Genomic DNA, 72,089 nt, shown 5'->3' with positions numbered 1-72,089 from the left:
GAACGAAATTTATTGGTTATTTTTAATTTTTGTGGAAATTCAAAAACTGAAAAGTGGGGCGTGCAATATTATTCGGCCCCTTTACTTTCAGTGCAGCAAACTCACTCCAGAAGTTCATTGTGGATCTCTGAATGATCCAATGTTGTCCTAAATGACTAATGATGATAAATATAATCCACCTGTGTGTAATCAAGTCTCCATATAAATGCACCTGCTCTGTGATGGTCTCAGGGTTCTGTTTGAAGCACATAGAGCATCATGAAGACCAAGGAACACAACAGGCAGGTCCGTGATACTGTTGTGGAGAAGTTTAAAACCAGATTTGGATACAAAATGATTTCCAAAACCTTAAACATCCCAAGGAGCACTGTGCAAGCGATCATATTGAAATGAAAGGAGTATCATACCACTGCAAATCTACCAAGACCCGGCCGTCCCTCAACTTTCATCTGAAACAAGGAGAAGACTGATCAGAGAAGCAGCCAAGAGGCCCATGATCTCTCTGGATGAACTGCAGAGATCTACAGCTGAGGTGGGACAGTCTTTCCAGAGGACAACAATCAGTCGTACAATGCACAAATCTGGCCTTTATGGAAGAGTGGCAAGAAGAAAACCATTTCTCAAAGATATCCATAAAAAGTGTCGTTTAAAGTTTGCAACAAGTCACCTGGGAGACACACCAAACGTGGAAGAAGGTGCGCTGGTGAGATGAAACCAAAATCGAACTTTTTGGCAACAATGCCAAACGATATGTTTGGCATAAAGGCAACACATCTCGTCACCCTGAACACACCGTCCCCACTGTCAAACATGGTGGTGGCAGCATCATGGTTTGGGCCTGCTTTTCTTCAGCAGGGACAGGGAAAATGGTTAAAATTGATGAGAAGATGGGTGGAGCCAAATACAGGACCATTCTTGAAGAAAACCTTTTGGAGTCTGCAACAGACCTGAGACTGGGATGGACATTTGTCTTCCAACAAGACAATGATCCCAAACATAAAGCAAAATCGACAATGGAATGGTTCACAAGTAAACGTATCCAGGTTTTAGAATGGCCAAGTCAAAGCCCAGACCTGAATTCAATCGAGAATCTGTGGAAAGAGCTGAAAACTGCTGTTCACAAACGATCTCCATCAAACCTCACTAAGCTCGAGCTGTTCGCCAAGAAAGAATAGGCAAGAATTTCAGTCTCTCTATGTACAAAACTGATAGAGACATACCCCAAGTGACTTGCAGCTGTAATCGCAGCAAAAGGTGGGTCAACAAAGTATTAAGTTAAAAGGGCCGAATAATATTGCACTCCCCACTTTTCAGTTTTTGAATTCCCACAAAAATTTAAAATAACCAATACATTTCGTTCAACTTCACAATTGTGTTCCACTTGTTGCTGATTCTTCACCAAAAATGTACATTTGGTATCTTTATGTTTGAAGCATGATATATTGGAAAAGTTTGAAAAGTTCCAGGGGCCCGAATACTTTTGTAAGACACTGTATGTTATGTGGTTTTCATGGATCCATTACAATTCTAAAAAAAAAAAAAGAAATGGACATAGTGCTGGCTTACAAATGTAAAAAAACAGCCATACAGATGATAATATGGATGAAACGCAAACTATTTTGTCTGAACCCAGCCTAAATTATACTTGAACAATAAGGCTGTGTGGCCATGATGAGCTTTTGGCAAATTTTCGACGCTGCGCATTTTCACTGTGTGAAAAACACAACAACTTAGGCTACTTTCACACTAGCGTCGTGTGACGGACGTCGCACTGCGTCGTGCCGACGTACCGTCACACGTTGTGAAAGTTTTGCACAACGGGGGCAGCGGATGCAGTTTTTCAACGCATCCGCTGCCCCATTGTAATGTCCAGGGAGGAGGGGGCGGAGTTTCGGCCGCGCATGTGCTGTCGAAAATGGCTGACACGACGCACAAAAAAAGTTACATGTAACGTTTTTGTGTGCGTCGCGGCCGCCAAAACACGACGCATCCGTCGCACGATGGATGCGACGTGTGGCCATACGTCGCAATGCGTCGCTAATACAAGTCTATGGAGAAAAAACACATCCTGCGGGCAACTTTGCAGTATGCGTTTTTTCTCCAAAACGACGCATTGCGACGTACGTCAGCCGACGCTAGTGTGAAAGTAGCCTTAGGGTTCCAGCAAAGTGGATAAGATTTATAGAAATCTCCTGCCCCTGTGCTTTTTGTTTTTTACTCTGCATAAACAGTACGTGCTTCTAATCCTCGACTTATCAATTTCTCTTGCAGGTACACAGTTTTAGGTGTAGATTTTTCCCATACACTTGCATTTTTCACCTGCGGATTTTCTGCATCGGAAATGCAACAAAAACGCATATCAACTGCACATGGCTGTCAATAAAGTTTTGTCAAAGCCATATACCAGGAAGGATAAAAAAAAAACAGCTTTATTTAATATATGACATACCAAAAGGAGACGAAAAACTCAGCATCAAAATTGCAATGAAAAAATGCGAATAACTAAATTAATAGATGTAGAAAATCTGCAACATCAAAAACTCACCAAGAGCTCCTCTTGGAATATAGTTTTATTCTACATTGCTACAATGACCTTTTGATGAGATTTTGATGTTGCAGATTTTCTTTTTTTTGAAAAGTTTTTAAAGATAACTAATAGAAAGTAATCTTACAAAATATACACATACAAATGATATGACAATTTACTTCTTTACAGTGTTATAAAATGTTTGACGTTATACATTTAAGTCCTTCATTTATCACTTTTTTTTAAATAAGTGAATTTAGCAAGGTTCAATATACATTAGACGAAGTAAAAGCAACCCATAAGGTCTAATAATTAGACTATTGCTACAACATCCAGACCGAAGACAAATACAGACTAGAAACATAGGACAGAAACACAAAGGGAAATCTGAAAGAAGAGTGATGAGTACTATGAGTAAATTAACTATAATATTGAGCCCAAAAATAGTCCCAAGGAGCCTATATAGCCTCAAAAAATTCTAGCATTTAATGAGACTGTCATATATTCCATTTTTTGGATGTCAGATACTCTTTGAAGTAAGTCCTGATAAGAAGGGGGAGCAGTGCGTTTCCAATATAGAGCAATAAGACACCTGGCCGCTGTTAGTAGGTGTGATCGCAGCTTAGCCGAGTTCTTCCTCATCCTCCTAGGGGTAATATTTAAAATGTATATTAAGGGGTCTAATGGAATTTCAGTATACAATACCTTTTGGATCATATTTTTAACCGAATACCAAAATCTTGCCAGACTGGAGCAAGACCAAAAAATGTGCGGCAGATTACCCTGAGAGGCTCAACGTCACTAATACATATCCGATAGCTGTGGATTGAGTTTATGCAATAAAACTGGTGTATGATTCCAATACATCAAAATCTTGTACTGTTCTCTTTGTAGAAAGTGCACATTGAAGTTTTACCAGCCTTGTTCCACACTTCCTGGCAGGTCTGAGGCGACAAGTCCTTACCCAAGAAAGACTCCCATCTGGTCATATACAAATGCCGTGGAAACTGACCTCCCAATGGCGTATTGATCATCATGTAAATGTCTGAAATCAATCCCTTAGTACCCTTAGGCCCTCTCCTACAAAGTTTTTCAAACTCCGTTGGCTGCGAAACTCCAGTGGAATCAAACAGCGACGAAGCCAAATGTTTAATTTACAGGAATTAATCAAATTTACGATTAGATATTGAAAATGTATCTTTAATATAGTCAAGCGTGTGAAAATCCATGGTTTTTCCATGATGCAGATTTTCTACACCATTTTGTCACCTATTAGGCCACGTGCACACGTTGAGTATTTGAGTTTTTTACATCAAAACCAGGAGTGGGTGATAAATACAGAAGTGGTGATGTGTTTCTATTAAACTTTTCCTCTACTGATTTTGACTTACAAATACTGATGTAAAATACTGACCAAATAATGACCGTGTGAATTAGATTACTTCCATTACGTTTATGAGTGCATTTTAAGACATGCGTTTTTATCGCTGTGTTCTTTATACTGGTACAGGGCTGCCACTAGGAATTTTGGGGCCCCATACTGGCAAGATTTTCGGGGCCCCCTTGAGACTCTGCCCAGGCTCCGCACCTTAAACTGTCCACAGCCCCACTATTCTTTCTTGGAAAAACGCCACTTCTCACCAATCACACATTAACAGTTCTCATCACCAGATTACACATATAGCCAGCAGCTTTTGTTTTGGCCAAAAGCTTTTTTAAGCCGCCACCATGACAAGGTAGACTCTTTTGACCGAGCACTACTCTATCCTATTTATTAAAATATCTTATACAATTTTGCTATATTTTTATTTTTCAATTTTTAAAATGACCAATAATATCACATACAAGGGACAAATACCACCGCACCATGACCAGACACCATATTACCACCACATAGTAACCTATAATACCACATACAAGGGACAGATCCACCACACCATGTCCAGACCACATATTACCACCACAGTGACTGAATAATATCACATACAAGGAACAAATACCACCACACCATGTCCAGACCACATATTACTACCACATATTGACCAAATAACAGCACATACAAGGAACAAATACTGCCACACCATGGTCGGACGACTTATTACCACCACATAGTGACTGAATACTACAATACTGATCATTAATAAAAAAAAACAATACTAATATCACAATAAGTGCCATTATACATAGGAGATCTGTACTTAGTATGCAGTGTCTGTGTACATCTTATACAGTGATCACCAGTGACATTATGCACAGGAGCTCTGTATACAGTATCAGTGTACAGGTAATACAGTGATCAACAGTGACATTATACATACGAGCGCTGTATATATTGTACAGGTTATACAGTGATCAATGACATACACAGGAGCTCTGTATATAGTGTCAGTGTAAAAGTAATACAGTGATCACTGGTGGCATTGTACACAGGACCGCTGTATATAGTATACAGTGTTATAGTGTCAGTAAACAGGTAACACACTGACTCACCAGTGATGTCTTTAGGTGAAGTCCTTCATCTTTGCTTTTCATCTTCATCCAGCACAGACTGCCATCACTTCTTCCAGCCAGGGCTCGTCTTTGCAGGAAACAAGTTATCTAGAGCATCACTTGCAGAGCATATTACTTAAAAGGCAACATAGTGTCGCTCTGCACAGTAACAGGACTACCCCCCCATTTAAAACAGTATCCTCAAAAAATAAAATAAATACATGACTGCAGAATAATATCCCTTAATTAATTAATTTAGTAATAATATCCCCCATCCTTGCCCCTGTGTGTCTCATTCCTTTTAACTTTCCCCCTGTCTCCATTCTTGCCCCCTTTGTCTCCATTCTTCCCCCTGTGTCTACATTTTTTGCCGCTTGTGTCTCCATTCTTGCCCCCTGTATCTCTATTCTCCCCCTGTGTCTCCATTCTCTCCCCTGTCTTCCATCCTGCCCCCGTGCCACTTTCTATAAAAATAAACTTTTTCCTTACCTTGCCGCACTTGTGCGGCGATGTTCCCTCCATGCAGTTCATGTGCACACTTGCTGGCAAATGACAGTGATGATCCATTCTTGCCCCCTGTGTCTCCATTCTTCCCGCTGTGTCTCCATTTTTCCCCGTGTCTCCATTCTTGCCCCGTGTCTCCATTTTCCCCCTGTGTCTCCTTCCCCCCGTGTCTCCATTCTTGCCCCCTGTGTCTCCATTCTTGCCCCTGTGTCTCCAATCTTGCCCCTGTGTCTCCAATCTTGCCCCTGTGTCTCCAATCTTGCCCCTGTGTCTCTATTCTTGCCCCCTTTGTCTCCATTCTTGCCCCCTGTGTCTCCATTCTTGCCTCCTGTGTCTCCATTCTTACCTCCTGTCTCCCATCCTGCCCCCATGCCGCTTTCTGTAAAAATAAAAATGAAAAACTTTCTCCTTACCTTGCCACACTTGTGCGGCGATATTCCCTCCATGCAGTTCAAGCGCGCAGTTGCTGGCGAATGATAACGACGTCATACGCCGGCGACGTGTGCGCTGATATCAGCTGCCAGCCTCTGATTAGCTGGCGGCTTTTAACTTGCCTAGATAAAAACACCAGAAGCAGGCAAAGATGCTTACCTGCCAAGGCCACAGAACAAATGCACTAAAACAAGATGCAGCGGACCCATTAACATGGCACAGGTGCAAAAATACCTGTGTTTTTATCTAGCCTAGTCTTTTTTGGTGTTTTTCTTGTTAGAGTAGGGACTCGCAAAAAGTGGGGACCTTTGACGGAGGTTGCGTGCTTGCGTATTGTGGCCATAATATAAACTAATACCTCACATATATCATTATGTGTTTATTGCACTGTATATATTTTTTCAGGGTGCAGCTGGGCCCAGATGGCTCTGTAAACTGTGGCCTCTGTTCACACGGTTTGCATTTTTTAGCCCTGGCTGCCCCGCCTGATCTAATAGTATAGGCATTACTAAAGTAATAGGTTCAGCCGGTTGCTTTGCATTTTCTCTGTGAACACTGCCACATACAGATTCTATTTTTTGTGCATTATCATACCAAGCGGCCATGTCCTGATTGGAGGCTGGCTGCCTAATCCAGTATTTTTGCACCTGTGCCATTTTAATGGGTCCTCTGCACCTTGTTTTAGTGCATTTGTTCTGTGGCATTGGCAGGTAAGCAACTTTGCCTGCTTCTAGTGTTTTTATCTAACCTAGTCTTTTTTGGTGTTTGGCTTTTAACTTGCCCCCTGTGTCTCCATTCTGCCGCTTGTGTCTCCATTCTTCCCCTTGTCTCCATTCTTGCTGCCTGTGTCTCCATTCTTCCCCTTGTCTCCATTCTTCCCCCTGTGTCTCCCATCCTGCCCCCCGCGCCGCTTTCTATAAAAATAAAAACTTTCTCCTTACCTTGCCATGCTTGTGCGGCAATGTTCCCTCCATGCAGTTCAAGCGCACATGCGCCTTCGAATGACAATGATGTCATACGCCGGCGACGTGTGCGCTGACGTCAGCTGCCAGCCTCCGATTGGCTGGCGGCTTTTAACTATTTCAGACGTTCAGTTAAACAATAGAGTTTAACTGAACCTGCGTCTTGGACGCAGGTTCAGTTTCTGCATCGGCAGAATCCTGCCGCTGGGGCCCGATGACCAGAAGAGACAGGGCCAGATGCAGGCCCCTGCTGCTGATCGGGCCCCATATGCCAGTCAAGACAGTAATGCCCTGATGGCGGCCCTGTACTGGTACAGTAATATTACCAAACAAGACAGTGTCATAAACATCTTCAGATTATAAATGCACAACTTACAGTATGTGATAACAAATGCATCAACATCAGTAAAGTTTTAGTGATACAATGATATGATTACTTTCCAGACCGCAGCATGTCAATTTCTCTTGTGGAGGCGCTATTCTCTGCAAGATAAATGACATCAATAGAAATGTATTGGATGTGGTACATGCGCCAAGTTCAGTGAACACATGCAGATTCACCTGCATTTTGGACGCAGCAAACGCGGGGCATCCAAAGTGCTGCTAGTTCCGGATCGTGGTCACCCGGCCATAAAGTCTGATATTTCTTAGGCCGCTCACTTCACTTCTCTTTTAGACTGCACCAAACACTCTCTATATGAATAGTTTCTAAAAAAAAAAATCACTGCATATCAGCTGCAGAGCTGGCCGAGCTCAGGAGTCCGCTCAGTGCTATGCTCTCCTCATACTTAGTAGTTGCACGCTCACCTGGCTTTCTAGCTGCTGATTGACAACTGTCTTTCTATTACTGTGCATGCAGCCCATGAATATCAAGGACCCACAGCAGGTGCACAGCACTGAGCAGACTCCAAATCTTAGCGGACAATTATTGTAATCATTGATTTTATAAAACCTAGAATAACCCAGTGCAGGAATCAGGGTCTCAGTCACTAAATTATGTCTAGAAATACAGTCATATGTAAAAGTTTGGGCACCCCTATTAATGTTAACCTTTTTTCTTTATAACAATTTTGGTTTTTGCAACAGATATTTCAGTTTCATATATCTAATAACTGATGGACTCAGTTATATTTCTGGATTCAAATGAGGTTTATTGTACTAACATAAAATGTGCAATCTGCATTTAAACAAAATTTGACCGGTGCAAAAGTATGGGCACCTCAACATAAAAGTGACATTAATATTTCGTAGATCCTCCTTTTGCAACAATAACAGCCTCTAGTCGCTTCCTGTAGCTATTAATGAGTTCATGGATCCTGGATGAAGGTATTTGTGACCATTCCTGTTTACAAAACAATTCCAGTTCAGTTAAGTTTGATGGTCGCCGAGCATGGACAGCCCGCTTCAAATCATCCCACAGATGTTCAATGATATTCAGGTCTGGGGACTGGGATGGCCATTCCAGAACATTGTAATTGTTCCTCTGCATGAATGCCTGAGTAGATTTGGAGCGGTGTTTTGGATCATTATCTTGCTGAAATATCCATCCCCTGCGTAACTTCAACTTCGTCACTGATTCTTGCACATTATTGTCAAGAATCTGCTGATACTGAGTTGAACCCATGCGACCCTCAACTTTAACAAGATTCCCGGTGCCGGCATTGGCCACACAGCCCCAAAGCATGATGGAACCTCCACCAAATTTTACTGTGGGTAGCAAGTGTTTTTCTTGGAATGCTGTGTTTTTTAGCTTCCATGCATAACGCCTTTTTGTATGAACAAACAACTTAATCTTTGTTTCATCAGTCCACAGGACCTTCTTCCAAAATGTAAATGGCTTGTCCAAATGTGCTTTTGCATACCTCAGGTGACTCTGTTTGTGGCGTGCTTGCAGAAATGGCTTCTTTCGCATCACTCTCCCATACAGCTTCTCCTTGTGCAAAGTGCGCTGTATTGTTGACTGATGCACAGTGACACCATCTGCAGCAAGATGATTCTGCAGGTCTTTGGAGGTGGTCTGTGGATTGTCCTTGACTGTTCTCACCATTCTTCTTTGCCTTTCTGATATTTTTCTTGGCCTGCCACTTCTGGGCTTAACAAGAACTGTACCTGTGTTCTTCCATTTCCTTACTATGTTCCTCACAGTGGAAACTGACAGGTTAAATCTCTGAGACAACTTTTTGTATCCTTCCCCTGAAAAGCTATGTTGAATAATCTTTGTTTATTCGGACTCCCATGACAGCACCACGAGAGAGGGGATCCGCCCTTTAGGAATAGGAAACCTACAGGTACAAAAGGGCGGCACCTCTCCCACACATCAGTTGGTTTCCTGTTCCTGAGGGGATGGGATCCTACAGAAGACCGGATCCCAGGGCCGGCCAGCCGATACAGGTAGCGAGGGGGTCTCCTACCTCGGCCTGGTGCGGAACTCCTGGAAGACGCCACGGCGGCCCAGGATGGGTGGCACGGCGGTGGCGGATGCAGCAGGGAGCGGCGTCCGGAGGAGGTCCGTCTCCAGGGTAAGGCCGCCGCCGGTGAGTATGCCCCCCCCGGGGGCTCCCGGCTCCGGCAGCGCAAGTGCGGTGGTAACGAGGGCCGGCGCGGCTGCGGGGTGCTGAGACCAGGGAGCGCTGCATTCCGGAGCGCCCGGGCGTCCCACGTGACTTCCCGTCACGTCGGGGTCGCGGTGACGTCAGGGGGCGGGCGGAGGATGCGCTTCCGGGTCGACGGCGCCACTGCGCAGGCGCGAGAATCCAAGATGGCGGCGCCCATCGTAAACGCCGATAAGCGTCGGCTCTCCAGCCAGGTGCGGCGCCAGCTGTGGAAGGGAGCCCTATTAAGGGGGGAGGGGCGCGGCAGGAATACTGCTGTCCGGAGGAGGGGTATATAGGCAGGACCCTGGCAGGGTGCCTTGCCTTGGCCACATTATTGCAAGCAATAATGGAGAGCGATCAGCAGCAGCAGCAGCAGCAACGGCGGCAGCAGCGACAAGCATCACTACCGCCCCTGGATGACCTTCGGCAGGGCAAGCAGAAAAAGAAAGAGTCCCGTAACAGTAAGGAACGTGCGGGACGAAGTGACCAATCCATTCATAAAAGCTCCTCTAGGCAGACAGGAGCATTGACTGAGAAGAATCCCCCTCATTCTCCGGTACTTGATTGTGGCACTGGTAAGTGATCTTCGTGAAAGTTCACTCAGTGACAGGACCCCACTTCTGTGTTTTATTCTAGGGGAAGAAGGCTACAAGTAAAACTAAACACAGAGAATGCGCACTCTGCGCATGCCCATTACCAGACTCATGCCCCAAAAAATTGTACCCCCCCCTGTATTCAGCAGACAGTGGCGGAAGAGTCGCCCGCGGTAGCGGCGAGTTTAAGGGACATAGGGCAGAAATGAAAGAAACCCTAAAGTCTTTGTCCCAGCCGGAAAGTCTAAGCGGCGGGGTCCCGGTGAAGTCCGATTCCTCGGCAGAATGGAGGAGAAGTAGAGACTCCCAGGCTTCATCTCCCTCGTCCTCCTCAGGAGAAGAGGACTCTGGGCGGTTTTGTTTGCCACTTGACCGGGTAGACAAGCTGATCAAAGCAGTCAGAGGGACAATGCAAGTGGAGGAGCCTAAGCCCCAGTTATCCATGCAGGATGTCATGGTCGGGGGGCTGGAGCAGAGGAAGCGTAGAGTCTTCCCATTAAATCAGAAAATCCAGGATCTGATCTACAGAGAGTGGAAAAAAACGGATAAAAGAGGGTCGCTACCACCAGCCCTCAAACGCAGATATCCCTTCGACGATCCGGCAGTGAATACTTGGGACAAGGCCCCCAAATTAGATGCAGCCATTGCGAAGGCATCGAAAAGATCCTCGCTACCCTTTGAGGACATGGGATCCCTTAAAGATCCCCTAGACAGGAAGGCAGATACCTTCCTTAAGAATACCTGGGAAATGGCTGCCGGGTCCTTAAGACCAGCAGTGGCATCAACATGCACGGCCAGGTCCATGATGGTCTGGTTGGACCAGTTGGAGTCACAATTAAAACAGGGTACGTCGAGGCAAACAATTCTTGGGGCCCTACCAACAATCCAAGAGGGAGCAGCATTCCTAGCAGATGCCTCAGCGGATGCAGTAAGAATGGCCGCCAGGGCAGCAGGTTTCTCTAATGCGGCTCGTAGAGCCCTGTGGCTAAAGTGCTGGCAGGGAGACATTCAGTCCAGGGCGAAGCTCTGTGCTATTCCGTGTGAAGGTGAATATTTGTTCGGCGCAGTCCTGGACGAACTGCTTGAGAAGGCTGGGGACGACAAGAAAAAATTCCCAAATCTCTGGTCTGCGTCCTACCGACGTCCGTTTGGTAGAAGGAGATTCGGTCAGGGGAGAAGGCGCAATTCTTCGCCTGTTAGAGACCGTCCCAGATGGGAAGATAGAAGGACAAGAGGTACAGGCTACATGTTCAGACGCTCGTCGAGAGATCAAAAGAGACAGAATCAATGACTAGTAATTCCCGTGGGGGGTAGACTGTCATCCTTCCTCCCGGCATGGTTACAGATTACAAATAGTGACTGGGTGCGCAAGGTAATATCCACCAGGCTTAGATTGGAGTTTACCCAGCTCCCGCGGGATACCTTTAAACCAACTCCCTTAAGATCTTCACCCCTCGAACAAGCAGCTTTAGAAGCGGAGGTCTTGAGCCTTTGCCAGAAAAACGTCCTGATAGAGGTTCCAGAATCTGAGAGAGGAAGAGGGTTCTACTCTCCCTTATTCCTGATCCAAAAACCTGATAAAACAGGACGATTATTAATTTACGTTTCCTTAATGAGTTTTTGGTTAATCGTACTTTTAAGATGGAGTCCATCAATACAACAATAAAAATATTGTTTAAAGGGTGTTTTATGGCAGTCATAGATTTGAAAGATGCGTACTATCATGTACCTATCCATGCAGATTTCCAGCAGTACCTGAGAGTGGCGGTTTCAGTAGACGGCACAGTCCGTCATTATCAGTATAGAGCCCTTCCCTTTGGTCTCTCAGCAGCGCCCCGGGTATTTACAAAAATAGTGGCTGAGGTTATGGCTCATTTACGGGAAGTGGACATCTTAATTGTCCCATATTTAGATGATTTTTTGATTGTGGGAAAATCGGTGGGCCATTGTATATCCCAAATAGAAATAGCTAAATCCAGGTTAGAAAACCTCGGATGGATATTAAACTACGAGAAATCCTGACTCCAGCCCTTAAAGATACAGAAGTTTCTAGGCTTACTATTAAATTCAGAAACTCAGCAGTGTCTATTGCCATTGGATAAATTCCAAAAGATACAGCAGCAGGTTCTTCGGGCGATTGAATCCTTCTATGACCCTCAGACAGGCCATGTCCCTGTTAGGCTCTCTAACCTCATGCATCCCAGCAGTCAGGTGGGCACAATTCCATACTAGAGCCCTTCAGAAGGACGTCCTGGTTAATAGCAGGGCCTTGGAAGGCTCCTTACAGGGTCGAGTTTGCTAAGCCCCTCAGCTGTTACATCACTTAGATGGTGGCTCGATGACGAGAACCTAGCCTCAGGGTTGCCCTGGATAACGCAGATAACCCGTATTATAACCACAGACGCTAGTCCCTTCGGTTGGGGGGCCCATATGGGGGACATAGTGGTACAGGGACATTGGGATTCTGATGCTGAAATCTCATCCAACCAGAGAGCTTTTGGCGATAGAGCAGGCAGTCAAAAAACTCATTATGTACCTACAGGGCCATCACGTGAGGATACTCTCGGACAACCAGGTAGCGGTAGCATATGTCAACCACCAAGGTGGAACCCGCTCCGACGCCCTGATGCGGATAACAGAACGTCTCCTTCAGATAGCAGAGGAAAGTTTTCTATCTTTAACGGCCCTCCACATCAGAGGAAAGGACAACATGAAGGCAGACTTTCTAAGCTGCAAGGCTCTAAAGCAAGGAGAATGGGCTTTGAACAGGGATATTTACCACCAGATTGTCCGCAGATGGGGTCAGCCAGAGGTAGACCTTTTTGCCACCAGAGAAAACAGGAAAGAAAAATCGTTCTGCTCTCTGAATCCCAGGGAAAATCCACTGGCAGTGGATGCCCTCCTGATAAGATGGAACTTTTCTCTGGCATACGCCTTCCCACCATTAAATCTTCTACCTCTGGTAGTAAGGAAGATCAGGGAAGATCGGGCAAGAGTCATATTAATTGCCCCCTTTTGGCCCAGGAGGACCTGGTTCGCAGTGGCGTATCTAGGGGGGGGCAGCCGGGGCAGTTGCCCCAGGCGCAGCCAGCAGGGGGGCGCAGTTGGGCCGCCTAATGCAGCGGTCCGCAGTGTCCTCCCTGGTGGCTGCGTTCTTCCGCCCCCCCGGCCTGGGAGTCGGCGGTTCTCTGTGCCAGCTGTCAAGCTGACAGCCGGCGCACAGGAGCGCGTGCCGGCTCCCACGGAGCAAGTGAAATTGCAGCTCTGACCGCCGGGTCAGAGCGACGTTAGCAGCGTGATCAGGTCATGTGATCACGCTGCTGACGTCACTCCCCGGCGCCCAGAGAGAACCCTGGTGGTAAGTGTGCTCCACTGTGGAGAACCACCGAAGATGGGAGATGGGGGGGATTTGTAGAGGGGATGGGGATTAATGTGTGGGGGGATTTGTAGAGGGCATGGGGGTTAATGAATGGGGATGGGGGTTAATATGTGGGGGGGTTAATGAATGGGGATGGGGGTTAATGAGTGGGGATAAGGGTTAATGTGTGGGGGCATTAATGAGTGGGGGGTTAATGAGTGGGGATGGGGGTTAATGAATTGGGATGGGGTTAATGTGTGGAGGCGTTAATGAGTGGGGATGGGGGTTAATGTGTGGGGGCATTAATGAGTGGGGATAAGAGGTAATGTGTGTGGGGGATTAATGAATGGGGATGGGGGTTAATGTGTGGGGGTTAATGAGTGGGAATGGGGGTTAATGTGTCTGGGGGTTAATGAGTGGGGATGGGGTTAATGTGTGGGGGTATTTGGAGTGGGGATGGGGGTTATTTAATGTGTGGGGGGATTTTGAGTGGTGATGGGGGTTGATGAGTGGGGATTGGGTTAATGTGTGGGTTGATTTGGAGGGGGGAGGCGCCGAACCGAATTCTTGCCCCGGGTGCTAGAAAGCCTAGATACGCCTCTGCTGGTTCGCATGGTTGAGGACCATGTCGGTATGCGATCCCTGGGTACTGCCAAACCTTTCGGATCTCCTCTACCAGGGGCCAGTCAGCCACCCGCAAGTAGCGGGACTCCATTTGACGGCGTGGTGTTTGAGAGGACACTATTAAAGGATAGAGGGTTCTCCAAGAATTTAATTGATACCCTCCTAAAAAGCAGAAAACTAACTACCACTAACATCTATGCTAGGACCTGGAAGCGATTCCTGTCCACCTTTCAGTTTGATGTCAGAGACGGAATTCCCACGAAACATATTCTGGAGTTTCTCCAGAAGGGTCTCGAATTGGGTCTCTCCACAAGTACATTAAAAGTACAGGTTTCAGCCTTAGGAGCCTTGTTTGCATGTGATATTGCCAATAACTATTGGGTAGCAAGGTTCATCAAAGCGGCGGCTAGATCGAGACCCATACACAAAGACAGATGTGTGCCTTGGGACTTAAACTTAGTCCTTACAGCCATGACAGAAAGTCCGTTTGAACCTTTGGATTCTGCCTCATTAAAGATTATATCTCTTAAGGCAGCATTTCTGGTAGCGATAACATCCGCACGTAGAGTGAGCGACATACAGGCACTTTCCAGATTGCCCCCTTACACAGAGTTCTTACAGGATAGAGTAATCCTAAGGCCAGATCCAGCATACCTTCCCAAGGTAGCATCACAATTTCACAGGACACAAGAGATAGTTCTGCCTTCCTTCCTCCCTAATCCGACCAACCTTAAGGAGCAAAAACTTCAGGCATTAGATATTAGGAGATGCTTACTTAAATATTTAGCAGCCACGGATCCTTGGAAGAAGGAGAATGCATTACTCCTATCCTTCCAAGGTCCCAGGAAAGGTTGTAGAGTATCGAAACGCACATTAGCAAGGTGGATTAGGGAGGCTATCTCTCTTGCCTACACAGCAGGTGGAGGTCCGGCTCCGCAGAACCTGAAGGCGCATTCCACTCGTGCCATGGCATCATCTTGGGCAGAAAGATCTGGAGTGTCAATTGATCAGATATGTAAGGCGGCCACCTGGTCATCTCCGTCCACCTTTTTTAACCACTATCGGTTAGACATGGGTGCCTCCTCAGATCTCACCTTTGGGCTAAGGGTGCTGCAGGCTGTAGTCCCTCCCTAAATTAATTTTACATCTCTGTAATTCTCTCGTGGTGCTGTCATGGGAGTCCGAATAAAGTATTAAGTTACGTACCGGTAACGGTATTTTTCGGAAGCCCATGACAGCACCCTTAGTTCCCTCCCTTGTTCACATATAGGGGTGCACTCCTTTAGAAGATTGTCCACAATTCACGGTATGAGGGAGATGGTATAAAAATATTTCTGGTAAATAGGGTAGATAGGTTGTATATATTATATGTTGTGTACTAACCATGGTAGCCTCTCAAGCTCTGTAATCCAACTGATGCGTGGGAGAGGTGCCGCCCTTTTGTATCTGTAGGTTTCCTGTTCCTAAAGGGCGGATCCCCTCTCTCGTGGTGCTGTCATGGGCTTCCGAAAAATACCGTTACGTAACTTAATACTTTTCAGATCATTTGAGAGTTGTTTTGAGGAGCCCATGATGCCACTCTTCATAGGAGAATCAAATAGGAGAACTACTTGCAAGTGGCCACCTTAAATACCTTTTCTCATGATTTGATACACCAGGCTATGAACTTCAAAGCTCAATGAGGTTACAAAACCAATTTAGTGCTTCAGGAAGTCAGTAAAAAGTAGTTAGGAGTGTTCAAATCAAGAAAATGATAAGGGTGCCCATACTTTTGCACCGGTCAAATTTTGTTTAAATGCAGATTGCACATTTTCTGTTAGTACAATAAACCTCATTTGAATCCAGAAATATAACTGAGTCCATCAGTTATTAGATATATGAAACTGAAATAGCTGTTACAAAAACCAAAATTGTTTTAAAGAAAAAAGGTTAACATTAATAGGGGTGCCCAAACTTTAGCATATGACTGTATATCTGAAAAAATACAGCAAAAATGGCAGAGTTGCTTACCTGCCCAGGCCTCCAAACAAATGCACTAACTGGATGCAGTGGACCCATATAGAGTTAAGATGGTGGCAACACAGGTGCAAGAATACCGATGAGACAACCGCTCACATCCTACCAATCCATGGAGGGGGCGGTTGCTTGGTATATTAATGCACAATGAAGACTTATATGCGGCGCTGTTCACACTATGGCAATGCACAGCATCCAGGTTAACATCCTATTAGTTACTCCCTTCTATTAGATCAGGCCCAGCGCTATCAAAATGCATCCCATGTGGACAGACACCACAGAAACCACCAAATGGGCCCAACTGCACCCCATAAAATAAAGTGCAAAAAACACATAATAAATGTGAGGTATTAGTTGATATTTTGGCCAAAATACGTAAACTCGTTATCCTCGTCACAGATCCCTACGCTTACGAATCCTAACACTAAACACTAACAGCAATAGCACAAAAAGAGTGCAAAAATTCAAAAATACAGCAAAAAAGGATGGTGTGCATTGGCATAGTGTGAACAGCGCCGTATGCAAGTCTTCATTGTGCATTAAAATACCAAGCCCCCTCCATGGATTGGTAGGATGTGAGCGGTTGTCTCATCGGTATTCTTGCACCTGCTTTGCCGCCATCTTAACTATATGGGTCCACTGCATCCTGATAGTGCATTTGTTTGGAGGCCTGGGCAGGTAAGCATCTCTGCCTTTTTTGCTGTACTTTTGAATTTTTGGAGGATTTTCAAGTCCTCTTTTTGTGCTATTGCTAGAAATATATCTGCTAACAGGTTTCTTAACCTCTTCCCGATCGCCCACAGTAGATAAACGTTGGCGCTTGCTGGGCTTTGTGCAGCGCCGACGTTTATCTACTGTCGGCGGTTTTGTGCCCCCCGGGACCCCCACATACATTACAACGCGGGGATCCCGGTGCACAATGCATGCTGGGACCCCTGACGTCATCGAGACCTGATTGGTTCAGGTCCTGATGACGTCAGCGTCACAGCAGCCAATGGGAGCGATCGCTGGGAAAGCTGCTTGTTTCCCGGCGATCTCACTCATTGTAACGCGGCTTCTCCTCTGATCTAACACTGACAGATGATCAGAGGTGAAGCAGCGTTACTGTGTGACTAGATCGCTGCCTGGCACAGCTGATCGCTGCCTGGCACAGCTGTGCCAGGCAGCGATCTTGTCACACAGTAACGCTGCTTCTCCTCTGATCATCTGTCATTGTGAGATCAGAGGAGAAGTCGCGTTATTATGTGCCAGGCAGCGATCTTGTCACATAGTAATGCTGCTTCACCTCTGATCATCTGTCAGTGTGAGATCAGAGGAGAAGTGGCGTTACTATGAGTCAGATCGCAGGGCAGCAATTTTGTCACAAAAATAAAAAAAAGTAAAGAAAAAAAAAAAGCAGGTACACAGGTTAGGGCTAGGGCTAGGGCAAGGGCTAGGGTTAGGGCTAGGGCTAGGGTTAGGGCTAGGGTTAGCGCTGGGATTAAGGTTATGGGTGTGTTGGTGTTAGGTTTTTGGTTAGGGTTATGGTTAGGGCTGAGATTAGGGTTAGGGGTGTGTTGGGGTTAGGGTTGGAATTAGAATTGGGGGTTTCCACTGTTTAGGTACATCAGGGGCTCTGTAAATGCAATATGACGCCCGCAGACCATTCCATCAAAGTCTGCATTCCAGAACGTCACTACTTCCCTTCCGAGCCCCACCGTGTGCCCAAACAGTAGTTTTCTCCCACATATGGGGTACTATTGTACTCAGGACAAATTGGACAACAACTCTTAGGGTTCAATTTCTCCTGTTACCCTTGTGAAAATAAAAATTGGGGGCTAAAAGATCATTTTTGTGGAAAAAAAATGATTTTTTTTATTTTCACGCCTCTACATTATAAACTTTACTGAAACACTTGGGGGTTCAAAGTGCTCACCACACATCTAGATAAGTTCCTTGGGGGGTCTAGTTTCCAAGATGGGGTCACTTGTGGGGGATTTCCACTGTTTAGGTACATCAGGGGCTCTGCAAACGCGACATGACACCCGCAGACCATTCCATCAAAGTCTGCATTTCAGAACGTCACTACTTCCCTTCCGAGCCCCACCGTGTGCCCAAACAGTAGTTTTCTCCCACATATAGGGTACCAACGTACTCAGGACAAATTGGACAACAACTTTTGGGGTCCAATTTCTCCTGTTACCCTTAGGAAAATAAAAATTGGAGGCTAAAAGATCATTTTTGTGGAAAAAAAATGATTTTTTTTATTTTCACGGCTCTACATTATAAACTTTAGTGAAACACTTGGGGGTTCAAAGTGCTCACCACACATCTAGATAAGTCCCTTGGGGGGGTCTAATTTCCAAAATGGGGTCACTTGTGGGGGGTTTCCACTGTTTAGGTACATCAGGGGCTTTCCAAATGCGACATGGCATCCGATCTCAATTCCAGCCAATTCTGCATTGAAAAAGTCAAACGGCGCTCCTTCCGTTCTGAGCTCTGCCATGTGCTCAAACAGTGGTTTAGCCCCACATTGGCATATTCGGGAGAAATTGCACAAAAAATTTTGTGGTTCATTTTCTCTTTTTACACTTGTGAAAATAAAAAAAAATTGGTTTTGAAGTAAAATGTTTGTGAAAAAAAGTTAAATGTTTATTTTTTCCTTCCATATTCCATTCATTCATGTGAAGCACCTGAAGGGTTAATAAACTTCTTGAATGTGATTTTGAGTACATGGAGAGGTGCAGTTTTTAGAATGGTGTCACTTTTGGGTATTTTCTGTCATATTGACCCCCCAAACTCACTTCAAATGTGAGGTGGTATATAAAAAAAATGGTGTTGCAAATTTTGTTGTAAAAATGAGAAATCGCTGGTCAACTTTTAACCCTTATAACTTCCTAAAAAAAAAAATTATGTTTCCAAAATTGTGCAGATGTAAAGTAGACATGTGGGAAATGTTATTTATTAACTATTTTGTGCGATATCACTCTCTGATTTAAGGGCATAAAAATTAAAAGTTTGAAAATTGCAAAATTTTCTAAATTTTCGCCAAATTTTGATTTTTTTAACAAATAAGCGCAGATCATATCTAAAAAAAATTTACCACCATCATGAAGTACAATATGTCATGAGAAAACAATGTCAGAATCAGTAGGATCCGTTGAAGCGTTCTAGAGTTATGACCTCATAAAGCGACACTGGTCAGAATTGAAAAAATTGGCCCGGTCACAAAGGCAAAAACAGGCTCGGGTGCGAAGGGGTTAAAGGGGTCTCTGAAGGTGGTCCTAGTTCGGGTGTTTTGGGTGAATTTGTATGTATTTATAGTGTCAGAAGGATTCCTTATTTAACTAGGAGTCTGATTTTTCTTAGGGTGTCTGTATTTATTTAGGGGGCTTTATTTTGTGCTGTGATGAACGGGGTCATATGTACTACTTAGGATTTAGGTTGATTAGGTTGGGACTGAGAGCATATCTTAAAAAATGAGGAGGCATAACTAAAGTTTGTGCACAGGATGCATGACTCTGCTTTGTATGTGTATTCCACATTTTAAAATCTCACTAAGGCTAGGTTCACATTTGCGGATGGCCGAGCTGCGGAGGTCTGCGGACTTCCTCCGTGAAGCTCCGCCCACTGCCGCACCTCCTCTGATCAGCTCCGCCTACGTCCACATACTTCTGCATGTGGCCTGCGTACCCTATCTTTAACATTGGGTACGCGGGTCGTGCGCATGTCTCAGCATGCGTCGTTTTGACGATGCGGCGACCGCATCAAATTCCACCATGTTGCGTTCGAAGCGGGTCGCCGCATCGTCAAAATGACGCATTCAGAGGCATCCGCATACATCCGCACGACCTGCGTACCCAGTGTTAAAGATAGGGTAGCAAGACGCATGCAGAAGTATGCGGACGAAAGGCAGAGCTGACTGGAGGAGGTGCGGCAGTGGGTGGAGCTTCACGGAGAAAGTCCACAGCCCTCCGCAGCACTTAGGAACGCAAATGTGAAGCCGGCCTAATGTCTCGTTTGAAAAGTTGATGAGCATCGCAAAATCAAGTAATCGCTATAAACATGTAATATAATGCTTTCTACCCAGTGACTTCTCTGCATTTACAGTACTGTACTTGTATTTTCTCCCAAAAATCAGACTTTAGAATTTGGACACAGGTGAGAAATACGTAGAAATAAATACAAAGGTAAATTAGAACTCTTAGGCCGGAGTCAGACATGCAAGAAACTCGCACGAGTCTCGCATGTCAATACCTGGCACTGCCACCGGCACTCGGGAGCGGAGCGTGCAGCTGCATAGAAATACATGCAGCCGCACGCTCCTGAGTGCTGGCGGCAGTGCCAGATAGTGACATGCGAGACTCGTGTGAGTTTCTCGCATGTCTGACCCCGGCCTTACCCCTAGAAACTAATTGCATTCTTATTGAATTCTATTTGCTTGCTACTGACAGTTTTTTCGGTGTAATATTCTATACAACCTCCTCGTTTTGCCAAAAGAGCTCAGACCAATCATAGCACGGACTGTACCGGATCTCTGATGATATCCTATGGTACCTGGCACCAAGGTGTTAGCAGCAGATCCTTGGAATCCTGTAAGTTGTGGTTGCCGCTTCCATTATCACTGGTGTTCCACATAAATTGGTCTTCTGAATATGGTTTATGCAGTAAGCAATGCGCCATCTAAACCATGCCTGTTTATTAAAAAATTACATGAATTTTTTGACAGCATAAAAACTACATTGCATGGCCTTACTCTCAGATCATTTTGCAGCCAGCAATGTGCAAGGAAACAAAAAATCTGTAGACGTCAAAACGGTATAGAATTTTTAAAGAAACCAATTGAAAAAAATATTTTTTTTTCTCCCAAATATATTAATTTAAGGGAAAAACAACCATAACATTGTCCATATAATTTAAATAAAAAGTATGCAAGAAAAAAAAACAAAACAAAAAACTTCATCATGAAACTCCTTAGATGAACACTAGGTGGAGATCTTGCATTACTTTTCACAATCCTCTTACAGCCATGTTTGCCAGCACCGAGTATAAATGTCATAAGTATTTGTGTTGAACGTCACCTTAATAAATATTTCAAATCAACCAGATCAGTTAAAAATGATGTAGAAAAAAAACATGGTTAAATTGAAGAAAGAGTGCAAACTGATTTGTTATTCATGTGCATATTTTTATTTTGTATGTGTCCCATTTTATACACATATTTTTGGAGCCTGTAAAAATAATTCCATAGTATAATATACACTGCTCAAAAAAATGTAGTGAACATTTAAGTAACACAATGTAACTCCAAGTCAATCACACTTCTGTGAAATCAACCTGTTCTGTTGTGAAGCAACACTGATTGTGAATCAATTTCTCCTGCTGTTGTACAAATGAAATGGACAGCAGGTAGAAATTATCAGCAATTAGCAAGACACCCCTTATAAAGGAGAGGTTCTGCAGGGGGTGACCACAGACCATTTCTCTGGTTTCATCCTTTTTGGCTGTTGTTTTTGTCACTTTTGCATTTTGTCATTGCTTTAACCTCTAGAGGTACAGTAGCATGAGGCGGTGTCTACAACCCACAGAAGTTGCTGGGGTAGTGCAGTTCATCAACAATGGCACATCAATGTGAGCTTTGGAAAGAACGGTAGCTGTGTCTGTCAGCACAGTGTCCAGAGCATGGAGCAGATACCAGGAAACAGGCCAGTATGCCAGGAGATGTGGAGGGGGCCTTAGGAAGGCAACAACCCAGCAGGAGGACCGCTACCTCCTTCTTTGTGCAAGGGGGAACAGGAGGAGCAGTGCCAGAGCCATGCATAATGACCTCCAGTGGGCCACTAACATCCATGTGTCTGGTTCAAACTGTCAGAAACAGACTCCATTGAGGGTAGTATGAACCGTGAACGCCTAAATTTCGCTCTAAAGCACAATTATTTTTAGTTTGACTGGAAGTTCTACCACCAAAAATAAGGAAATGGTTGCACTCAATTACATTAAGGCATATCAATGTGAAATACATGAATTGTGAATAACGCAATGGCTTTTGAAATTTAGGAAAAACACGAGATGCTTAGCACAAAATTTGGCCAAAAAATGTGAGCCCTTTCACCAACGTCAAGGTGATCTCATCGAATCGGTCCCTGAACTAACTGCCTAGTGTGAACACTTACCTCTGGCTAATGACTAGGTAAGGCTAGTTTCACACTAGCGTTCTCGGGCGCAGCGCAGGGCCGCCGCTAAGCCCCGCCCCTGGCTGCGCCCCTGGCTGCGCCCCCTCCGGTCAGTTATTCCTCTGATTGCATGACGCTGCATGCGATCAGTGTACCCTATATTGAGCGTTGGGTACACTGACCGTGTGCTGGTCGTGCGCTGGTATGATTTTGCTGGCGCTGCGTCATTTTGGCGCTGCGCCCAGCGCACAAAAATGCAACACAGCGAACCATGGTTTTTGGAGATGAAAGATCGTCTTGGTGGTATTCGCATATTATTTTTTTGGGTCGTTATATTGACGACATTCTGATATTTTGGAGATGGAAAAAAGACGCGCACTCTTGCTATAAAAAGGTGCGGACTGAACGTGGAATTTGTTCCACAAAAACGTAATCCAAAAGATAAACAGTCGCACTCAAAATCTCATATAGTTGCAGAAAAAAGGAAGATTTATTTCAATCACAAAATTTAATAAGTCACCACAGTTGAAAATCAAGATATTCCAGAAGTAACGTTTTGACCCCATCCTGGGTCTTTATCAAACCTTGCTGGAAAGAATAGATATACAAATTATAAGGTAAATATGCATCCATATAAATGTCACAATGCAAAAACACAATACAAAAAAATACAATCCAAAAAAAATCCCTTAGGTGCCGTACAAGTATATACACGTAAAAAGCAAACAACATAAGAAAGGATCCCTACTTTATCTGCGGAATCAAACCTATAGGGTCGTGAGGGCTTCAGAATAAATTTTGACTGTTTAATAGAGTTGAGCGACTTTGGTCGGATCGGGTTTCGTGAAACCCAACTGAAAAAATTTGTTTCAGATGAAACTGGTCCGACTAGGGCAAAAAAAGTCGGAGTTTTGTCCGAAACCTGACCCCAATGCAAGTCAATGGGGAATAAAAGTTGGCATTGAGTGGATGAATGTCTTCCGCTCAATGCCAACTTTTATTTCCTATTGACTTGCATTGGGGTCGGGTTTTGGACGAAACTCCGACTTTTTTTGCCCTAGTCGGACCAGTTTCATCTGAAACAAATTTTGTTTCAGTCGAGTTTCACGAAACCCGATCCGACCAAAGACTCTCAACTCTACTGTTTAATAAAATAAAATATCAAAGAGGCGGAGAGTAGCCAGACAATAGTTATGTCAAATGCTCAATGAATATTAGTAAGGCAAAAATGCCCATTGAGGGCTAAACAATGAAATCATTGAATAACATAGGTAGAGGGTGGTGGAAGCATGTTGCAGACATAGGTAAAAGTGGCTGGTACTAACCTCATTTTGGAAGATCAAGAGGTAAATAGTGCATGGAAGGTACAGGAGTCCCGTTAGGGGCTGTAAAGAAATGAAGCCAAAAAAGATTTATGAAGCTGCTGGTAAAAGTGATAATGTAAAAGGAAATGTCAGAGTCAGACGAGTCTACTGACCTTACAGTGTGCTGCATCAGAGAGGTGCAGTGAGATGGAGGGGAGCACCAAGTAGCACCATTATGTATGTGTAACAGCAGGAAGTGGAGTTGTTCAAAATGAGGATTGGAGTGGGGAGCGCCATATGCACATGTGCGGTAGTGTTCAAAAGTATGAAAGAGAGGCTTAGAATGCATGGTGAGGGCGTGCTGTGCTGAGTGCGGCCCGTGCATGCGCAGTGTGAGATTGCTGGGTTGAAGCAAGGAAAGGGACCGTGGTGCATGAGCTGTGTGAAATGTAAGAAGAAGGCAGAGTGCGTCTGTGCAATTGGGAACTAATCTATGTAACAGGAGGAGCAGGTTGCATTATGTATGTTAAATGGAGGAGATTAGCTTGGGGGAATATAAAGGAAAAATGAACAGTTATGGAAAATAAGAATAAAAATAAAAGAAAAATTAAGTAATGAAAATCAAGAAAATTATGAGATAATAAACAAAAATAAGAATAAAATGGGATAAAAAAAGGGGGGGGGAAATTAACTCATGAAAAATGGAATGTTGGAAAATAAAAATTGGAAAAAGTTAAAATATGAACGGAATGGGAAAAAATAAATAGAAAAAATAGAAAATAAAATAGAAAATGAGAATAAAATAAAAGTAATAAATAATGAAAAATTAAAAAACAAATTAAAAAAAAAAAAAAAAAATGAAAATTATGCAAATGGAAGCCGAATCAATTATGAGGGGTGCTCACCCACAGAAGGGAATAGACGGAGGGCAAGTGTGTCTGAAAAATAAGATACCGGTTAGTGAAAGGAAAAAAGAAGCCACATGTCCACCACCCTAAAAATATGCAACTTGACAAAGAATTGTTAAACAAAGCAACAGGCCTAACGTGATAATCTATAACAGGTAATAGGAGCCATTATGACAAGATCTGAAAAGTGCAAGATGTTAGGCTAGTTTCACACTAGCGTTTTTTTGCGCTGTGCCTCATGCGCATACCAAACGCATGCAAAAAAACGCATCATGCGTTTTGCATGCGTTTGCTGTTTTTTGCGCATGCGATTTAACCAGTTTGTCACCATGTTAACTCAAAAAACGCATGCGATTTTAAACGCATGCGTGCAAATGTCCTAGCGCACGCGTGCGTTCCCATAGACTGTAATGCTGTTTTGTTGCGCATTCCGTGCGCTAACGTATGCATGCGTTTTTTGAGACAGATCGGATGGACCAAAAATGCAACAGGTTGCGTCCGGCACGCCTAGGCGCACACTACAAAAAACGCATGCGCATGAAAATGCATATGAACGTGTGCATGCGCTAGACCATGTGCACCCATGCTAAAGATAGGGGAGCAATGCGCATGCGCAAGAGGTGCAGCGCTAAAAAATGCAAGTGTGAAACCATCCTAAGACATTATTTTATAATAAGATCCAATTCCCTGTTAAGACCCCTTGGAGCCAGAGTCTGTAGTGTATAGATCCAGTATGACTCACTCTCTTTTATTAACCTTATATGGTTTCTGCCCCTCCATGGTCTATCCACTTGTTCTATGATTTGGAACCTGAGTTGTAAAACCGTATGATTAGCGCTGATGAAATGGTGAGGTATTGGAAGCCATGACTTTTTACATCGAATTGTGGATTTATGACTGGCAATCCTGTTGTGTATGTGCTGGGTAGTCTCGCCTACATAAAGTAGGCCGCAAGGGCATTTTATTAAGTACACCACGTAGTTAGTCTCGCATGTATAAAGTAAAAGCATTTAATGCTGTAATGTTTACCAGTTTGTGGAGTGACCTCAATTGGATGAATGTCTGGTGAGCCGAAACACCTTTTTCTTGTTTTTTTGCACTCTTTTATAGGGGTTGTCTTGCTGATTGCCTATTATTCTATCTATTGTCTGTTCCATTTGCACAACAGAAGGAGAAATTGATTCACAATCAGCGTTGCTTTATAACCGGACAGGTTGATTTCACAGAAATATGATTGACTTGGAGTTACATTGTGTAGTTTAAGTGTTCCATTCATTTTTTGAGCAGTGTATATATAAATATATATATTCTAGATCCTTATTATCCACTACTAGGAATACTGTGCTAATTAGCTAATACATGCATTCATTAGTTCTCTATCCTGAATGCAATATCTTCCTATTTCAGGTTCTTTTGGGACCCAATTAATACAAAACATGCAAAGTAACAAAACATCAGCGAGCATTGCCATGGAAACTGTAACCAAATGAGTATCCTCTGCCGATTCCTCCACCCTGGATGAGATATCTTCTTTCAATATCTTGGAAAGATTTAAGTTCTCACTGCTGTTTGATGTTTGGAGGTGAATAGAAAGCGATTTAATGAACGAGAGAGATCTAAAGCACTTTTCTTTGATTTATACATAAGCCATGAAAAACAACTTGTAGCTGAAAACCCCAATCTGCAAGCAAAGTTCAGCTGATCTCTACTTAATTGCTCAGAAAGTGTTGGTAATCACCTTATATGTTTCTAGACATTCCATTCCATCTGTTAAGTGTAAGGCAGAAAAACAACTAAAACATTTTTTTAACAAGGATCCATTTAAGAGTGTATTCACATGCTGTAGATTTGTTGCAAAAATTTGAGATTTGAAATCTATTCCATTCATGTGAATACACTTGTTTCCGCAGCATGAGCATGGTTTTCTGCAGGCCTCATATACATGAAAGTGTTAATCGTGGAAATTTTTTCAACAATTCATGCAAGTAGCCTCTTCAGAAAGAGGAGGACTTGATCTCTGGCACCACATATTGGATGTAGCAATCCTAAAAATCAATATCGACCCTTTAACGAACCATGGCTTAAGATAAGAAGCCACACAAGAAACTCCATTTGAAGACGTGTTTTGTGGTGTGGCTCCTCCTCAGTGCAAAGCAGGAGATTTGATTTGGCTTTTTTGAGAGGCCTCTGACTGGGGGGGTCTACACAATCCTATCTGTTCACCTGGATGCTAAAAACTAGAAGTCCCATACTGCATAACCCTCCTCTATCCAGCACTATATAGGCCCACCCACTCTTCGCTTCCACAGTTCTCTCTTTCCCCAAAACATTCTCTTTAGTGATGGGCGAACGTACTCTGATAACGTCTTATCTGAGCATGCACGGGTGTTATCCGCATATCTTGGGCTTGCTCGTATATTATGTTCATTTCCGTGCAGCTGCATGATTTGCAGTTGTTAGACAACATCAACATCAACAAGTGGGGATCCCCTAACAAACAGGCAATCGCTTCAAATCATGCAGCCACGGTGACGCGAACATAATATACAAGAACGCCCAAGATCTTGCTCAGATAAGACGTTTTCCGAGCATCTTCGCTTATCACTAATCCTCTTTTATTGGCTAATGACAAAAGATATCTGACCTACCTGTTGGCATGCAATGGCAAATTAAAAGTTGAAACAGTACAATGCCTTTAAGACTGACACATTAAACAGGTATAAAGTTATTTCTTGACTAGCTCACAGCTCTGCAGTCTTGTTTGCTGGTTGCTAGGGGGTGGATACTCGTTGAGTGATAGTTCTGATTCCAGAGCATTGTGCTGCTACTTCTCAGAAGTTAACTCCTCTCCTGGAATGTAGCTATTGTGCACACTTGTTCTGGTGGTTGGTTACCTTGGATACAAGCGGTACATCATAAATAAAAAACAAATCTGAACTGAGAAAAGTAAGTTAATCTGTATGCACAATGTAAGTGCATATTAACACATGACCATTAATCAGAGAAAACAAAAAGCAAAAAACACAAATGTCCTGAACTAAAAAGTAAAAAATATACTGCAAATAATGCATGAAGGTAATAATAATAATAAGGGTATTTAGTAAACATAATTTTGATCAAAATAATGTACAAGCCATCCCGCCACGTCACGACAACCCTTCATTGTGCATTCAGTGCATATATGGGTGTGACCGCCCTCTTTCTGAGCTGGGAAAGCCATCCAGTCTGGCCTAAACTGTTACTAGTGGTTCAGCCGCTCGATCCTTATTCACATTCACGTCACTTGGCAAGTGAAAAGGTTTTAAATACTAGAGTAGGGACTGTCCCACAAGGGTGACGTGGCGGGATGGCTTGTACATTATTTTGATCAAAATTATGTTTAATAAATACCTTTATTATTATTATTACCTTTATGCATTATTTGCAGTATATTTTTTACTTTTTAGTTCAGGACATTTGTGTTTTTTGCTTTTTGTTTTTTAAGCGGTACATCATGTAAAATAAAAGTTCTTATAGCAGGAGAATAAAAGCAGATAGAAAAAGCAAGTCAATTGCAATCTTGCTGATTTTCATGCTATCTAACTAATGCAATTTAATAACATGAGAATACCCTTTTAAGTCCCATAATACAAAACCATGGGACAAGAATATGGAAACTTCAAAAGAAATACTGTCTTGTCCATAGTAACCAATCACAGTACATCTTTTATTTTAGCAGACCAGTTTAAGAAATGAAAGCTGATATCTGGTTGCCATGGGCTACAAAGACAGTTTTTCTTTTAGATAGTATAGATATTTAAAACCCAATGACATGTACACTGCAGTTGTGAGCTCTCTTGATCCGACTTTTGAGGCAAGACTCCCTCTGGTGGATACTGCTGGTAGTGGTGCTGGTCAACATGATGTTAACCCAACAGCTGCAGAGGATAATTGAAGTAGTGGGGGTAGTGACTGGGACTACATAAGCGAGCAGACTTCTCTCAGTGACTGCCGGTGATACTCCTTTCTTTGCTTACTGAGGATTTCTGTCATTTGCTAAACCCTTTGCATCTGTTTTTGCCTTGCTGTCAGGGGTCAGCTTGCTCCCCCTTGGGCTACTGGCTCCTGCCCTGTATTTTTGTATCTTGTGTTTGTTTGCTCAGTCCCCTGCTGTATTAGCCTGTTGCTAGCCGCCAGTTCATACCTGAGTGCTGATATAGTGGGGGCGAGGTTTTGCAAACCTCAGTATTTTTGTACATCAGTCGTGTTGGAATTGTTAGGGTTATTGCGTGATTGCAGACAGTGCCTTTTCTGTCCTGTCCTACCTAGTCAGTGTGGGCCCCATCATTTGCTCAGTCTATTTTCTGTCTGAGTTTGTGCTTCATCTTGTCTCACCGACAATATATGTTTGGGGGCTGTCTATTCCTTTGGGGATCTGCTCCGGGGTAGTTTAGATTTCACCTTTCTGTCTTTAGGCTTAGTTAGTCCTCTGGCTGTGACAAGGCGTCTAGGGCAACGTAGGAACGCTCCACGGCTACTGCTAGTTGTGTTGTTAAGATCAGGGGTCTGCAATCCGCTGAGCGACCAACCTATCTGGTGGCATAGCCTATTGCACTCTCCTCCTCGGTGACCCATTCATAACACACTGCATTGTGTGTACTATGTGTTTAATATTTTATATAGTGCACAGATGAACTTTTATATGCTTATAATACATGTTATAAGGAAACATATTACTTGATTGTACAATATCATTGTGAAAGCCTTCGAAAAGATTCCATAGAGGTAGACACTAGTGATGAGTGAACGTGCTCAGATAAGGTGTTATCCGAGCATGTTCGGGTGCTAACCGAGTGTCTTCAGCTTGCTCTCAAAATATGTTCGAGTCCCCGCACCAGCATGTTTCTGTAACATCCCTGCCAGCATCACTGCATGGCTTCCCATCTCCCATCTTACTCACCACTCCGGGCCATGCTGTGAGTTCTGTCCTCTGCCAGCTCCATGCTCTGGTCCTCATGTCCTTGCTTGCTGCATACTTCCTGGCTGTATGCTTATGGCGGCGGCACTTCCTGGTTCTTAAAGAGACGATGTGCACCTTCATAAGGTGTCCCCAGCCAATTGCCTAGAGACCTCAGGGACTTAAGGCATCCCCACCCGTAGGGGTTGCCTGAGCAACAAACTCGGTCTGTCTTTGGCTACTGAATTGCCAGGTCCTGTCCTGCTATTTCTCTTGTTCTGCCTTCCAGGGGGCTGCATACCGTGGCCCGTACCTGTATCCTTTGTCTTGTTTTCCACCTCCATGTGGGCTGCATACTCAGGCCTGAATCCTCTGTCCTGTACTTGTCCCGTGTCCGTTGTTGTCTGTACTGAGTCCTATACCTGTACCCGTTCCTGACCCTGTCTGTACTAAGTCCTATATCTGTGTCCATTTGTATCCCTGTCTGTAGCCTTCCCTATTCCGCTGTGTGTTTCCTTGTATTCACGCCTTCTGCTCTTTGCGCCGCAACCTGCGGTTCTGCTCTTTGCTCTGCAACCTGCAGTTCAGCTCTTTGCTCCACATCCTGGGGTTTTGCTCTTTGCTCTGCACCCTGTGGTTCTGCCCTTTGCTCCGCATCCTCCGGTTCTGCCCTTTGTTCCCCATACTTCGGTTCTACCCTTTGCTCCGCATCCTGCGGTTCTGCTCTTTGCTCCACATCTTGCGGTTCTTCTGTTTGCTCTGAACCTTATGGTGCTGCTCTGCATGTTATGGTGCTGCTCTGCTCTTTGCTCTGCATCTTATTGTTCTACTCTGCTCTTTGCTCTGCACCTTGCAGCTCTGCTCTGCTCTTTGCTCTGCACCTTGTGGTTCTGCTTTGCTCTCTGCACTCTGCGACTTTGCTCTGCTCCCACTCCTCTTCCTTCCTGTGTATCTTTGTCCATCCTGTCTGAACTGGTTCCTAATGGTTCCTGTCTCTCCTCGAGTCTGAACAGGTCTCTACCTGTTCCCATATACCACTCATACCTGTCCGTGTTCCTGTCCTTCCTGAATCAGTTCCTGCTCCTCCAGTCTGAATAGGTTCCTTCCTGTCCCTATATACCATTCATACCTGCCCGTGTTCCTGTCCCTTCCAAATCAATTCCTGTCCCTCTAGTTCGAGCCGTGCCCGCCTGCCGGCCGTGCCTGAGTGCCAGCCATGCCTGCCTGCCTGAGTGCCAGTCGTGCCGCCTGCCTGCCAAGAGTGTCAGCTGAGTCGGTCTGTACTTGCCCGCACCTGCTATTGGTGTTCAGTCCCTCAGTGGGATCAGCTGCTACAGCCAGACACCGCCCTGCAGTGGTACCTGGCAGCTACCTGCCGCATAAGCCTGACCTCACCATCAGAGGCTCCAGTGAACACCAAGGTAACTGCTTAGTTGTAAGAGTACGAGCAGGTACGCAGGATGCAGTGACGAGCAGGAGGCAGAGCAAGAGTTAACGGGTACTTTATACAGAAAAAGGAAATCACAGTATTCGCTCCTCGCAGAGAGCACGAGAAATTGACCAGTATAAAGTGTAAACAAATTATAAGCAACAAACGGTGCAGGGTTAGAAGCGGGATTAAACAAGTTAACTTATCAGTCCTGAGGTGCACGAAGAAAGAGATTGGAAGATCCCACGATGGCGCCATAATGGGTGTGAGACGTCGTTGAAACGGTCCCGAAAATAGTTGTGACGCAGTCTCTGTACTGAAGCGGTGTTTCCTAGTTGTCCCCGGTTCTGGCATACGATGTGGAATGGCCGGAGTTCTGTGGCAAAAAGAGCAGAGTATGGAGTCCTGGAGCAAAGCCTGCGGCTGCATTGTCGGGAGCCACATGGTGAGAGGAATCAGCACTATGTCATGTGCCCGGTGTAGATGGGAGCACCGGTCTGTCTGGACCCACACGGTCAGAGGTCAGAAGGGAACTAGCATCAGAAGCTGCACAGTCAGTGCATTCAGGGGGAATTAGGTGGCGGAGTGGGTTCGATATTTGGCCTGGGTCAGTGGAGTCAACCTTCTCTTAGGTAAGCTGCTTCCTTCCTGCCAAAAGCCCCAGCTTCGCGCGCTTTCCCCTTTTTATATCCAACCCGCCCCCTTCAGTCAGGTGCTCAGGTTTTCTCTATACAGAAAGTCCTTCCCCCGGCAACACTGAGCAGCTCTAACTTGGTCCATCCTCCTACATAGTCACGCCCCTTCCAGGGTAGCCTGGTTGTGGTGCAGTGGGGCCACAATCCCATGCTCACGCCATCCACTCTGGGCTTGAGCGTTACAATTTCGCAGCTGTCAGGCAGCCGGAACACATGTAGGGATTGTATAACAAACAGGCAATCCCTGCATGTGTTGCGGCTGCCTAACATCCGTGAGACATGCAGCCATGGGGACTCGCACATAATATTCGAGCATGTCACAGACACTCGGTTAGCACATGAGAGTGCTTAGATAACACCTTATCTGAGCACGTTCGCTCATCTCTAGTAGACACCTATACATGTAACTTATTTACAGCAGTGAAATATCCCTGCGTTCTGATTCATAGAAGACAAGACATGACCTCACACAGCAGAAATTAAGGTGTAATGAGGTGTGAGCAACAGAAATGTCACAATCCACAGGTTACATCACCAGCTCCTGAGGTTTAATCACTAGTAATTGCATCTAGTAAAGGCCTTTTGACATGTATTGATCTGCGCATAGATTATACACTTGTTAACAACCTTGCTAGCAGCCAGATTTCTTCAGAAGGACAATGTCCGCTCTATGGTCTGATTACAGACTATAAATTCCTAACAAATAAAGTAGTAATGTAGATTCAGCAGGTGTACACCATCATTAGACATCAAGGGTCCAATTCATTATTGCATTTGCCCCATTTTTGTCTAGATTTTGGTGTTTTTTGCCTGTTTTTTCATTTGCGCCTAATTCTTCTTAAAAATTACATCTTTCTTTAACCCCTTAAGGACCAAGCCACTTTGTAGGTTAATGATCAGGCCTTAATTTTGAAATCGGACCACTGTCACCTTATGTTGTTATAACTCTGGAATGCTTCAACGGATCCCACTGATTCTGAGAATATTTTTTCGTGACATATTGTACTTCATGTTAGTGGTAACATTTCTTTGAAACAACTTGCGTTTATTTATGAAAAAATGGAAATATGGCGAAAATTTCTAATAATTTGCAATTTTCAAACTTTTAATTTTTACGCCGTTAAATCAGAGAGATATGTCACACAAAATACTTAATAAATAACATTTGCCATATGTCTACTTTACATCAAGACAATTTTGGAAACAAATTTTTTTTTGTTAGGAAGTCATACCGGTTAAAAGATGATCAGCGATTTCTCATTTTTACAACAAAATTTACAAAACCATTTTTTTAGGGACCACATCACATTTGAAGTCACTTTGAGGAGTCAATATGACAAAAATTACCCCAAATTGACACCATTCTCAAAACTGCACCCCTCAAGGTGCTCAAAACCACATTCAAAAAGTTTATTAACCCTTCAGGTACTTCACAAGAATTGAAGCAATGCGGAAGGAAAAAATGAACATATAACTTTTTTTACCAAAAATTTTACTTCGGACACAATTTTTTTATTTTGTTAGGGGTATCAGGAGAAAATGAACCACAATATTTGTTGTGCAATTTCTCCCGAGTACATGTGTGTGGAGGAAGACCTTAGGCGCAAGGAAGGGCTCGGAAGAGAAGGAGTTTGAGGTTTTGAATGTAAAATTGGATGGAATCGAGAGCGGACGCCATGTCACGTTTAGAGAGCTCCTGATGTACCTAAACAGTGGACACCCCCCATAAGTGACCCCATTTTGGAAACTAGACCCCCCAAGGAAATTATCTGGCTGTGTGGTGAGCACTTTGAAACCCCAAGTGCTTCACAAAAGTTAATAACGTAGAACCGTGAAAATAAAAAATCACATTTTTTTCAACAAAAATGATCTTTTTGCCCCCAATTTTTTTTTCCCAAGGGTAACAGGAGAAATTGGACCACAAAAGTTGTTGTGCAATTTGTCCTGAGTATGCTGCTACCCCATATATGGGGGGGACCACTGTTTGGGCGCATGACAGAGCTCGGAAGGGAAGGAGCGATGTTGTTCTAACTCCAATCCTAACCCCAACACACCCCCAACCCTAACCATAACCCTAACACACCCCTAACCCTAATCCCAACCCTATCCCTAACCTCAGTGCCAACCCTAACCCTATTGGAAAAATGGAAATAAATACTTTTTTTATTTTATTATTTTTCTCTAACTAAGGAGGTGATAAAGGGGGGTTTGATTTACTATTTACAGCGAGTTTTTATAGCGGGTTTTTATGTTTGACAGCTGTCACAGACTAAAAGATGCTTTTTTTTTAAGAAGCTTTTGCATCTCTGTATTTTGAAAGCTATAATTTTTCCATATTTTGTCAGACAGAGTCATGAGAGAGCTTATTTTTTGCGGGACAAGATAATGCTTTCAGTGATACTATTTTTATTACCATTTTTTTAATCACGTTTTATTCCACATTTTCCAAGCGTTTTTTTTACGGCATTCACTGAACAGGTTAACTAGTGTGACACTTTTATAGATGGGATTTTTACGGATGCAGCGTTACCAAACATGTGTACTTTTTTTGTTTATTTAATTTTTTTTAGATAAAAATGTGTATTTATTAGTGGATTTTTTAAAATGATTTAAGATTTTTTTTTACATATTTTTAAAAAAGTTTTCCTTTTTTTTACCTAGTCTGTTTATGGGACTTTCTCTTTTTTACTTTGGTTGCAGGTATAATACATTGCAATGCTCCAGCATTACAGTGCGTTATACCTATGGTGAAAGCTTCTGAGACCATGCTGTGAGTGACGCCGAGCGCGCGGCATCGATGTGTACCTTAGTTACCAGCGCACTGGTGCAGAGAGCTGGTAACTAAGGTACACATCGGGTTTCTAAGCGCGCAGCACTTAGAAACCCGACGTTTACCTTAGTTACCAGCTGCTGCTTGCTGGTCTCCAGCCTGTCACACGCAGCGATGCGTGCTGGCCAGCGGGAGACCAGCGATCAAAAAAATGTCCTGGGCATTCCAGGGCGATCAGCGATAACCGGCAGGGGGGCCGGTCGCTGGTAAGTGTCACACACAGCGATCTCGGTGGTGAAATTGCTGTTGCGTCACAAAACTTGTGTGATGGGGACTTTACACATACAACACTCATCTAGGATACTACTGGTGAACGCCAAGAAGCCGGCAGTATGTATATAGTATCACTAAATATATACAATACTAGCTGAAGAGCCCGGCATTGCCTGGACATAGTAACCAACTATGGTTAGTTATAACAAATTATTGTCACGCTCGCGCCTTGGCTGAATGGCGCGAGCCGGGAGTTGTGGCCCCACTGTGCCACAGACCAGACTACCCTGGAAGGGGTGTGACTGTGACAGCTACCTTGGTCTTCACTGGAGCCTCTGATGGTGAGGTCAGGCTTGTGCGGCAGATAGCTGTCGGGTGCCACTCCAGGGTGGTGTCTGGCTGTGGCTGCTGATCCCACATGGAGACAAGTCACTTGGACAGGTGTGACTGACAGGCAGACTGAGACACAGGGCAAGAAGGTACGACAGATACAGGGCAAGCAGGCGTGGCTTGGAGACACTGGGCAAGCAGGCGTGGCTTGGAGACACTGGGCAAGCAGGCGTGGCTTGGAGACACTGGGCAAGCAGGCGTGGCTTGGAGACACTGGGCAAGCAGGCGTGGCTTGGAGACACTGGGCAAGCAGGCGTGGCTTGGAGACACTGGGCAAGCAGGCGTGGCTTGGAGACACTGGGCAAGCAGGCGTGGCTTGGAGACACTGGGCAAGCAGGCGTGGCTTGAGACACAGGACAGGCGGGCACGGCTTGAGACACAGGACAGGCGGGCACGGCTTGAGAAGGAACAGGTAGGGGCCTGTTCACACAGCAGGTGCAGGTATGGATGCAGGCAGGCAGGCGTGGAATATGAAGGAACAGGTCTGGACCTGTTCACACAGGAGGTGCAGGCAGGCAGGAGTGAAATAAGAAGGAACAGGTTTGGACCTGTTCACACAGGGGGTGCAGGTGAAGGCAGAAATGCAGAGAGAAGCTGCAGAAAGAGGTTCTGCAGTGGCAGAAGGAGCTGTGCAGGCAGAGTGGCTGAGGATCCGAGCAGGCAGAGCGGCGAGAGTGCAGATGCACAGATAGAGCTGCGAGAGTGCAGATGCACAGATAGAGCTGCGAGAGTGCAGATGCACAGATAGAGCTGCGAGAGTGCAGATGCACAGATAGAGCTGCGAGAGTGCAGATGCACAGATAGAGCTGCGAGAGTGCAGATGCACAGATAGAGCTGCGAGAGTGCAGATGCACAGATAGAGCTGCGAGAGTGCAGATGCACAGATAAAGCTGCCAGAGTGCAGATGCACAGATAAAGCTGCCAGAGTGCAGATGCACAGATAAAGCTGCCAGAGTGCCGATGCACAGACAGGGAGGACACAAGGAAAGACACAGCAAGGAAGGGAGCCACGGACAAGGAGAAAGGGAGACTGATAGACAAAGGTAAGACTGAGTTCAGACAGAGAGACAGGGACAAAGACACAAGGACCAGGATATTCAGCCTCCTGGCAGGCGAGCAGAGAACAGACAAGGCACTGGGAACAAGACTCAAGGGCCAGGATATTCAGCCTCCTGGCAGGCAGACAAGGTACAAAGCAAGACTAGGAGGACCTCCAGAGAAGGAGATACACAGAACAGGGCCTGGCTTCCTCAGCAGCAAGATACTAACTGAGATTAGACATTGCACAGGCAATGTTTCAGTGGGAGTGGTGTAACTAACTAGTCAAGGGCTCCAGGTGATTGGTCAGGGACAGATTACACAGGTGCACCCTGACTGCATAAGAACCAGAGAGTTCAGGCGCCGCCACCTATACACACAGTCTGGAAACATGGAGAGCAGAGGCACAGAGCTGGCAACAGACAGAATTCACAGCATGGCTTGAAGCAGAAAGTAAGTTGGTGTGCGGGGGATGGGAGGCCATGTAGTGATGCCAGCAGGGTTGTTACAATTATAATGATTATATTGCACATAAAAACATTTCACATCATATATTCAACACTACAGATTTGCAACACAAATTAACTAAACGATTACCCAAGTATTGATAGTATTTTATTTTCAACTCATTCAAGATTTTGGTTTTTCCTTTCAGTGCACAGATTTTTGGCAGTTTCAAGTCTTGAACAGACCACGTAAAGTTGACCATGAGAAAAACATGGAGATTGCAAATCTACTTTCAAGGACTGTTAATGGACATTGCAAATAGCAGTTGAACTGGAAACTGGAGGTGTTTAAAATCAAAAACAAATCAGATGGGATGAGTGGAATTCTTAGAATGAAAATGTCCTCTCCTTTGGCACATCCTGTTTCTGAGCTGTGTATCTAACCCTATCCTGTGTGATAATGTCTGCTGAGCTGTGTACCTAATCCTCTCCTGTGTGATACTTTCTGCTGAGCTGTGTTTCTAATCCTATCCCGTGTGAAACTGACTGCTGAGCAGTGTATCTAATCCTATCCTGTGTGATACCATCTGCTGAGCCATGTATCTAACCCTATCCTGTGTGATACTGACTGCTGAGCCGTGTACCTAATCCTATCATGTGTGTTACTGACTGCTCAGCCGTGTATCTATTCCTATCCTGTGTGATACTGACTGCTGAGCCGTGTATCTATTCCTATCCTGTGTGATACTGACTGCTGAGCTGTGTATCTATTCCTATCCTGTGTGATACTGACTGCGGAGTCATGTGTCTAATCCTCTCCTGTGTGATACTGACTGCTGAGCAGTGTATCTAATCCTATCCTGTGTGATACCGTCTGCTAAGCCATATATCTAACCCTATCCTGTGTGATACTGACTGCTGAGCTGTGTACCTAATCCTATCATGTGTGTTACTGACTGCTCAGCCGTGTATCTAATCCTATCCTGTGTGATACTGACTGCTGAGCCGTGTATCTAATCCTATTCTGTGTGATAATGTCTGCTGAGCCGTGTATCTAATACTATTTTGTGTGATATAGTGTGCCGAGCTGTGTATCTAATCCTATCCTGTGTGATACTGTCTGCTGAGCCGTGTATCTATTCCTATCAGGGTCGGACTGGCGCACCGGGATACCGGTGAAATGCCCGGTAGGCCCCTGGGCCCGAGAGAGGAGGAGGAAGAAAAAAAAAAAGGGACGCGGGCCCTTTAAAACTGAAGGAGGCCGAGGCAGAGGCGCATGGGCTCATGCAAGCTGTTACGACCCACCGCTAGGACCAGGGCCGGCGGCACCACCACCAAACGAACCAGGTAGGCACTGGGGGCCCTGGGCGAACGGGAGTGGGACAGACAGCATGGGGTCAGCGCTGGTATCGGCGCCCCCTCTAATAACTCACCTCTCCTTGTTCCGGCAGCTGCAGTGTCTTCAGTGCCCTGTGACTCTGCGACGTCTCAGGGCAGAGGGAGCTATGACATCATCACTGCGTGCTCAGCCTCTCTGTCCTGAGCGTTGCAGAGTCTGGAGAGACACTGAGTGAACAGGACCTGCGGTGGGAACAGGAGAGGTGAGTACTTGATTTTTTTTTTCTTCATGTATGCAGGGGAGGGCCATAATATGCTGCATGGAGGAGCAGGGGGGGCTGGGGTCTCATAATGTGCTGCATGGAGGAGCAGGGGACGCCATAAAGTGCTGCATGGAGGAGCAGAGGAGGCCATAATGTGCTGCATGGAGGAGCAGGGGAGGCCATAATGTGCTGCATGGAGGAGCAGGGGAGGCCATAATTTGCTGCATGGAGGAGCAGAGGGGCCATAATGTGCTGCATGGAGGAACAGGGGATGCCATTGTATGCTGCATGGAGAAACAGGGGGGGCGGGGGCCCATAATGTGCTGCATGAAGGAGTAGGGGAGGCCATAATGTGCTGCAATGAGGAGCAGCGGGGCCATAATGTGCTGCATGGAGGAGCAGGGGAGGCCATAATGTGCTGCATGGAGGAGCAGGGGAGGCCATAATGTGCTGCATGGAGGAGCAGGGGAGGCCATAATGTGCTGCATGGAGGAGCAGGGGAGGCCATAATGTGCTGCATGGAGGAGCAGGGGAGGCCATAATGTGCTGCTTGGAGGAGCAGGGGAGGCCATAATGTGCTGCATGGAGGAGCAGAGGAGGCCATAATGTGCTGCATGGAGGAGCAGGGGAGGCCATAATGTGCTGCAAGGAGGAGCAGAGGAGGCCATAATGTGCTGCATGGAGGAGCAGCGGGGCCATAATGTGCTGCATGGAGGAGCAGCGGGGCCATAATATGCTGCATGAAGGAGCAGGGGAGGCCATAATGTGCTGCAATGAGGAGCTGCGGGGCCATAATGTGCTGCAATGAGGAGCTGCGGGGCCATAATGTGCTGCAATGAGGAGCAGCGGGGCCATAATGTGCTGCATGGAGGAGCAGGGGGGGCCGGGGGCCCATAATATGCTGCATGGAGGAGCAGGGGAGGCCATAATGTAATCTCATGCCGTGGCCGGTGCAGGAGGGCGGTTGCCCCCACTGGTACAAAATCCAAGTGGATACTACCTGTCCCGCACTGCCAATGATGACGGGGAAAAGGCCTATGCGCGGAGTCTGGCTCGCTCTCTCCGCACAATCCCTCGAGAAGTAAGGCTGTGGGCCAGAGGTGCAATACAAATAGTTATAGCTGCATGCACCCCACCCAATAACCCCACTCCCATCTTGGCATACCTTGAAAGATGGCAACTTTCATGCCAAAACCTTCTCCAAATGCCTGGACTACTCGAGGAGACCACAAGATCTGTGAGTGAACACACTCCCACATGGAGTCCTTCACCACAGATACATGAAGGCCCAATACAACAACAGCAACAACATAGCCATTTTATGTCTACAGCTGGACCACACCATTACAGTCATGGCCAAAAGTTTTGAGAATGACACAAATATTAATTTTTACAAAGTCTACTGCTTCATTTTTTCTAATGGCAATTTGCATATACTCCAGAATGTTATAAAGAGTGCTGCAATGAGGAGCAGCGGGGCCATAATGTGCTGCAATGAGGAGCATCAGGGCCTTAATGTGCTGCATGGAGGAGCAGGGGGCCCATAATAAGGTATGAAGGAGCAGGTGCCCCATAATACTGTATGGAGGAGCATTTTATGGGGCCCAAAATACTCTATGGTGGACTATGAGGTGCCCATAATACTGTATGGCGGACTATGTGGTTGCCCATAATACTGTATGGCAGACAATGTGGTTGCCCATAATACTGTATGGCGGACTATGTGGTGCCCATAATACTGTATGGCGGACTATGAGGTGCCCATAATACTGTATGGTGGACTATGAGGTGCCCATAATACTCTATGGTGGACTATGAGGTGCCCATAATACTGTATGGCGGACTATGTGGTTGCCCATAATACTGTATGGCAGACAATGTGGTTGCCCATAATACTGTATGGCGGACTATGTGGTGCCCATAATACTGTATGGCGGACTATGAGGTGCCCATAATACTGTATGGTGGACTATGAGGTGCCCATAATACTGTATGGTGGACTATGTGGGTGCTCATAATACTGTATGGCGGACTATGTGGTTGCCCATAATACTGTATGGTGGACAATGTTGGTGCCCATAATACTGTATAGCGGACTATGTGGTTGCCCATAATACTGTATGGCAGACAATGTGGTTGCCCATAATACTGTATGGCGGACTATGTGGTGCCCATAATACTGTATGGCGGACTATGAGGTGCCCATAATACTGTATGGTGGACTATGAGGTGCCCATAATACTGTATGGTGGACTATGTGGGTGCTCATAATACTGTATGGCGGACTATGTGGTTGCCCATAATACTGTATGGTGGACAATGTTGGTGCTCATAATACTGTATGGCGGACTATGTGGTTGCCCATATTACTGTATGGCGGACTATGTGGTTGCCCATAATACTGTATGGCGGACTATGTGGTTGCCCATAATACTGTATGGCGGACTATGTGGTGCCCATAATACTGTATAGCGGAATATGTGGGTGCTCATAATACTGTATGGTGGACTATGTGGTTGCCCATAATACTGTATGGCGGATTATGTGGTTGCCCAAAATATTGTATGGCGGACTATGTGGTTGACCATAATATTGTATGGTGGACTATGTGGACCCAATCGGCAGAACGTGGAGCTTTTATCCCCATTAGACTGGAGTGGCATGTCTGACTTGATCACTGATCCATTCATTCCCTCCGTAGCTGCACTTGTTTTTTCATAGAAGCCCCAAAGAGAATGAATGGAGCTGCGGTCAGATATCCCACCTGCCGCTCGATTTTAAAATGGGGATAAGTGTCCTATCAAGGATAAAACTTCCTCATTCTTCCAATCGGTGCAATTTCTAATGGTCGGACCTAAGCGATCACCTATCCTGTGGATCCCATGGATCGGTGATAACTTGTTTTAACCAAAGAACCCCAGTAATGTAAGCTACTGTAATTATACATCCCAGTTATGGGGGCGCACAGTAGATGTGCAGGCGCCGCCTGTGTTTTACAGCCGAAGCTCCACTATAATGGGGATAACGACTGACAGATATTTGCATATAACTGTAGGGTGGGCCCCTAGAGTCCATTCCCCTGGTGGGCCCCAGACACCCCAGTCCGAGCCTGATTGCTGAGCCATGTATCTAATCCTATCCTGTGTGATACTGACTGCTGAGCTGTGTATCTAATCCTCTCCTGTGTGATACTGACTGCTGAGCCATGTGTCTAATCCTCTCCTGTGTGATACTGACTGCTGAGCTGTGTATCTAATCCTATCCTGCGTGATACTGACTGCTGAGCCGTGTATCTAATCCTATCCTGTGGGATACTGACTGCTGAGCCGTGTATCTATCCCTATCCTGTGTGATACTGACTGCTAAGCCGTGTACCTAATCCTATCATGTGTGTTACTGACTGCTCAGCTGTGTATCTCATCCTTTCCTGTGTGATACTGACTGAGCCGTGTATCTAATCCTATCCTGTGTGATATTGACTGTTGAGTGGTGTATCTAATCCTATTCTGTGTGATACTGTCTGCTGAGCCGTGTATCTAATACTATTCTGTGTGATACTGTGTGCTGAGCTGTGTATTTAATCCTATCCTGTGTGATACTGACTGCTGAGCCATGTATCTAATCCTATCCTGTGTGATACTGACTGCTGAGCCGTGTACCTAATCCTATCATGTGTGTTACTGACTGCTCAGCCGTGTATCTAATCCTATCCTGTGTGATACTAACTGCTGAGCCGTGTATCTAATCCTGTCCTGTGTGATACTGGTGCTGAGCTGTGTATCTAATCCTATCCTGTGTGATACTGACTGCTGAGCCGTGTATCTAATCCTATCCTGTGTGATACTGGTGTGATACTGGGCTCCCCCTGCAGTCTGTGTCAGAGGGTGGTCTGTGTTGGCACGGTAATAAATTGTGTTATTTCCAGCTTTACAGAAGGACAATAACACCATAGAAATGATAATAGGCCAAATTGTTTGGTGAATTGGAACGCGTGGGGTTAAAATTTCGCCTCACAACATAGCCTATGACGCTCTCGGGGTCCAGATGTGTGACTGTGCAAAATTTTGTGGCTGTAGCTGCAATGGTGCAGATGCCAATCCCGGACATACACATACATACATACATACATACACTTTTTCCCCATTATGTACCTAGGGGCAAAATTGTTTGGTGAATTGGAATGCGTGGGGTTAAAATTTCACCTCACAACATAGCCTATGATGCTCTTGGGGTCCAGATGTGTGACTGTGCAAAATTTTGTGGCTGTAGCTGCGACGGTGCAGATGCCAATCCCGGACATACACACATACATACTGTACATACAAACATACACACACACATTGAGCTTTATATATTAGATGTAATATGTTACTAAATATCACTGACCATAATAAATGGTTACACCTGATTAACATAAATCATACCAAAAGAAAAAAGGTGTAGATAACCATATCATTTACAGAATAAAAATAAACTTTATTAATGCATAATATAAAATAAGTACATATACAACTAACCAAGAAGTCATCCACAAACCAGTAGGTTAATATTATATACAGTAAAATACATTCAGTCTAGGAACATGATAATAAACATTTAAGGAATTACAGGACCAACATATTATAAACTGTGAAGAGTAAAGTATAGATAATAAATGATCAATAGAGTGGTCTGTAAGGATATGTGTCCCCTTCAGGCATAATATAGAAAAGCAATTTACCCAGACTAAAAGAATGTAAGGTAAGAAACAATATATTTATTTACCAAAACAGGACTGTAGAACCAGATATCCCTACACGCGTTTCGGTGCCAAAGCCTTCTTCTGGGGGAGTGGTCTTAGGATTTACCCAGCATCCTTTAATATAACCCAGTGTTGTATGATGCCATATCTTTGGTGTTGATTGGCGCATGTGACTCCCCATACACACCCACCAATCGCATCATCAGAAGCGTCATGACAATGCTGTGGGCACAAGACCCAAAGCCACGCCCACGTGGTCATGGAAACGGGTGCCAGAAAAGGCCAGCACAGTATCACCATAGAGTTTCAACTGAAGATGATAGAGGGGGGGAGGAGGGTGCACATGTTCATCCCCGCAGATGGTGACTGCCCGTGCTCCCCCACCAGTTGCATCATCATCAGCGCCACAGAGATGCTGTGGTGACATGACCCAAAGCCACACCCACACACTCATGCAAATGGGCTCCGGAACAGGCCAGCACAGCGTCACCATAGAAACGCGACCGAGGATGAGAGTAGATGGGGAGGAGGGCGCGATGTGCACAGTGACAAAAGGCGATTGCCCGCACACACCTCCAGTTCATTCAGCAGCAGCGCCATGGCTACTCTGTGGTCACATGACTCAGGGCAGAGACCGTCAGGATGTTCCACTACAATCCCTTCTTACTACTAGATTCAGGCTGCTGCTCAGCCAACCCATTCCTGTCGGACTTCATGGCTTCTGCTCGGGTAGCTGCTCTTTCTTACAGGCTGAAGAACAGATGGTCTCTAGACGGTCATGGCCAGACGTGGCGGTTTTCCCACAGGCGTCACCCATCTGGTCTGTTTCTGGAAGCTTGGGAGGGAAGTCTTTGCAGAAGACGCTGAACTAGGCACATTGAAGACTTTACGGAAGGCCACCAGGAAGGCCTGTAGGTGCGAGGTGATAGGATCCCCTGCTTCACAGAGGGGGTTGAGCCATTTCAAGGCATCTACTGCTAGGTAGGACATTAGAAATCCCACCTTGGCCGCATCAGAGCAAAAAATTTGTAGTGCTGCAAGCACAGCTCCAGGAACAGACGGCACTGCTTTGGATTGCCATAGTACCTTGGCGGATCTGCTGGGGCGGATTTCACTCTGGGAGCGCAAGTCGCATGTTGAGTATATATGACTGCAGGCAGGGCCACCATCAGGGCATTATGGGACTCGAGCAGAGGGGGCCCGCATCGGGCCCCATCTCATCTGTTCATCGGGCCCCAGCGGCAGGATTCTGCCGATGCAGTAACTGAACTTGTGTCCGTGATGCTGTTTCAGTTAAACTCTATTGCCGTGTGGGCCCACACAGCAATAGTTAAAAGTCACCAGCCAATCGGAAGATGACAGCTGACATCATTGTCATTCGCCTGCGAATGCGCGCTTGAACTGCATGGAGGGAGCATCGCTGCAGGAGCGCGGCCAGGTAGGGAGAAAGGGATTTTTTAAATTTTTTTTATTGAAAGCGGCATGGAGGCAGGATGGGAGACATGGGGGCAGGATGGGAGACACAGGGGCAGGATGGAGATACAGGGGGCAGGATGGAGATTCAGTGATATTTGTCCCTTGTATGTGATATCATTGGCAATTTTAAAAATTGAAAAATAAATAAAAATATACCTAAATTGTATTGGACAATATTTTAACAAATGATTAATAGGATAGAGTAGAGCTTGGCCAAATGAGTCTACCTTGTGGTGGCGGCTTAAAAAATTTTTTGGCCAAAACAAAAGCTGCTGGCTGTATGTTTAATCTGGTGATGGGAACTGTTAATGTGGGATAGGTGAGAAGTGGAGTTTTTCCAAGAGAGCGGTGGGGCTGTGGACAGTTCGAGGGGTGGAGCCTGGGCGGAGTCTCAAGGGGGCCTCGAATATTTTGCCAGTATTGGGCCCCGAAATTCCTAGTGGCAGCCCTGGCTGCAGGGACTGCGACTTGGGCTGGTGCAGCAAAAGTCAGGGATTCAGATTGGGTAAAAAAGTTTGTCCTGTCACTCATGCTGGCAAAAATAAGTTCATCTTGCTCCGATAGCTAAGGACTATGGGACTCAGTGGGGACCATGGCCTGAGCAAACTGTAACACTCGCGCCTAGACTGGATGATGTGAGCAAGGATTGTGGCCCCACTGTGCCACAAACCAAACTTACCCTGGATGGGCATGACTAAGCAGCTACCTTGGTGTTCACTGGCGCCTCTAGTGATGAGGTCAGGCATGTGCGGCAGGTAGCTGCCAGGTACCACTCCAGGGCGGCATCTGTCAGTAGCAGCTGACTCCAAAGACAGGCGAGTACGGCTGACAATCTGGCAGGCAGGCGGGTGGGCACGACTGACACTCTGGCAGGCAGATGGGCACGACTCAGTCTGGAGGGACAGAAACTGTTTCAGGAAGAACTGGGACACTGGCAGGTACGAGTGCGATATGAGGACATGTCGTACCAGGTTCAGGCTAGACGAGCAGGAAAAGTTTTGGGAAGTACAGGGAAACAAGCAGGCACGACTGGGATACAGGGACGTGAGCAGAGCCGCAGGTGTAGAAAAGGAGCAGAAAGAGAGGACACCCTGCCGCGATCAGCCGCTCTCCCCCCGTGAGCACGGCTGATTGTGTATGACGTACTATCCTGTTCATGGGCATTAAGGCCCAGGGCACATGGACGGGATAGTATGTCATATGTCAGAAAGGGGTTAATAAAGTTTAAAGTGCTAATGCAAAAAGGATCACAAAGAGGTATATGGAGACAGTTACAATAGTGGTCCAATAGGATGAGATGGTATTGGGACTGTATGCACCAATGTGGAAAAATAAGTACCGTAGGTAAAATCCTTTTAATAAATATAAATGGAAAACGCAAGCATACAATCCAAATGCTAAGGAAATCCAATAGTAAGGGTTGCCATAAATAGTAAACAATGATCTGATAATTGCCCACTTGATATAGACGTAATAAAGGGTTAATAGGGTTAATAGTTAGATGCTCATGAATGCAGTCTGAAAGTGGTGAGGAAGGTCGCCCCAGAGTTCTTTGTTAATTTGTTTTTATCTTGGGTTTTATCTCTTTAGTGGCCAGTGTGAACACGTGCCTACATGCTGCGTGTACAACTGTACATCAACACTTTGCAAATATGGGTGTGGCCTCCCTTTTATCTGAGGTGGACATTGCACTCACATAGTTAGCCATGGATGGGTATCCATTAGTCGGGGTCTTGAACCTGCTCAGCCCTAAAGGTACTGTCACACTTAGCGATGTACCAGCGATCCCGACCAGCGATATGACGCGGTCAGGATCGCTGGTACATCGCTAAGTGGTCGCTAGTGAGCTGCCACACAGGCAGATCTCACCAGCGACATAGCTGGGGACGGGGGTCGCTACTTACCTGTCAGACTAGGCGATCCTGCGTCCTCCCGCCCGGCTCCATGCGTCGCTCGTCGTCACAGCAGGAAGCGCCACAGGAAGCTGACGACGAGAAACAGTCCAGGACGTTCTCGTGCGATCAGCGATAACCAGCGGGGGAGCGGTCGTAGGTAAGTATCACACACAGCGATATCGCTAGCAATATCGCTATAACGTCACTAGTTATAGCGATATTGCTAGCGATATCTCTTAGTGTGACAGGCCCTTAATTCTTATTTTATGTCATTTGACATATGGTAAGGTTTAATAATACTAGCTGCTCAGACCGTCCCAAATAGGGTCTTCGTGATGTGGTAGGATGGCTTTTACATTTATTTAATCAAAATTATGTTAACTCAGTGCTCTGCATTATTTTCATGCACTATGGCTATTTATTTATTGACACAGGTTATTAATCAGTTTGGCACAAATTATGCCTGCATGCTAAACGTCAAGGCTCATTCACATGTTGGTTTTTAACGTACAAGTGCTATCCGTTTTTTTCATGGATAGCAATCGTACCTATGAAAGCCTATGGGGCTGTTCACATGTCTATAATTTTTTGGGAGACAAATAATTCATGCAAAATTTTGAAGACATGTCTGATACTGAACTGAATGTCAGCTCAAATTCTGCAATGAAAGTCTATGTGTCTGTGAAAAAATTTGACAGCACCTGCATGCTATCCATGTGCTATCCGTTTTTCTCTGACTGATGAATAGGAGAATATGGGGAACTGTTTTTTCTTATCAGTGGAAAAAACTGGTGAATCTCGGTCTGTTTTTCTTGCACGTAAAAAAAACCTGACTTCTGACTGAGTCCTAATAAATCTGTCTAAAAAAACTGCATTAGAATTCTGAGCCAACGTATACCAGAATATGGGTGCAGCAACCTTAGTAAATGAAAACGAAAAATAGTCAAAAATAAGCATATGTAAACCATAATAAATGCTGAAGAAATTAACTTCAATCCAAAAAGTAAGGCCAAGGCCTAACAGCAATAGGGAATGGAAATGCTCCCATTAGGAATAGACACAGAAAAAACGGAGCAGAGAACACCATCCAATAAAAAAACATTAATTTATTGATTCAAATAATTGACAATACAAAAGTATACATACCAATAATGGCTTATATAGTAAAAAGGAAAAGGAGGGATACTAAGGCCAAAACAGAGGTACACATGGTGATCCTGTGACCAAGGGTTATAAAGTGTATAAAGCGACAATATGGTACAACATGGTAAGTCCCGGGCAAAATACCCATACAAGGTGTAATGGATATTGTCTAGAGCATTAAGCAAGTCAAATGCCCCACAGTATCTAAATAGTGTCACTTACCCATGATCGCCAGTGCGCCAATGTGCCCCTCTGTGACCCCCAACCTTAGTAAATGTGGACCCTAGAGTTCACTTATTTTGAAGAAAATTAGCAGGGTGAAAAGTTGAGACTTGGGCTGCATTTTGCTAGGTTCGCAACTAATAGATTCTCTATTGCAAATGTAAGAGGTTATAATGTTGATATCTGCCTTTAACCCCTTTAATGTTTTGTCCCGATGTATACAGTGGGGAAAAAAAGTATTTAGTCAGTCAGCAATAGTGCAAGTTCCACCACTTAAAAAGATGAGAGGCGTCTGTAATTTACATCATAGGTAGACCTCAACTATGGGAGACAAACGGAGAAAAAAAAATCCAGAAAATCACATTGTCTGTTTTTTTTTTTTAAATTTTATTTGCATATTATGGTGGAAAATAAGTATTTGGTCAGAAACAAAATTTCATCTCAATACTTTGTGATATATCCTTTGTTGGCAATGACAGAGGTCAAACGTTTTCTGTAAGTCTTCACAAGGTTGCCACACACTGTTGTTGGTATGTTGGCCCATTCCTCCATGCAGATCTCCTCTAGAGCAGTGATGTTTTTGGCTTTTCGCTTGGCAACACGGACTTTCAACTCCCTCCAAAGGTTTTCTATAGGGTTGAGATCTGGAGACTGGCTAGGCCACTCCAGGACCTTGAAATGCTTCTTACGAAGCCACTCCTTCGTTGCCCTGGCGGTGTGCTTTGGATCATTGTCATGTTGAAAGACCCAGCCACGTTTCATCTTCAATGCCCTTGCTGATGGAAGGAGGTTTGCACTCAAAATCTCATGATACATGGCCCCATTCATTCTTTCATGTACCCGGATCAGTCGTCCTGGCCCCTTTGCAGAGAAACAGCCCCAAAGCATGATGTTTCCACCACCATGCTTTACAGTAGGTATGGTGTTTGATGGATGCAACTCAGTATTCTTTTTCCTCCAAACACGACAAGTTGTGTTTCTACCAAACAGTTCCAGTTTGGTTTCATCAGACCATAGGACATTCTCCCAAAACTCCTCTGGATCATCCAAATGCTCTCTAGCAAACTTCAGACGGGCCCGGACATGTACAGGCTTAAGCAGTGGGACACGTCTGGCACTGCAGGATCTGAGTCCATGGTGGCGTAGTGTGTTACTTATGGTAGGCCTTGTTACATTGGTCCCAGCTCTCTGCAGTTCATTCACTAGGTCCCCCCGCGTGGTTCTGGGATTTTTGCTCACCGTTCTTGTGATCATTCTGACCCCACGGGGTGGGATTTTGCGTGGAGCACCAGATCGAGGGAGATTATCAGTGGTCTTGTATGTCTTCCATTTTCTAATTATTGCTCCCACAGTTGATTTCTTCACTCCAAGCTGGTTGGCTATTGCAGATTCAGTCTTCCCAGCCTGGTGCAGGGCTACAATTTTGTTTCTGGTGTCCTTTGACAGCTCTTTGGTCTTCACCATAGTGGAGTTTGGAGTCAGACTGTTTGAGGGTGTGCACAGGTGTCTTTTTATACTGATAACAAGTTTAAACAGGTGCCATTACTACAGGTAATGAGTGGAGGAAAGAGGAGACTCTTAAGAAGTTACAGGTCTGTGAGAGCCAGAAATCTTGATTGCTTGTTTCTGACCAAATACTTATTTTCCACCATAATATGCAAATAAAATGAAAAAAAAACAGACAATGTGATTTTCTGGATTTTTTTTTCTCAGTTTGTCTCCCATAGTTGAGGTCTACCTATGATGTAAATTACAGACGCCTCTCATCTTTTTAAGTGGTGGAACTTGCACTATTGCTGACTGACTAAATACTTTTTTTCCCCACTGTATATGCGGTATCTTAATATTGATGCATAGTCTTTGTTGCTAAGTGTACATATGTAAAGTATTGTCTGTTGTCACTGCATTGGATTTATCTGTATCTGCTAGGGAAATTGAGTTACCTCGGGTTGGCCACTAGATGGGGGTATAATGCTAAAGGGGAGTATTACCGCAGATTGGCCACTAGATGGGGGCATAGGGACCATAGTTATAGTAGGCATAAGGGAACCATTGTGTTCATAGTTAAACATAGGAGGGGAACAGTGGGATAAGTTAGGAAGGACTTCCTGATAGGAGCCAGTCAGGGCGAGGGCACCCATTAGCTCAGGATGGCTGGCTAGCCCTGGGCAACATCGTGTAAGGCAATGTTCAGCTCAAGCCAAAGGCCCAGCATATTGTATCCATGACAGGATTGTTACAGAGGGATCTACAGCAGCAGTACTAGCAGCGCAGTATAAGTGGGTCTGCGGTTGCTAGTAAAGATTAAGCAGTACGGACACATTTCTTAACATGTGGCAGCTTATCTCATGGGCTGATGCCCTCAAAACCAGGGCAAAACGGCTGAGAGAACACCCGACTGGAGTGTGGCTGGGCACCGAAGATGCTGTGGGACCATTCGGCATGGTCCGCCCCGGAAGCGGGCTTAGTGACAGAGAGAGAAGGAAAGGGACAGAAGAGGAGTTGCATGTTGTGAACCTTGATGATGATGATGATGCTGGAAAGAATATGAATATGCTGTGTACAAGTCTCAGTAAAGTTGATCCATTTAAAGTTGATCTTGACTGTGACTCCTGTTATGAATGGGTCACCGAGGAGGATAGCAGGCCCAGGCTAAGCCACAGAAAACCAGAGAGGTTGGTAACTAAGCGGATTGCAGACCCCTGATCCTGTGCACACAAACAGCAGTAGCCGTGGAGCGTACCTACGATGATCCTAGACGCCTCGGCACAGCCAGAGAGCTAACTAAGCCTAAAGCAAGACAGGGGAAATCTAAACTGCCCCGGAGCAGACCCCAAAGGAATAGCCCCCAAACATATGTTGTCGGTGAGACAAGATGAAAACACAAATGCAGGCAGAAAAATAGACTGAGCAAATGATGGGGCCAACACTGACTAGACAGGACAGGAAAGGAAAGACACTGTCTGCAATCACGCAAAAAACCCTGCAAAAAGTCCAACACGTCTGATGCACAAAAAACACTGAAGTCGCACGACTTCGCCCCCACTATAGCAGCACTCTGGTATATTCTGAAAGCAAAGCAAAAAGAGACCAATATAACAGGACAAAACAAACTGGCACAAGCAGTAACATATGGGCGGTGATTCAGCACATCCCCAGCCGGAGCTAGCTGACCCGCACAAAGCAGAGATAGACAAAACCAGATCAAATGCAAGCAGAATAGCAAATGAACCACTTAGTTGAACCATGCAGGGAAAGAGCAGGAGCCATTAGACCTCAGAAGGCACAGGAAGAAAATCACCAGCAGGGATACAGGGAGTCAGCTGTCTTAAATCCCAATCAGAAACCCCAGATCTCCAATCGTCTTCCTCATTATCAGGTGGCAAGCCTCTGTCAATCAGATCTACCTCCAGTAACCACCAGAGGGAGCCCAGAAAGAGAACTCGCAACCCCTCTGTCAATCTGACCAGCTCCACTACCTTCAGTAATCACCAGAGGGAAGCCAGAGAGAGAATTCACAACAGTACCCCCCCTTGAGGAGGGGTCTCCGAACCCTCATCCATGCCACTAGGCTGGTCAAGATGGGCCCAGTGAAAAGCACAAACCAATCTTTCTGCATGAATGTCAGAAGCAGGGACCCAAGAATTATCCTCCTCGGATTCATCTTAGAAGTCACCGGATCTCTTTGGGACAAAACGGCTCCTGCACCAATCTCAGAAGCATCTACCTCCACCTGAAATGGGAGTGAGGCATCAGGTTGCCACTGAACCAGAGCAGAAGTGAATCTCCGCTTAAGCTCCTGAAATGCCGAAACTGCCTTTGGAGACCAAATCACCACATCAGCGCCCTTTTTGGTCAAATCAGTAAGTGGTTTAACAATACCAGAAAAATTACTTATAAATTTACGGTAGAAATTAGCAAAACCCAAAAACTTCTGGAGAGCCTTCAAAGAAGTGGGCTGAACCCAATCATAAATGGCCTGTATCTTGGCCGGGTCCATTTCAATAGCAGTCGTGGACAAAATGAATCCCAAAAATGAAATTCTCTGTACACCAAAAAGGCACTTCGATCCCTTAACAAACAGAGAATTTTCCCTCAAAATCTGGAACACAGTCTGGACATGTTCCACATGAGAATTCCAATCACTGGAAAAGATCAAAATATCATCCAGATAAATGATCAAAACTTATCCACAAAGTCCCGGAAAATATCGTTCTTAAAAGACTGGAAGACAGAAGGGGCATTAGTGAGCCCAAAAGGCATCACCAGGTACTCAAAATGTCCCTCCGGAGTATTAAACACCATCTTACATTCATCCCCGTGCTTGATGCGAATAAGATTATACACCCCCCTGAGGTCAAGCTTGGTAAACCAACAGGCACTTTTAACTCTAGAAAATAAATCAGAAATCAGGGATAATGGGTACTGATATTTAACAGTGATTTTGTTAAGGGAACGATAGTCAATACATGGCCTTAATGAACCATCTTTCTTGGCCACAAAAAAAACACAGCACCTAAAGGTGAAGAGGATGGTCTAATATGACCCTTCTCCAGCGACTCCTTGATATAAGATGGCATAGCATCATGTTCGGGAACCGATAAGTTGAAAAGCCGACCCTTGGGAAATTTACACCCGGGCATTAACTCAATTGCACAGTCATAACTCCTATTAGGAGGCAAAGACGCAGATGTACTCTCACTGAATACATCAAAAAGATCAGCAAAATAGTCAGGAATATCATGAGACTGAGGAGAGGTGGAGAAAACAGGAGTGTCATTAAGAACACATTGACAACCCCAACTCACCACAGACACAGATTTCCAATCTAAAACAGGATTATGAGTTTGAAACCAAGGAAAACCCAGAACAGTAGTATCATGCAAATTGTGCAACACCAAAAATTTACAATTTTCTTGGTGGTCTGGGGCGACCCGCATTATCACCTGGGTCCAAAACTGGGGTTTATTCTCCGCCAAAGGAGTAGCATCAATACCCCTCAAAGTGATAGGAGTCTGCAGGGGTATTATGGGAAAACCACAACATTTAGCAAAGTCCAAATCCATCAGATTCAAAGCTGCTCCTGAATCAACAAAAGCCTTAGCGGAAAATGTAGACAAGGAGCAGATCTGGGTAATCGCCAGAAGGAACTTAGGCTGTACACTGCCCAATACAAATGTGTGAGCTAAACGCTTTTCTCATATAGGGCAGACAGCAATAGCATGAGAGGCGTCCCCACAGAAAAAACACAACTTATTACGCCTTCTAAACTCCTGATGTTGCGCCCTAGACAAAACCCTATCGCATTGCAAGGGTTCAGAAGTTCGTTCAAAAGGCGGCAATGCCTCTCGTGTAGTTTTATGTTCACGTAAACGCCGATCAATTTGAATGGCCAATGACTTAGAGTCGTCAAGACCAGAGGGAACAGGAAATCCCACCATAACATCTTTTACGGTTTCTGAAAAAACCCTTCCGAAATAGAGCTGCTAGGGCATAGTCATTCCATTTAGTAAGGACCACCCACTTTCGGAATTTTTGACAATATAACTCTGCAGAATCCTGACCCTGGTTCAATGCCAATAAGGTTTTCTCAGCTTGATCAATAGCATTAGGTTCATCATACAACAACCCCAAGGCTTGAAAAAATGCATCCACATTAGCCAAAATAGGATTTCCGGGTGTTAAAGAAAAGGCCCAATCCTGGCAATCGCCGCGCAGCAGGGAGATGACAATTTTAACCTGCTGCACAGAGCTCTCCGATGAGTTAGGCTTCAAAGCAAAAAATAGTTCACAATTATTCTTGAAATTCAAAAATTTAGATCGATCCCCAGAAAACACATCAGGAATAGGGATTTTTGGTTCAACAGCAGATGACTGAGCGAGATAGGCAGAAATTCCCCGCACTTCAGCAGCGAGCTGCTCAACACGATCAGACAATTGCTTAGTCTCCATTTAGAAAAAAAAATCCTCTTACAGCTCCAGAAAAAAAGAGGAAAATATATATAAAAAAAATTGACATTTTTAAAAAATTTTTTTTTTCCTTCTTTAGAGTACCCTAGAGTCTACTGTTAGGCTGGTGATTCTGTTATGAATGGGTCACCGAGGAGGATAGCAGGCCCAGGCTAAGCCACAGAAAACCAGAGAGGTTGGTAACTAAGCGGATTGCAGACCCCTGATCCTGTCCACACAACTAGCTGTAGCAGTGGAGCGTATCTACGATGATCCTAGATGCCTCGGCACAGCCGGAGAGCTAACTAAGCCTAAAGCAAGAAAGGGGAAATCTAAACTGCCCCGGAGCAGACCCCAAAGGAATAGATAGCTCCCCAAACATATGTTGTCGGTGAGACAAGATGAAAACACAAACGCAGGCAGAAAAATAGACTGAGCAAACGATGAGGCCCACACTGACTAGACAGGACAGGAAAGGAAAGACACTGTCTGCAATCACGCAAAAAACTCTGCAAAAAATCCAACACGTCTGATGCACAAAAACACTGAAGTCGCATGACTTCGCCCCCACTATATCAGCACTCTGGTATATTCTGAAAGCAAAGCAAAAAAATACCAATATAACAGGAGACAAAACAAACTGGCACATGCAGTAACATAAGGGCGGTGATTCAGCACATCCCCAGCCGGAGCTAGCTGACCTGCACAAAGCAGAGATCGACAAAACCATATCAAATGCAAATAGAATAACAAATGAACCACTTAGCTGAACCATGCAGGGAAAGAGCAGGAGCCATTAGACCTCAGAAGGCACAGGAAGACAATCACCAGCAGGGATAGAGGGTGTCAGCTGTGTTAAATCCCAATCAGAAACCCCAGATCTCCAATTGTCTTCCTCATTATCAGGTGGCAAGCCTCTGTCAATTAGATCAGCTCCACTACCTCCAGTAACCACCAGAGGGAGCCCAGAAAGAGAACTCGCAACCCCTCTGTCAATCTGACCAGCTCCACTACCTTCAGTAATCACCAGAGGGAAGCCAGAGAGAGAATTCACAATAGACTCTGTTATTTCTAAAGTGGATCCTGAAGTCCTCCAGAAACGTACAGAGAACTCTGATGGAGCTGTGAAAGACACTGCAGGTATGCTGAGTGTTGGGCAGCGTGTTTATGTGATGGGAGGCCAGGGCACACTGTTGCAAATGTTAGTGGCCACGACTACAGCCCTGGCCGTCCCTCACACAAATCTCATCATAAAAAAAAAGTCTTGTGCGGCATGCAGCACTTTATTTATTCTAAGTAAAATGATGGAAAATGATGGTAAAAATCCAGCAGATTTGTATTTGGTGGGTGTTATGTGACAGATTCGGCATTGCAGTCATGAACCCAGTCTTACCCACATTCAATCAGTATTGATATTTGCAAATTAGCGTAATATTATATGTGTACGTACAACCAAAACTGGAGATAAAATAATAACCTACAATGTAAATTCCAAGATAGCATTACTAATCATCAACAATATTAGTGAAGAAATCACTTATTAATTCAGTCAAGCTAAGTACATGCAAAATAAAGTTAAAACCTAAATCAGGTGACCCATAGAGCCCCCCAAACAATCTGGTGCATCATAATCTGCAAAATAAGACATATAGCTCAAAACATGGCATATCCCTGAGGGCTAGAATTACGAGAAAAATTGAGTCTCACAAAAATATCTGCAGTGCTGAAATCTGTGTAGTCATTTTTTTTTGCCAACATTAACGAGGAAGGACCCTGTGAAGACTTGAAACTCGTAGGGGAAATGTGCCTTGAAGACAAATGAGAAGCAGCAGAAAGAGACCTTTTGCTCCCCAGCCAGCCAATTCCTGCTGATTCTAATTTTAGACCTATAATAATGCAAAAGTAAAGGGAAAAACTGCTGTCTGTTCAATCAAGTTTGCTGGGAGCCTCATTAACAGCTTCTAAAAGTTCATTACAAACAGCCACATCCCATTAATGCTGTTCTGTGCAAAAAGACTGTTGAATAAATAGAGCAAAGCAGATTACTTGGATTCCGAGCTCTCCAGAGATGACGTTCTATTAGGTAAAAAACAGTGTCCACAGCTGTATTGTGAAGGACAGGAGGATTGTTTCCTGAGAAAGCTTGTTAAGGCATTTCCAAAGGTGTTACTATGAGGGGCTACATTATACCCTATGAGAGGGCTACATTATATTCTATGGGGGGACTCCATTATACCCTATGAGGGGCTACATTATATTCTGTGGGGGCTGCATTATACCTTATGGGGGGCTGCATTATATCATATGAGATGGCTGCATTATACTCTGAGGGGGCTACATTATTTTCTATGTGGGGGCTGTATTATACCCTATTAGGGGATGCATTATACCCTATGAGGTGGCTGCATTATATTTTATGGGGGTGCTGCATTATACCCTATGAGGGGGCTAAATTATATTCTGTGGGAGGATGCTACGAGGGGGCTAAATTATATTCTGTGGGGGGATGCATTATACCTTATTGGGGAGCTGCAGTATATCATATGAGAGGGCTGCATTATTCTTTGAGGAAGCTACATTATATTCCCTGTGGGGGCTGCATTATACTCAATGGAGGAGCTACATTATACCCTATGAGGGGATGCATTATACCCTATGAGGGGGCTACATTACATTCTATGTGGGGTCTACATTATACTCTATGGGGGAGCTACATTATACCCTATGATGGGATGCATTATACCCTATGAGGGGGCTACATTATATTTTATGGGGGTGCTGCATTATACCCTATGAGAGAGCTACATTATATTCTGTGGGGCGATGCATTATACCTTTGAGGGGCTGCATTATATCCTATGAGAGGGCTACATTATATTCTATGTGGGAGCTGCATTATACTCTATGGGGGAGCTACATTATACCCTATGTGGGCTACATTATACCCTATGAGTGGATGCATTATACCCTATAAGGGGGCTGCATTGTACGTTGAGGAGGCTGCATTATATTCTATGAGAAGGCTACATTATATTCTATGAGGGGGTGCATTATACTCTATGGGGGATACATTATATTCTATGAATGGAGCTACATTATATTCTATGAGGGGGCTGCATTATATTATATGAGGGGGCTACATTATATTTTATGAGGGTGGCTACATTATATTCTTTGAGAGGAACTTCCCCAACCCCTGCTATATCATTAAGATGTGTACTACCTTAAATTATACCCTGATGTTAGCATGTTTTACCTCTTGTATTTATTTTTATGTAGCTACATAGTGGGCCCCAAGAATGATTTTCTCTGATGGACCCAAGGTGTTCCAGTCCTACACTGCCCCAGGGTGTGTGGAACATCACATCGGTGCAAGTGAGGAGACCATACCACGTGATCTTGCTGACGTAATAATAACGAGGTGTGGGTTCGTCACATGTGGTGACAGCGGAGGGATGTTGTGTGATCTCTCTGGTGTCATCTTTTACAAGTGGTGACAGCGGTCGGATTCTGCATGATCTTTCTCGTGTTATCCTTCACTGATCATTAGCCAAGCTCATGTTCTCAGACTTACTTTGGTTTAGGTTCGAGAAGAAGCCTCCTTCATTAGTCATATGACTAATTGCCCCAGAGTCTATACAACATGCATGCTTTGATGTACTTGCATTAACAGTAAACACAGCTTCAGTATTTCAAGTGTCATATAATTCAGTATTGGCACTATTAACCCTTTATGGTTGTTTTACTTTTCCTTCAAATTACTTTTATTTTTGGGCAGATCTTGGGTATATAAAGCGGATTCTGCTTAGGATATCTCACTGATGCTTACACTTTCTGTCTTTCACTTGTACTCATCTACAACCCCTGGCAAAAATTATGTAATCACTGACCTTGGAGGATGTTCATTCAGTTGCCTAATTTTGTAGTAAAAAAGCAGATCACAGACATGTCACAAAACTAAAGTAATTTCAAATGGCAACTTTCTGGCTTTAAGAAACACTAAAAGAAATCAAGAACAAAAAATGTGGTAGTCAGAAAAGGTTACTTTTTTAGACCAAGCAGAGGGGAAAAATTATGGAGTCACTCAATTCTGTGTGAAAAAATTATGGAATCAAGTAAAACAAACAAACAAAAAAACACTCCTACACATCACTAGTATTTTGTTGCACCACCTCTGGCTTTTATAACAGCTTGCAGTCTCTGAGGCATGGACTTAATGAGCATCAAACAGCACTCTTCTTAAATCTGGCTCCAACTTTCTCTGATTGCTGTTGCCAGATCAGCATTGCAGGTTGGAGCCTTGTCATAGACCATTTTCTTCAACTTCCACCAAAGATTTTCAATTGGATTGAGATCCGGACTATTTGCAGGCCATGACATTGACCTTATGTGTCTTTTTTCAAGGAATGTTTTCACAGTTTTTGCTCTATGGCAGGATGCATTATCATCTTGAAAAATGATTTCATCATCCCCAAACATCCTTTCAATTGATGGGGTAAGAAAAATGTCCAAAATATCAACATAAACTTATGCATTTATTGAAGATGTAATGACAGCCATCTCCCCAGTGCCTTTACCTGGCATGCAGCCCTATATCATCAATGACTGTGGAAATTTGCATGTTCTCTTCAGGCAGTCATCTTTATAAATCTCATTGGAACGGCACCAAACAAAAGTTCCAGCATCATCACCTTGCCCAATGCAGATTTGCGATTCATCACTGAATATGACTTTCATCCAGTCATCTACAGTCCACGATTGCTTTTCCTTAGCCCATTGTAACCTTGTTTTCTCTGTTTAGGTGTTAATGATGGCTTTCATTTAGCTTTTCTGTATGTAAATCCCATTTCCTTTAGGCAGTTTCTTGCAGTTCGGTCACAGATGTTGACTCCAGTTTCCTCCCATTCGTTCCTCATTTGTTTTGTTGTGCATTTCCTGTTTTGGAGACATATTGCTTTAAGTTTCCGGTCTTGATGCTTTGATGTCTTTGATGTCTTCCTTGGTCTACCAGTATGTTTGCCTTTAACAACTTTCCCATGTTGTTTGTATTTGGTCCAGATTTTAGACACTGCTGACTCTGAACAACCAACATCTTTGGCAACATTACGTGATGATTTACCCTCTTTTAAGAGTTTGATAATCCTCTCCTTTGTTTCAATTGACATCTTTCGTGTTGGAACCATGATTCATGTCAGTCCACTTGGTGCAACAGCTCTCCAAGGTGTGTTCACTCCTTTTTAGATGCAGACTAACAAGCAGATCTATATTGATGCAGGTGTTAGTTTTGTGAATGAAAATTTGCAGGGTGATTCCATTATTTTTTTCCCACAGAATTGAGTGACTCCATAATTTTTCCCCTCTGCTTGCTCTAAAAAAAAGTAACCATTAATGACTACCACATTTTTTTTATCTTGATTTCTTTTAGGCTATGTGCCCACGTAGCGTTTTAAAACGCACACTAAAAACTGGACTCCTTCCCAGAAATCACGCGGTTTTTTCCACGCGATTTCACCGCGATTTTACCGCGATTCTGTTCGCGATTTTGCCGCGATTTTCTCAAGCACTTTCCAAGCGATTTGAAGCATCGCTTGGAAAGTGATTGACAGGTTGGTCACACTCATCAAACATAGTGTTTGACAAGTGTGAGCAGCTTTTTACTATTGAGGCCGCCTATGCGGCCTCAATAGTAGAAGATAAAATGTTAAAAATGATAAAAAAAATAAAAAATCGGGGTATATTTACCTTCCGACGTCCCGCGCTGCCATCCCGGGCCTCAGCGTTCCCAGTAATGCCTTGCGAGACCTGTGATGACGTTGGTCTCGCATTACTATAGCGATCTCGCGAGACCACGTCATCACAGGACCTTGCCGCAAGGCATTACTGGGAACGCTTAGGCCGGGAATGCAGCGCGGGACGTCGGAAGGTAAATATACCCCGATTTTTTCTTCTTTTTTTTTACAGGGGTATGGTACCCAGGGCCTGGAGGACAGTCTCCTCTCCTCCACACCGTGGGTACCAACCGCACATGAGGCGCTTAACTTCCCGCATGGTGGGCATAGCCACATGCGGGAAGTAAGCGATTCTCATGCATTCCTATGTGTGCGGAATCGCGGCAATTCTTTGCGATTCCGCACAAAAGAATGAGCATGCTGCGATTTTTTCCGCGATGCGTTTCTGCTGCGGAAAAAAGCGCAGCATTAGCACAGCATGTGCGGAATGCCATAGGAATGCATGGGGGGCGTTCTGTACACGATTTTTAAGCGTTTTCGCTGCATTTTCGCACCGAAAATCGCTGCAAAAACGCTTAAAAATCGCATCGTGGGCACATAGCCTTAGTGTTTCTTAAAACCAGAAAGTTGAATTTGAAATGACTTTAGTTTTGTGCCATGTCTGTGATCTGTTTTTTTTGTACAAAATTAAACAACTGAATGAACATCCTCCAAGGCGGATGATTACATAATTTTTGCCAGGGGTTGTACAAGCTTTCCTCTGACACACTCCAATAATAATCATAATCTGGGCGCGAATATAGTATAGTTACAAGTGTGTCATAGTTTTCTGGCATACCGCTTAGTAGTAGTGCAGCAACATGAAAATCCTTAAGATCTTCCCCAATGCCCTGCAGGCGCTCCACAATTTCTAGATTGTTATATAATCCTGCATATCTTGGCCCTTATTTAGCTTAGACTGACACAACTTTCTCACTAAATAGAGCTTATTGTTGATATTTATTATTTCATGCACTTTCTGTGTTCCCACATTTCTTTTGCAGTTTCAAATTTACATACATGCACAATCTGATCACCATCCATACTGAGGGAGATAGTGCTTTTTGATCCTTCTTTACCCAGTCTTCTGGTAGTGGGTCAGGTCTAGACTCCTGTACCTTCTCTTATCATCAGCATCTTTACCTTGAATTTCCAGGATTGGTAGTTCTGGTTAGTCAGATTTGGCACACTAAAATTCACAGAGTTGTTGCTGGCAGCCATGTTTGTTTCCATTCTTAGTACACTGTTGTTCTCTCTCCTCCGGGCTGTTCTCTGGGTCTTTGTTTTTCTGGGTCCCTGGGTCTCTGGGTCCATAATCTACTGGCAGCTGATTAATCTCTGTACTGTCCAGCCATTCAACAGTAAATATATATTTATTCAGGAAGAAAGATAACACAGCTTACAACTGGTATTTCTTATAGCTTAGGCCTGTTTCACACTTCCGTTTTCTAGCGTAGTCAAAATCGGTCAAAGAGTTTAAAAAACGGATCCATTGCTGCAGGCAGTGTATGAAATTTAAAGGAACAGAACTTGGGAAGGAGACAGAGAGAGAGAGGGAGAGAGAGAATTTTTTTGTGCCAGAATGGGTTGTGGGGTTAAATTTAATGAATGGAAATTCTTCCGGGCATGCTCAGTTTAAAAAAACGGATTCCGTCATGTAACGTACGAGGACGGATCCGTCGCCCATAGACGTCCATTCTACCAGACAACGGACAGCAATGGATCCGTCACCGTCCGCCTTTTCGACGCAGGCAAAAAACGTTCCTATGGGCGTTTTTTCAGCCAGATGGAAAGCAATTTTATGATGGATCCGCCGCAGGACGGATGCAACGGAAGGCCATCTGTCACAATCTGCCGCCAATAAAAGTCTATGGGGAAAAAACGGATCCGCCAGGCAAATCAGATCCGGCGGATTTTGACTGACGCCAAAAAGCGGAATTGTGAAACAAGCCTTAGGGTCTTAGCATCTTGTCTATTAGCTTGCAAAGTGAAAGTAAAATGTTCTCCAGCTACACACACAGTGAGCAGGAACTTCCTGGTTCTTTTTATTAACAGTGCTTTACTGGCAATATAACAAATACTATTGCTGGAGACATAAACTCATGCACTATTAAGCAGTATTAAATAGTAGTTGTTGCAATATGTACAATAAAAAGCACTATTCCAACATCATTGCATAAATTGCAATCAATACCCATTACTGTGTAGTAATATAGTTTTTACATAAAACAATCCTGTCTACATTCCACAAGAGACCATTTTAGAACAATTTCATAACAATGCATATAACTAAAGAGGAAAGACAAAGTTGTCAGCCTGTAAAAAGAACATTTCATGTTGAGAAGCCACGCTGGACAAAGAATCCAACACCGAGTGTCACTGATTTTCCAGGTCAAAAATAAAGATGAGATTTAGAAGGAAAAGAAAACGGATATTGGATAGCACTTATCAAGTCTTCATTAACAATCTGTCAAAACACTGAATCACCAGGAGCTGTGACCTTACACACTGCTGCCTAACAAAGAGATGTATTATTACCACATGAAGGATGCGCAGAAAGGGAACTGACGAATGCACTTCAAGCACCCACACTGCTGTTCTGTAATTCTTATATAAAGAAGATCAGGTATGAAAACTCGAAGGTCTGCGGGCCAAATCTGCTACAAATGAAGTTCTATTTTTGATTCAAGGCGCTAGGTAAAAGAAAAGTTAGGATTTTGGTAAGACTCAGAACATAAAGTAAGGAACCTCTAGTTAAATTGATACAACTTTCTTTCCGCATAACTTTTAGCAGAGAAACTTTCAAGGTGTTTGGTAAGAAGTTTGTATAGCTGTAGAGAAATTGATATAAAAAGACATGGAATCTTGTCAGGGTTTTTTGGCCCAAAAACACTTTAAAAATGTCATTATTTTTGCATACATTTCTTTCTGGCATTTTTTTTCTTGAAAATGTGCTATTTTTTTTACTTAATGAGTTTTAATTACTTGCAATTGTTGCTTTTGTTGTTTAAAAAATGTTTTCTTTATACAGATGTGTTGGGAACATGATTTTGTGGCTCATATAAGTGACAGAATTGCCACAGGCTTGTTAGTACAGCCTTCCATTCAACAGTACTCAAAATGGCAGTTGATAGAAGAGCATGTGGTCAGACTAGTCCACCAGCCTCCTTTAATTAAAAATCATAAATACACCTATGTAAAAATCCAAATAGATTGCTGTAATGTATAATAATTAGATCTGTCTCTTTAAGCAAGCCAGACTTATGGGACTTGGGGGGTGGAGACAAGAGGGATGAGAAGGGAAGTTTCACTTTCACTTCTGTGTAGCATGGGAATGCAAGTGTTATGCTGTGTGCTGGAGGACGAAGAATAAAACATATCTAAAGTTTAATACCTTGAATTCTTCATAACGTGTGGATATTACAACTGGCGACGAGGATGGGATATAATCACCTACTGCTGTGAGTACAGACTATATTTTACCGCTTCACACGCCAGCACCACTGAGAGACTCTATCATGGCTGACTACTTGCACACATTCCCACAGTTTGATATGACTGATGTCATTAATCTCTCCCATAACTGGAGAAAATGGCTAAACAGATTTGAGAATTTCCTAGAAGCCATGGACATAAAGGAGGAGAAAAGAAAGAGAGCTTTGCTCCTGCATTGTGCAGGCACAGGAGTCTATGACATATACAGTACGTTACCTGCAGCAGAAACAGACACATACAGCAACTGCACTAAAGCTCTCACTGGCTACTTCAACCCCAAACAGAACATCAGATATGAAAGATATAAATTCAGGATTGCCAAGCAGCTTCCAGAAGAGTCCATAGACACTTATGTCACACGGCTGAAAGAGTTAGCACATGGATGTGCCTTTACAGATGTAGATGATGAAATCCTAACTCAAATAATTGTCACCTGCTCGTCTAATAACCTAAGGCGTAAGGCTCTGCAGCAGGATATCTCTCTAAATGATTTGCTCAAAATGGCCCGTGCTATAGAAATAGCAGATCATCAGGCTACCGTAATGGAGAATGGGGATAAATTACATGTGCATAATCTCAAACAGAAAAATTTACCAGACAAACAAGCCCAGAAACAGAAGAAATGTTATAGATGTGGACAGGATTTCCCTCACCACCAGAACAAATGTCCAGCTATGGGACAAACCTGCAGTAAATGTGGAAAAGGGAATCATTTTGCAGCTGTTTGCAAATCAGCGCACTACAAGCCTCCGCTGCCTATGACAAAATCTGCAGAGGTAAAAGTGATAAATCAGGACACAGAAGAAATGTCTGCGACTGAGAACTATGTGTTCACTACCTCTGTCACTGGTTCAGTACAGTCTCCCTGTGTTACACTCTCAATCTGCAACACTGACATTACCTTTACAATAGATACAGGAGCTTCAGTGGATATCATAGATGGCACTACATATGAACAATTAAAAACAAGGCCAGTCTTACAACAAGTGCAGACTAAAATCTTTCCTTATGGATCTAAAACACCTCTAGCTATAATGGGACAATTTGATGCTGAAGTTAGATATAAAGAAAACAGGCAGAAAACCACTTTCCACACATTACAAGGATCGGGAGGCTGTCTTCTCAGCTATCACACTGCCTTGGAGCTAGGGCTCATCCAGGTTATTCATACCATAACTGACCCTGCGGATATGGATGTACAAACTATGGTGAACAGCTTTCCCTCCCTATTTAGTGGTTTGGGAAAACTAAAGGACTCTCAAGTACACCTTCATGTGGATGACAATGTTCGTCCAGTAGCCCAGCCTCACAGGCGTATTCCATTTCACCTGAGACAGAAGGTAGAAAAAGAACTCCAATTGCTCATGGATGAGGACGTTATTGAAACTGTTACTGGTCCCACTCCGTGGGTCTCTCCACTTGTGGTAGTTCCAAAACCAAAGACTCCTGATCAAGTGAGACTGTGTGTTGACATGCGCCTGCCCAACACCGCTATACAGAGGGAAAGACATATCTCACCTACGATTGATGACATTATTCATTTATTAAATGGAGCCACCGTCTTCTCAAAGCTCGACCTCAATAAGAACTGAGTCCAGAGTCCCGATACTTGACCACATTTTCCACCCATGTGGGCCTCAGAAGATACAAAAGATTGACTTTTGGAGTCTGCTCAGCAGCAGAAATTTTTCAGGATGCAATAAGGAGTGTCATTCAACACATCCCAAATGCCTTTAATTACAGTGATGACATATTGGTTTTTGGTAAAACTCAAGCTGAGCATAATCGTGCTCTATATGCTATCTTCGAATGTCTGCTTTCTGCTGGACTCACTTTAAACAAAGAGAAGTGCGAGTTTGACAAGGGTTCATTAGAATTCTATGGTCACATCTTCTCGGCAAAAGGAGTACAACCAGACCCCAAGAAAGTGGAAGCTATCAGAACAGCCTCAATTCCACAGGATGCCAGTGAAGTGCGTTCTTTCCTTGGAATGGCAAGTTACTGTGCTAGATATATTCCGAATTTTTCAACAATCAGCAATCCACTACAGGAACTTACAAAACAAAGTTGTATTTTTCAATGGTCTCAAGACTGTCAGGCCTCTTTTGAAACAATTAAAAATGAACTCTGCTCGACAACCACTATGGCTTATTTTGATCCAGCTCTTCGAACTGAACTGATTGTGGACGCCAGTCCCGTGGGACTGGGTGCTATTCTAGCGCAGTACAAGGATAACAATCAAAATCCTCACATCATTTCTTATGCAAGTAAGAGCTTAACAAACACTGAAAGAAAATATTCTCAACCTGAAAAAGAAAGCTTGGCAGTTGTCTGGGGATGTGAACACTTTCACTTATTTCTCTATGGAGCTCCCTTCACCATTGTCACAGATCATCAAGCACTTCTTACAATTTTTGGAAATCCCAGAGCTAAAATGCCTGTACGAATTGAACGATGGGGCCTACGTCTACAGGACTACAACTATAAAATTGTTCACAAACCTGGAAAATACAGCAATCCGGCTGATTATCTTTCAAGACATCCTACTAATGATGATATACCTGTGCATTCCTCCATTGAAGAATACCTACGTTTTGTTACAGATCATGCCGTGCCAAAAGCACTTTCTCTTGATCAATTTATAAATGAAACAACAAAAGACAAGACACTCTGTGCCCTAATACAAATCATCCAAAATCGAAGGTGGCATGAAATTCAAAAGGAAAAATTTCCTGATTTTGAGATTGATCTGAAAGAGTTAAAACTATTCTCAAACGTACGTGAGGAATTATCAGTCACTGAAGAACACCTCATTCTTCGAGGTACCAAACTAGTTGTACCTAAGACTTTGCATAACTTAGTCATACAGATAGCACATGAAGGTAATTTAGGAATTGTTGGCACAAAGAAGTTACTCCGAGAAAAAGTGTGGTTCCCAAATATGGATCACTTGGTGGAAGAAAAGATTAGACGCTGTTCTACTTCTCAATTAATCACTCCATCATCAAACTTAGAGCCATTACAAATGTCTCCGTTACCCACTGCTGTCTGGGAGGAAGTGGCAGTCGATATATATGGACCATTGCCAAATGGCCAATACATTCTCGTAACAATTGATGAATATTCTCGATACCCTGTCATTTCATTTATCTCTTCAACAACTGCTAATAATGTCATACCAGAGCTGGACGACATTTTCTCGGCATATGGTATTCCAAGAGTGGTCAAAACAGACAATGGACCTCCATTCAATGGACATGTGTTTACACAATTTTCTGAATACTTGGGATTCAACCACAGGAAAATCACACCTTCTGGCCGCAAGCCAATGGAATTGTGGAACGTTTTATGCGTACTCTGGGGAAACGTATCAAGGCAGCGAGTCTGGAGCACATCCCACTGAAACAGTCATTATACAAATTCATGCGTAATTACCGCAATACGCCACACTCCACTACTAATGCTGCTCCAGCTCATTTAATGTTCAGCAGAACCCTGCATATACGTCTCCCTGATGTGACCAGCCATCCCCGACCGAGTGACTCCTCAGTGAGATCCACAGATTTCTCCAACAAACAAGCCATGAAACGTTATGCAGACAGAAGGCGAAGGACACAGTCAAGTGCCATCGAAAGAGGGGATGTCGTGGTGGTACGTCAAAGACCAACCAACAAGACCTCACCTGTATATGGTCCTGCAAAATATTATGTTACTAAAAGGAAAGGTAGCATGATCACAGCTGAACGAGATGGACACTCCATAACGCGAAATTCTTCATATTTTAAAGTCATACCGCAGAATGATGACAATGAACTCTCTTTGGTGGAAGATTTTGTATCCGATGGTGGAGAGGACCAACAAGAGGTAGCTGGTCCATCAATAATGAACCCTCTCAATGAGCCCAGACGTTATCCTACACGAGAGAGAAGAGTTCCATCGAGGCTTATTGAAGAAGTGTAACTACAGTTTTGTTTGTTTTGTTTTTTTTTTTGTTTGTTTCTCTGGTTTTTGAATTGAACAAATAAGACAAAACGGACATATGATTTCTTTGGACGTTTTCATGTTGTTGCATTTATCAGTAATATGGGTTATTTATAGTAAAAAAAAAAAAAAAAAAAAAGGGGATGATGTAATGTATAATAATTAGATCTGTCTCTTTAAGCAAGCCAGACTTATGGGACTTGGGGGGTGGAGACAAGAGGGATGAGAAGGGAAGTTTCACTTTCACTTCTGTGTAGCATGGGAATGCAACTGTTATGCTGTGTGCTGGAGGACGAAGAATAAAACATATCTAAAGTTTAATACCTTGAATTCTTCATAACGTGTGGATATTACAATTGCTTAGTTTTTCACAAACTTTGAAAACAACAGTAACAGAATTACCAAATTTAACCTTTTTAATCAACCTAAAGGTGCCCTTACACCTTAGATCGTGTACTGGGAGGATAGGAGTAGTAGTCTGCACTGCTGATGTAATTCAAGAAATCCAAAAGACGTTATACAAGATTGACCATGTGGTTTATTTTCAACGCGTTTTGAAGTTATGCCAACTTCTTCATCAGGAAAACCACCTAAGATTACCTCAGCAGCTCAGACTACTCTTTTACTCTTATCCTCCCACTACTTTCTCTATATATGTTCGCACTAATCCTCCCCTGCAGCGTGCACTTTCTCCTCTTATATCGCTGCTGCTCCGTGCGCTTTCCTCCGACTCCCCCCGCCCTCCTGGAACAGCAGGAAGGTGCTTCTCCCTAGTGCTTCCCTCAGGCCATAGGGAAACATCCGTCTCTCTCAGAGCGGTGAGTGGCACGCTCTGCTTCCCCTGTCCCCAGCACAGAGTACCGGCGCTGCGACGGGCAGCATAGAGAGGGCCCTCATCGCCTGCAGAGCCAAGCGTGTCCATGTCCAGCAGCAATGCAGAGACAGGGACTGCTTCAGAGAGTGCAGAGCCAGGTGTGCCCAGCAGCCAGGGAGAGAATTGCTCCATCCGGGGAGCACCAGCATTGTGCAGGCCAGTGTCTGCCATCCCCTGCCACCAGCAGCGGGGACCAGAGAGGGAGAGGAATGTGTAGGCTGTGTCGGTGACTACCAGAAAGCAAGGTGCAGAACGTTCCGTGTCCGTAAGTACAACACACGTGCCCCATAAGAGTGACCAGAGACAGGACAGACTTGTACCCTGACCATGCCAGTAAACAGAATTAACCCAAAAAAGTCCACCAATGCTGCAATGGCACTTCCTTAACAATGTACATAAACCAAGAAGACAGTGTTTAGACTGACTCCTAATGAAGAGAACCATAAATGGATAACACATAATTTTATTTAGCCTATTAAAATACATAAAATGCTACCTGTATTTATTACAAACAAACATACCCCAGGGGAATGGCACAATACAGGAACACAAAAACCTCAAAAGATGTTCATAAAGTTCCCTTGAGCACACCATATATAAAGTGGAATAATAAACAGGTCAATTTACATATGGAGCGAGGGCCCAAAAAGTCTTATTATTACTTGCCAACGGCATTAAATTACTAAAGTGCCCTTTTTCCTATAATTGACCATATGTAATAAAGTTATACCGCAATAAATATATTGCAAATCGTATAAGTGCCAATGATTTAAGAGAGGTGTACTTACTAAAGGGAAAAGAGGTGATTGCAGCCCGCAGTGCTGACCCCGCGCCCCAACGCGCGTTTCGCCCGCTTGCTTCTTCCGGGGGCGTATATTTATTGCGGTATAACTTTAGTACATATGGTCAATTATAGGAAAAAGGGCACTTTAGTAATTTAATGCCGTTGGCAAGTAATAATAAGACTTTTTGGGCCCTCGCTCCATATGTAAATTGACCTGTTTATTATTCCACTTTATATATGGTGTGCTCAAGGGAACTTTATGAACATCTTTTGAGGTTTTTGTGTTCCTGTATTGTGCCATTCCCCTGGGGTATGTTTGTTTGTAATAAATACAGGTAGCATTTTATGTATTTTAATAGGCTAAATAAAATTATTTGTTATCCATTTATGGTTCTCTTCATTAGGAGTCAGTCTAAACACTGTCTTCTTGGTTTATGTACATGCCAGTAAACATTTGCCAAGCCACGGTGGGCTCATACAGAATTATGACTCGTATTACCGTCAGCTACTTTGGGCTCGCTTGACAGAGACTGTAAGGAGAATTGTGCAGGAGTCATGTTGGGCTTAGACAGTACCGGGGCCCATACCCTTGTAGGCCACTGCAGTATATGGACTAGGGACAGTGGGAGGTACCGGAGACCGACCACTGCCGCCAGAAGACGGACCATCGTGCTACAGTGTTTTCCTGGAAAGGACACCGCACTAGTCATTGTCGGCGCTATTGAGTCCGCAGCAGGAGCTGCAGTTTAAGGACTACCTGACACAAGTGCTAACGAACTGCCTTTGTCCGAAATGTTCTCAACTTCACCATATCCTTTGACTTTTATTCTGTTTATTCCACTGTTTAACCCTTTACCTTCCTGCATGGAGTATTTCCCTGTTAATAAACTTGTTAACCCTTGCTCTGCCTCTGTCCATCACTGCATCCCGCATTCCTGCTAGAACCTTACAGTTTCATTAATCTGTATTTTGCACCTATGCTGCTCCTGCCTTTATCAAAGGGGTCTGCTGTATCCTGAGGTCCTTTGCTATTATGACCTGGTGTTGGTAAGGCTGCATTTTTAGCCTGTGATTTTTTTTTATTTTTATGTTCTTTTTTGGTGAATTGCCTTTTAATTTAGTGTAGGGACCTGCAAAACAATGAGGACCCTTGACGTGGTTTGCAAATTTGTGTATTTTGCCAAAACTACTGACTAATACCTCATGTATTTTATACATTTTTTTCATATTTTTATTGCACATTTTTCCATTTTTATTGGAGATGCCTTCATTTGAGATGCAAGTAGCTCAAAATGGGTTAACTAACATGAGATGCAAGTGTAAGAGGAGGTGATGGTTTCCCTGAGGAGCCCCTGCATGATGTGTCATTAGTGCGGAAAGGCTGTCACCTACTGGCTAGATGGGACCATGCAGAACCAATTGGCACTGGAAGAGTTGCAGGAGGAATGAGTTAAAGGGTGGCACCTGGTCAGGTGCCTTGAATGATGAAGTTCCCGGATATAAGGGTAAGATGCCACATTTGCCCCAAGAGTTTTCCATTTTATAGTACAATTTAATAATGCTGTCAAAGTAGTGATTGTTATATCCCTTAAAAGCAATGGTGGATACAGTGTTATGCTAATATGCCCTACAATTATTTGTTCCTTTTGGCCACATTATCAATCCTTTTGGAAGTCTATTTGTCTGTATTTTTTCTTTTCCTACATTAAAGTTTGCAAATGACCTTTATTAAATATTTGCAGTAAGAATTACCCATCCCAATGTATAATTAAATTTTAACTGGCATCCTCAGAAGTTCAGTTCCCCCTGGGCATTGTCCTTTGCTGTGAAAATTAAACTGAAAGACACCTTAATTGATTTAATCTCTATGATTGTCAAACCCAACTTGTGTCACATTAGGAGGAGACCTGACATTTGTCAGATGCCACTATAAAGACAAATGTGGCCAATCGGATCAGGAATCTGAAGGTGACCTTGGTATACATTTGAGTTTTGTAAAGTCTATTAAACAAAGTGGCAGATGAGGACCATGCAGTCTTTCATGGATATGTATTATGAGACTGATAGCATTAAATGAGCAGTAAATCACATTTAGGCATCTATTATTTATTTAAAAGAATTCACAATGTTAGGCCTCATTCAGATGTACCGTTTTTGCGTATGAGTGCTATCCGTGGTTTTCACGGATAGCACTCGTACATGTGATAGTCTATGGGGTCATTCACATGTCTGATTTTTATGGACTGAGCAGTCTGTGGAAAATCGCTGAGACATGTCAGATTTTGATCACAAATAAAAGTAATATCAAACAAATTTTACCACTAACAGAAAGTATAAAAAGTCATGAAAAAAAAAAACAATCTCAGAATCATCAGGATCCATTGAAGCGTTCCAGAGTTATTACCACATAAAGTGACAGTAGTCAGAATTGGTCATAAAATTTGGCCTGGTCATTAAGGCAGGGGCGTAACTACCATGGTCGCAGCAGTCGCCACTGTGACGAGGCCCGGGGGGAGTCAGGGGCCCGGCAGGGCAGACCATGATATCTCCCAACCGCAGAGGCGTATCTAGGCTTTCTGGCACCCGGGGCAAGAATTCGGTTCGGCGCCCCCCCCGTCCCAAGTACATGTGCGACTTGCACACTTAGCTATGTACCCACGAGCTGCTCTCCCTAATCCTCTCAATGTTCATTAAATACTGAGAGAAGCAGGAAGAGAAGCTCGTTGTCACAAGACCATAACTATGAAAATCTCATATGAGTGAAGTGTCCGTGTGATGACTACTGGAACCTGCAGAGCTGAATCCTGACATTGCAGCTTCTGAATTCTCACAACGAATGCACTGCACACTTTTAGGATTCTCCCTTGCTGATGTACCGTCATGTCAGCACAAGTATGTGATTTATATACTTCTGGCCACATTCCGACTAGATGTGCCCGGCCTCGCTCCGTTCATTTTCATTGAGTGAGGCCACACATGTCTAGTCAGCATGTGACCGCATGTATGTAAATTACCGGCACGAGAGAATCCTGACAGCGTTCAGTGAGCACTGTGAGAATTCAGACGTCTGCAGTCACATAGAATGTCTGCAGACTCAGCACAAACCTGGATAACCCCTTTAATGTTCCTAACAAATAAAAACATGAGAATTAGTCAGTATCACAAATAACATTTACATCCAGGTACCTTATAGATGACGTCGTCCCTGCAGTCAGTCACCTTTTCTTCTAGACCCCATGATGAGTTTTCTCATCCACATCTCGTCTCTGCAGACTTCCATCTTCTCCGGTCTTCTGCAGCAAATCTCCACACGATCCCCTTAAAGATAGAAGTGTCATTATAATGCTCCTAAATAAAAATATCTGCAATATACTGTCACCTCACACTATTCCCCTCTAGCATCCCACCTGTTCACCATACTGTCTCCTCATATATTTACCCCCTCACTCTCTATACTGTCTGCTCACACATACCCCCGACTCCCCATACTGTGTCTGCACACATACATTAACCCATTCGCTCCCCATACTGTCTGCAACAATCCCCCATACTGTTTCCTCATACATACTCTTTATTTTGTGTCCTCAAATCTCCCCACACATTAAATCCCCCATCCCCATTCCAAATCCCCCCACACATTAAATAACCCCCCATCCCCACTCCAAATCCCCCCACACATTAACCCAATCCCCACTCATTAACCCCCATCAGCACTCCAA

General features: G+C 44.2%; 1 long non-coding RNA gene across 1 annotated transcript; it reads right to left on the bottom strand.

Annotated features, from left to right (window-relative positions):
* Positions 1–30,886: 30,886 nt before the first annotated feature.
* LOC141050852 (uncharacterized) lies at positions 30,887–71,692 on the bottom strand. Its single transcript, XR_012220536.1, has 2 exons — positions 71,557–71,692; positions 30,887–31,205 (listed from the first exon to the last, which is right to left on the bottom strand). It is a non-coding gene; the product is annotated as an uncharacterized lncRNA (long non-coding RNA).
* Between the last annotated feature and the right edge of the window lie 397 nt (positions 71,693–72,089).

Source organism: Dendrobates tinctorius, unplaced genomic scaffold (genome assembly GCF_039654945.1).
Source record: "Dendrobates tinctorius isolate UK_male_01 unplaced genomic scaffold, ASM3965494v1 ptg000154l, whole genome shotgun sequence".
NCBI lineage: Eukaryota > Metazoa > Chordata > Amphibia > Anura > Dendrobatidae > Dendrobates > Dendrobates tinctorius.
Note: the sequence above shows the minus strand (reverse complement) of the source record. Positions and strands in the feature narration are given on the sequence as shown.